This window comes from Lycium barbarum, chromosome 4, assembly GCF_019175385.1.
Source record: "Lycium barbarum isolate Lr01 chromosome 4, ASM1917538v2, whole genome shotgun sequence".
NCBI lineage: Eukaryota > Viridiplantae > Streptophyta > Magnoliopsida > Solanales > Solanaceae > Lycium > Lycium barbarum.
This window is the reverse complement of record NC_083340.1, coordinates 72,545,665-72,617,753: the sequence shown is the minus strand read 5'-3', so window position 1 is coordinate 72,617,753 and position 72,089 is coordinate 72,545,665. Positions and strand designations below refer to the sequence as shown.

At 37.7% G+C, this 72,089-nt stretch overlaps 1 long non-coding RNA gene across 2 annotated transcripts; it reads left to right on the top strand.

Moving 5' to 3' along the window:
- The first annotated feature begins 30,770 nt into the window (after positions 1–30,770).
- Positions 30,771–45,921, top strand: LOC132636082 (uncharacterized). Of its 2 annotated transcripts, XR_009580988.1 has the most exons (9): positions 30,771–31,228; positions 34,739–34,841; positions 35,850–36,819; positions 40,327–40,429; positions 41,437–41,770; positions 41,855–41,981; positions 42,071–42,358; positions 43,157–43,264; positions 45,405–45,921. It is a non-coding gene; the product is annotated as an uncharacterized LOC132636082 (long non-coding RNA). The 2 variants fall into 2 exon arrangements; XR_009580989.1 differs by lacking the exons at positions 43,157–43,264; positions 45,405–45,921 and adding an exon at positions 42,526–42,755.
- The last annotated feature ends 26,168 nt before the right edge of the window (positions 45,922–72,089 follow it).

Below are 72,089 nucleotides of genomic sequence, written 5' to 3'. Positions count from 1 at the left end.
TTAATTAACTTTAATTAATTTAATTAATTAATAATTCCCACTTAATAATCTAATCACGATTAATTAATTCCTAATCTCCAATAACAATATTTTTACACTAAATAAAATTTATAAACAATTAATTCTAATTTGGAAATTAAAAATTAAGGGTTCCTATTCCGTGTCTGGGAAAGGGTTCCGTCTTTAACTCGCGTCGATTCCTTTGTAAATAACTTGATGTATAAGAATACGGGGTATAACATCCTCCCCCCCTTTAGAACATTCGTCCTCGAATGTTGAATTGGTCTCGTAAGGTTCTATAAGAATTTTTGGAAAGGATTCCCTTATCGTTATAACGTATAGTTTTATCAGGCAATCAATATAACCAAGTGAGGAGTTTAAATTACCTGTAGGCATAGGGAACAAGTAAGGGTACTTGTTCTTCATCTCCTCCTTGGCTTCCCAGGTCATCTCTTCCCTATTGTTTTTTCGCCATAACACTTTGACGGAAGCCACGTCCTTAGTTCGCAATCTCCTAATCTGCCGATCAAGTATGGCTATAGGCTGCTCCTCGTAGGATAACTCCTCTGTCACCTGGATATCATCTACGGGAAATATTTTGGAAGGATCGCCTAAACATTTGCAAAGCATTGACACGTGGAAGACTGGGTGCACTACTTCCAAATCAGCTGGTAGGTTTAACTCGTAGGCAACCTGACCTACTCTACGGACAATCTGATAAGGCCCAATGTATCTCGGGCTTAGCTTCCCTTTCCTGCCGAATCTCATAACACCCTTCATGGGTGACACCTTCAAGAACACCCAGTCACCAACCTGAAATTCTAAGTGTCGACGTCGATTATCTGCATATGCTTTCTGCCGACTCTGGGCTGCCAGCAATCTCTCATGAATAAGCTTTACTTTATCAACAGCCTGTGGAACCATAACTGGGCCTATCAACCTAGTTTCACCAATATCAAACCAACCAATAGGTGATCTGCACTTCCTCCCATACAAGGCTTCATACGGCGCCATCTGAATACTCGAATGGTAGCTGTTATTATAGGTGAACTCAATAAGTGGGAAATAATCATCCCAGCTACCTCGGAAATCAATAACACAGGCCCGTAACATATCTTGTAGTGTCTGAATGGTACGCTCGGCCTGTCCGTCAGTCTGAGGGTGAAATGTTGTGCTGAGACTCACTTGTATCCCCAATCCCTCCTGGAAGGATCTCCAGAAGTTAGCTGTAAACTGGGCTCCTCTATCGGAAATAATAACTGTGGGAACCCCGTGAAGTCTCACTACCTCCTTGAGGTACAACCTGGCATAGTCCTCAGCTGAATATGTAGTCCTAACTGGAAGAAAGTGGGCTGATTTTGTCAACCTATCAACGATGACCCAAATAGAGTCATATTTCCGCGGAGTACGAGGTAAACCTGTGACGAAATCCATGTTGATTACCTCCCATTTCCAGGTCGGAATCTGCATCTCCTGTAAAAGTCCCCCAGGCTTCTGGTGCTCGATCTTAACCTGTTGACAATTCGGACACTGAGCAACAAACTCTGCTATATCCTTCTTTATGCCATCCCACCAATACAAGCATCTGAAGTCATGATACATCTTCGTTGACCCTAGATAAACAGAATAACGGGCATAGTGTGCCTCTCCCATCACCTGTTGTCGTAACCCTGCAACCTCAGGTACACATAATCTACCTTTGTATCGTAGCACTCCGTCAGGTGCAACCTCGAATGGGGTCTCTTCCTTTTGAAGAGCTGCATCTCTATGATGTACAAGAATAGGGTCCTCGTACTGGTGTATCTTTATCTCTTCTATGATAGAGGACTCAGCAACTCCCCGAACAGAAACCCTGCCATTATCAGAATCAGCCAAACGGACTCCCAGATTAGCTAACTGGAAAATCTCACGGACTATCTCTCTCTGCTCTGGTTGTATATCTGCCAAACTACCCATAGATTTACGGCTGAGTGTATCTGCTACAACATTGGCCTTTCCTGGGTGATATAAAATGTCAACATCATAGTCTTTCAGCAACTCTACCCATCTCCTCTGTCGCAAATTTAGCTCCTTCTTTTTAAAAATATATTGAAGACTCTTGTAATCTGTATAAATATCAACATGCACACCGTATAGATAATGTCTCCATATCTTCAAGGCATGAATCACCGCTGCTAACTCCAGATCATGGGTGGGATAATTTCTTTCGTGCTTTCTGAGCTGTCGGGAGGCATAGGCTATAACTCTGCCATGCTGCATCAACACACAACCTAACCCAACACCCGAGGTATCACAATAAATAACATATCCATCTGGTCCTTCAGGAAGTGTTAGGACCGGAGCCGTAGTTGATTTCTCCTTCAATAATTGAAAGTTTCGCTCACAAGCGTCGGTTCACTGAAACTTGGCTGCCTTCTATGTTAGCTTTGTTAAAGGCGCAGAAATTGAGGCAAACTTCTCCACAAACCTCCTGTAATACCCTGCCAGACCCAGAAAACTGCGTACCTCGGTAGGCGTCGTAGGTCTCGGCCAAGTCTTTACCGCCTCAATCTTCTGTGAGTCTACCCGAATGCTATCAGCTCCAACAATATGCCCTAAGAATGCTACTGCAGTTAACCAGAATTCACATTTGGAGAATTTAGCATACAATTTCTGGTGCTGAAGCACCCTAAGTACCGCCCTCAAATGATCAGCATGCTCCTCTTCTGATCGTGAATAGACCAGAATATCATCAATAAATACAATCACAAATAGATTAAGGAATGGCTTGAACACCCGGTTCATCAAATCCATAAACACTGCTGGAGCATCGGTTAACCCAAAGGACATCACTCTAAACTCATAATGCCCGTATCGGGTCTTGAATGCAGTATTCGGAATATCTGCCTCCCTTACTCGTACCTGGTGGTAGCCTGACCGTAAGTCTATCTTTGAGAAGCACTTAGCACCCTGCAACTGGTCAAACAGATCATCAATTCTGGGGAGGGGATACCTGTTCTTTATTGTTACTTTATTCAGCTGTCTATGATCAATACACATTCGCAGCGACCCATCCTTCTTCCTCAAAAATAGTACCGGTGCTCCCCAAGGTGATGTACTGGGCCTGATAAAGCCCTTTTTCTAATAAATCTCTCAGTTGCTCCTTCAATTATTTCAGTTCTACAGGTGCCATTCTGTAAGGAGGAATAGATATGGGCTGAGTGTCTGGTAATACGTCTATAGTGAACTCTATCTCACGCTCAGGAGGAACATCTGGAAGCTCGTCTGGAAATACATCTGGAAACTCGCTAACTACCGGCACTGACTGAAGAGTCGGCGCTTCTGCCTTTAGGTCATGCACTCGAACCAGATGATATATATAGCCCTTTCTGACCATCTTCCTTGCCTTGAGGTATGAAATAAACTTTCCCCTCGGCGATGCTATATTTCCCATCCACTCTATAATTGGTTCTCCTGGGAACTGAAATCGGACTATCTTGCCTCTACAATCAACATTAGCATAACAAGAAGCTAACCAATCCATACCCATAATAATGTCAAATTCAGTAATATCCAACTCTATCAGATCTGCTTTGGTGCAACGACTACATATATTTACCGAACAATCTCTATGTACTTGCCTTGCTATAACAGAATCTCCTACCGGTGTAGCTACCTCGAACGGTTCTATCGGTTCAGGTTTTATCCCAATTCTACTAGCAACAAGGGGAGAAATATACGATAAAGTAGAGCCTGGGTCTATCAATGCATATACATCTAGTGAGAAAATCGATAGAATACTTGTACCCAAATTTGTTGACGCCTATTGATCCTGTCTACTAGCCAAGGCATATATGCGGTTCGAAGGACCGCTAGAACTGGAAGCTCCGCCATGGCCTCTGCCACGGCCTACTGGTTTCTGAATACCCTGCCCTACAGGGCGCATAGCCATAGAAGAAGATGAACCAGCAACTGACCCAGTAGGCTGAGCTGCACCACCTGGATTACCCCCATATGGACACTCCCTCATAATATGGCCTTGACGGCCACAAGAAAAACAAGCACTAGTAGCGAGATGGCACTCCCCAGAATGGGGCCTACCACACCGAGAACACAGAGGCAAAGGTGGCCTCGACTGACTCGAACCCCTGGGTATTTGCGAACCTGAAGCCCTGGAGCTCTGACCAGCTCCCGAATACCCTGTACTATCAAATCTCCTACCAGTGAACTGTGGGGGTGCACTCCGTGCTGGGTGAGGGGGATATCTACTATACTACTGCTGAGGCTGCCTGCCCCGAAACTCACCCGGATAGCCAGCCGATCTAGCTCTCTTATGCTGGCCTCTGTCATAGTCTCTATTTGGCTGACGCCCCCTGTGTCGATCCTCCATCCCCTGTGCATACGCCTGTACCTGAGCAATATCCATCCCTGGCTGGGAAGCCATTACCATACAACTATCAACCAAATAACGATCCAACCCCACCACATATCGATGCATCGTATCGGTCATATCAGCTACAATAGTAGGCGCATATCTGGCCAACGAATCAAACTCAAGACTATAATCCCAAACGCTCCTGCCATTCTGCCTCAGATGTAAGAATCTATCAACTCTAGCTCGCCGCATCTCTGGAGGCAGAAAGTGGCCAAGGAAGGCTTCCACAAACTCATCCCATACTGCTGGAGGAGCATTCTCGCCCCTAGAAAACTCCCACGACTCATACCAATTGACAGCTACATCCCGCAGTCGATACGAAGCTAACTCAACAGACTCAGTCTCAGAAGCCTTAATTAACCTCAGCGTACACTGCATCTACCGAACGAACTCCTGCGGGTCATCCTCGGGCTTCGACCTGAAAAACTCTGGAGGATTACAACTTAGGAAGTCACGGGCCCTCAAACTGTCATATCTATCCGTCTGGTCAACCCCTAGTCCATGCCTGCGAGCCTGTCCTGCCACTAACCTGGTGAGTAACTGAACTGCATCTCTCATGGCTCTATCCTCCGCCCCTGGCTGAGGAGCTGGAGGCTCAGGTGCTGGGGCCTCGGGAAATGGCGGTGGAGCCGCCCCCTGACTCGGAGCTGTCGCTACTCTAGGTTCCTCTGGAAATGGCGGTGGAGCAGAACTCACGGACAGGAGCGCAACCTCAGGCATAAACTGGGCACGAGCCCTGGTAACTCTCCGAGTCTGGCTAGTATCCCCTGCTACCGATTTGCCCTTCTGGGCAGTTGTCACTTTCTTCGGAGGCATAGCTGTAAACATAATAGTCTGTTAGAAAGGGATTATCCTGATAACACGGCTCTATCGCACGATCTAGAATGAGAAGGAAAGATGACACCCTAAATGTCCTGTAGCTTCTTGTTTATAGATGTGGTGCACAACACACCGATAAACAAGACTCTACTAGACACGGTCTGTAGACACTCCGAGGATGAACTGCTCTGATACCACTTTTGTCACGACCCAGCCCCGTGGGCCATGACTAGTGCCCGAGCTGGACACCCATATGTACCTGTCAAACATAATCAAACTGATACCATAGGTTTTCAATCGATCACATTGTAATAACATACGCATGCCGACGAGGCTGCCACTGTATATATATCATCATACTACGCAGGCCGACAAGGCTGCCACTACATATTAGTATATTACGCAAGACGACAAGGCTGCCACTACGAAACGATAATATAAGCAAGCCGACAAGGCTACTATAACAAAACGACAATATATGCAAGCCGGCAAGGCTGCTAGAGCGACAGAACATCCATAATGATCATATAAACACAACTGATCACATCTGAACATAACCCACATACATATCTACAGACCTCTAAGAGTTTTAACAGTACAATATGACGGGACAGGGCCCCGTTGTACCCCTAAACAGCATATACACATATACATCAAAAGGGATCTGTACCAAAATCCGGGCTCCGGAACAACGGAGCTCTCCAAGATAGCTGAAAGGGAGTCCTAAGCTGGCGGATCACCGAAACGAGTATCTGCACCTGCGGGCATGAAACGAAGCCCCCCGAAGAAAGGGGTCAGTACGGAATGTGTACTGAGTATGTAAAGCATGAAAAACAGTAAACAGGATCATAACTGAAATAAGGAGTACAGGAAATGAGTACAATGTGCAGAACACCAAAACACTTGCCGTTGAAACATAAATCATGCATGTCAATATCAAATATCATATACATATATACCGTACCCGACCCTCTAGTGAGGGACCCGGTGAATAAAGTCATCATCTGCCCTCTTGGCCGCCATAACATGTCATCATATCATCATATCATCATATCATATATATACCGTACTCGGGCCTTTAGTGAGGGACACGGTGAACAATGCAGTGAAACTGTGCACGATAACGTACCCGGCCCGGGACTCGGTGAAAGACATATTCAGGCATGCACGAGCAGAGTAGTGAGAAACCATATGCAATTTAAATCATTATCAAGACTCAAACAGAATAAAAAGAAAAGGTTAACACTTGAGTATTAATAGCGACAATCATATCAAGTATCCCTCGAATGTCATTATAGAATATATCAAGAGACTTAGAAGTCATAAACGTGTATCAAGATCACATGAAACAGTTTATAGAAGTCTAGACATTAGTTATTACAGTGTTCCTGAGAGTAGGAGCTTCTGTATCGACAGTTACCCAACGTACAGAAAACTAAAGAGGAAGACTCAATCATTTCAGAATTGTAATATCAAGAAGTGAATAAGAATCATAAGTATCACTCAAAGCTTATGAATGGAATTACCCCAAATTCATCTCAGTCGTCACTTAAGTCTAAGACATGCCAAAAGAAGGAAGGGACAGCTTTACATACCTGTCAGCGACTATTCGTGAATCCTTTTCGCCTCGTCGCTCTTTTAGCCTATTTATATAAAAGTAACGTTATCGTTAGTAACTACATTTTCTAGTTCGCAAATCTATAGCCCATTCTTTTATAGGACCTACATTTCAGTTTATATATATTCTCGTTTAGGGTTTTCTGTTGTCTAAAAATTTAGCGAAAATCCGGCAGCACTTCCCCTATATATTCGCCTACCCCAAATTTCAAATTGCTCTCCTGTTGACACAGAAATACCAACAACAACATATGGATACAATCATATCTTCAATTCTTTCAATTCAACAAGAAAAACAACATGTTCATATCAACACAACTTCAACCTTAATTTCCTAACTCTTTTCATTCCTTCACCATATAATTCATGACAACAACCACAACTATAATGCGACTTGAAATTAATTTACCACGCCTAATTAAAACATCCCCCTACACGGCTCAATTTATATTTCAACACCAACATCTACAACTTTTTATATTCATCACATATCTACAAATTTATACAAGTTTAAATTGCCTCCAAAATGTGTATAAAAAAAAGATCAAATCATACCTTAATCAACTCGACTCCGAGAATCAATTCACGTTGGAATCCTTGAATGTATATACAATTTTGCAATCTCAATTTCTCAAATCTCGGCTCAAATTGATTTGGCCGAGAGCCTTTTTTTTTTTTTTTATTGTTCTTAATTCAATTTGTGCAAAGTATGAATTGTTGATGATTTGTGAATCATCAACAAATATATATATGCTTCTCTTGGTGCCTACACGTGCACCCTAAGGTGTCCTCTCATTTGATGATTTGTCTTTTTTTTTCGTTTGTTTGTTTTTTTTAATTAAAAATCGGGTGGGACCCACTTTATTAATTAACTTTAATTAATTTAATTAATTACTAATTCCCACTTAATAATCTAATCACGATTAATTAATTCCTAATCTCCAATAATAATATTTTTACACTAAATAAAATTTATAAACAATTAATTCTAATTTAGAAATTAAAAATTAAGGGTTCCTATTCCGTGTCCGGGAAAGGGTTCCGTCTTTAACTCGTGTCGATTTCTTTGCGAATAACTCGACATATAAGTATACGGGGTATAACAGTAGCTGAGATGGAGGATTGGGTGCACCGATTTGTGAGTGGACTTGGACCGCATTTGAGTAATGATTGCATCATGGCTACACTTCAGGGGGTATAGATATCTCTCGTATTCAAGCATATGCTCAGGGTCTAGAGGAGAGGATGCAGCACTAGCAGCGGGTTGATCGAGAGCGTGATAGGGTCAGAGCAAGAAAGCTAGATCTTCTGGGTCTTTTGGTGAGTACTAGGGTGATCATAAACATCAATTCTCTAGGCGTTCAGCCTATTCAGCAAGTAGTGCGCCTTCACAGTTCCCAAGATCGAGGTTTGATATACCTACTTATTTTAAGATGGGCTAGAGTTTTAGGGTTTCCAGTTCCCAGTTCAGAGGTGGTTCTATCCGGATGAGTCCATCTCTACCGCGATGTGCTCAGTGTGGTAAGTTGCACGACAAACAATCTCGTTTGGGTTCGGATGCGTGTTATACTTATGGTTAGCTATTCCACATTATGCGAGATTGTCTGTCGAGGGGTGGTAGAGGTGTAGTTCAGCCGATAGGATCTGCAGCTTGTTCTTCGTCATTGGTACGCCCTCTTGGGTAGGGTTCTCAGACACCAGCCGGTCTTGGTAGAGGTAGAGGTGGAGAGTCTGGTTCTAGCAGTCCTCAGAATTGCATTTATGCATTGGCTGGCCGACAGGATCTTGAGTCATCACCTGATGTTGTCACATATATACTATCGGTCTCCTTCCATAATGTATATGCATTAATCGATCTAGGTTCTATGTTGTCATATGTTACTCCTTTTATTGCTGGTAAGTTTGGGGTGGAACTCGAGTTGATTAGACCCTTTGAGGTGTCTACACCTGTTGGTGATCCCGTGATAGCTAGACGAGAATACAAAGATTGTGTAATTATTGTCTGTAATCGTCATATTGTAGTTGATTTGATTGAGTTAGATATAGTGGATTTTGATGTTATTATCGCAATGGATTGGTTGGCCTCTTATTATGCTAATGTTCATTGCAGAACAAATATGGTCCGGTTTTAGTTTCCAGGAGAGCCAGTACTAGAATGGAAAGGTAATACAGCTTCACCGAGAGGTAGGTATATTTTCTATCTCAAGGCAAATATGATGATCGCAAACGGTTGTTTATATCATATAGTTCCAATTCATAATGCAGAAGCAGAGTCGTCGGCTCTTCAGTCTATTCCAGTGTTAATGAGTTTCCAGATGTATTCCCAGACGATTGCCAGGCCTTTCGCCAGAGCGAGAGATTGATTTTGCAATTGATGGTTTACCAGATACTCAGCGATATCTATTCCTTATGGGATGGCACATGCTGAGTTGAGAGAGCTGAAGGAGCAGCTGAAGGACTTGCTCGAGAAAGAGTACATCATTGTAGGGAGCACCTGTGTTGTTTGTAAGGAAGAAAGATGGCTCGTTATGAATGTGTATTGACTACAGAAAATTGAATAAGGTGATGATAAAGAACAAGTGTCTACTCGCGAGAATTGATGATTAATTTGACCAATTGTAGGGTGCCAAATGTTTCTTGAAGATAGATCTGAGGTCCGGTTACCATCAAGTTAGGGGCAAAGAGAAAGACATTCCAAAAACAACTTTCAAGACCAGATATAGTCACTTTGATTTTCGTGTGATGTCATTCGGATTGACTAATGCCGCAACACTATTTATGGATTTGATGAACCGCATATTTAGACCTTTCTTAGATCATTTCATGATCATATTTATCGATGATATTCTAGTCTACTCCCGATCAGAGGAAGAATATGCAAAACATTTGCGTGCAGTACTCAAAGTCCTTCAGGATTGGAAGATGTATGCAAAGTTCTCTAAATGTGAGTTCTAGTTGAACTCTGTGGCTTTCTTGGTAGACATTATATCAGAAGAGGGCATCGGGGTTGATACGCAGAAGATTGAAGTTGTGAAGAATTGGCCTAGACCCACGACACCAATAGAGGTTCGTAGTTTTTTAGGTTTGATAGGTTATTACAGGAGATTCGTGAAAGATTTATCTTCTCTTTCCACACCATTGACGAAGCTGACTCATAAGGGAGCTAAGTTCCAGTGGAAAGACGCTTGTGAGCGGAGCTTCCAGGCATTGAAGGACAGATTCATTTCGGCACCAGTTCTGGCACTTCCAAAAGGATCTGAAGGCTATGTTATTTTGTTATGCCCCGTGGTTTTGTACATTGAGATTTGCCGTGTGTTAATTGTTCTAGTTTTGGATTCGAGGGGTTATCAAGGTTAAATGAGATTAGACAAGTTTATCTTATAGTTATAAAGGGTTAAGTTCATGTTTAGCAGGTATTGGAAGGACTAAAGGTTGAACAATCAACGAGAATTTGTTTTCAAGAAAAAGTGGGTTTTACGATTGGATATATGGACCATATAATTTTTATAGACCGTATATCTGGCAAACCTCCACCGTAAACTGGTTCCAGAAAGGGTGAACCACTGATTAAGATTTAAAGTCCAATTATACAAACCGTATAATTTTTACGGACCGTATATTTGGCTGATTCCCACCGTAAATTCTTTCCAGGAAGGGGCGTATCACTGGTCAGGATTTATGATCCGATTACACGGACCGTATAATTTTTACGGTCCGTAAAGTTAACCGCAAAATCCGGGTTGGGCCAGATTCCTTTTAAGTTATATATATATATTCGACCTTTACCCATTTATTTCACTTTCAACATTTCCCAAGTCTTTGAGAGCTCTAGAACCTTCTCCCAAATATATCCAACCAAACACAAGTGAAATCAAAGATGAAAAGGCAAGAATCAAGGGATTCAAGTGTTGAAAGGCTCACTAGGGTTGTAAAGTCCAAGAATTTCTTTGGTGTTGAAGTTAGGGTTTCACCCAAGTGGAATAGTTGATCCAAATCTTGCTCTTGTGTGATTAAGGTAAGTTTCCACATCTATTTTCATGTTATTAAGAATGCTTGGTTGTTGAACAACTTGATTGAGGGAAGAAAGTAAAAGAGAAAGTCCAAATATGGATTTGATGATATTTTGAGTAGTAAATTAACTTGGGTTAAAATTGTTGGAATAGTTTGAGTACAATCTTCTTATGAAAGGTAATAATGATAATGAGGAAGTGTTGTATACAAGCGCATATGGTGTTATGTTGTAGTTTCTCACAACCCAACCCCGTGGGCCATGACTAGTGCCCGAGCTAGACACCCGTATACGAACCTGTTAAATATAATCAAACTGATTCTATGAACAATTCGGAAACTTGCAAAAGAACTCCAACGGTTCATAACATCATCATATATGTGTATTCAGATAAATTGTCTCCTGAGGAGTCACAACTGATAAAATCATAAAATGATATGCAAGCCGACAAGGTCGCCACTACTCATTAATATCATGTCATATGCAAGCCGACAAGGCTGCCGCTACAGACAGACATCATATCATAGTACATCATATAGACACAGCTGGACAGAACTTATACACAACCCACACATATGTCTACAGACCTCTAAGAGTACTAATAGTGAAATATGACGGGACAGGGCCCCGTCGTACCCCTGGATAAACATACATATATATATCATATGATCTGTACCAAAATTCTAAACTCCGGAACAACGGAGCTCTCCAAGACAACTGAATAGAAGTCCTAAGCTGGCGGATCACCAAAGCGAGTATCTGCACCTGCGGGCATGAAACGCAGCCCCCCGAAGAAAGGGGGTCAATACGAGATATGTACTGAGTATGTAAAGCATGAAATACAGTAAAGAGGATCATAACCGAAATAGGGAGTGCAGGAGACAAGTATAACACCCAGAATACCAAAACACTTGCCTTTTTAAACATAAATCATGCATGTCAATATCATATATCATACCCGGCCCATTATGGGACTCGGTGAATAGAGTCATCATATGCCCTCCTGGCCGCCATAACATATTATCATATCATCATATCATATATATATATATATATATATATATATATACTGTACCCGACCCTCTAGTGAGGGACTCGGTGAACAATGCAGTGAAACTGTGCACGATAACATACCCGGCCCGGGACTCGGTGAAAGATATAATAACAGCATGCACGAGCAGAGTAGTGAGTAACCATATGCAAATCAAATCATCATCTAAGACTCGATAGAATAGATAAAATGAACTAACACTTGAATATCAACGGAGACAGTCATGTCAAGTATCTCTCGAACATCATTATGTATTTTGTCAAATGGAACTTTAGGAGTCATAGACGCGTATCGAGACAATATGAAATAACTTATGGAGATCAAGAATACTAACCACCCGAGTGTCTCTAAGAATAGGAACTTATACATTCGTCATTTGTTCATTTCATGTAAATCATGCCAAAAAGAAAGAAGGGTTAGCTTTACATACCTGTTAAAGGTTATTTGTAATCTCGTTCGCTTCGTCACCTCTTTAGCCTATTTAATATAAAAGTAACGCTATCGTCAGTAACTATACTTCCTCGCTCGTAAATCTGTAACCAATCGCCTATAGAACTTATTCTTTAACTTATACTTTTTCGATTAGGGTTTTTCATTAGTTAAGCACTTAACGGAAATCGGGCAGCATTTCCCCTATATATTCGGCTAACCCGAATTTACAATTATTCTCTTGTTATCATAGAAATACCAACAACAGAGATATACATACAAAATGCTTACAATTTAGCCCATAACAATTCCAACAACCCAACAATCCTGCTTAATCCTTTTCAACCTACAATTTCGCATAACATCGATTTCATGCAATTTCTTACTTCCAATTTCATCCAATCCAATTTTAATCCTTCCATTACAACACTATTAATACAATTATACTATAAAACAAGAAAATCTTACCAAATTTTTCTCGGAGGAATTTCTACGCTCAATTGCTCCAATTTTACAATTTCTTCTTCTCCAACTTAATTTCCAATGTTGCTATCACCTCCTTGAACTTGTAATGCACTTGAAACTTGATTAAAACATTCAAGGATCAAAATTTTTTTCCAACACCATGGTTGGCCGAGAGCAGCCATGGAGGAATTAATTTCTTTCTCTTTGATTTTTTTTTTGGAAAATGAATGAAAATTATGAATTGTGTTCATCAAACTTTCTATATATATGGTGGCTTCTAGGGACACGTGCACCCTCCCTTGTGAGTCACTAATCCACTTCTTGGATTTTATTATATATTTTTTTAATTTCGGGTGGGGCCCACTTAGTAATTAAGCTTAATTAATTTAATTAATCACTAATTCTTACTTAGTAACCTAATCACAATTAATTAATCCCTAATCTCCAATAATATTCCTACACTAAATAAAATTTATAAACAATTTATGTTCTAATTAAAATTGAAAATTAAAGGTTCCTATTTCATGTCCGAAATAATTCCGCCTTTAACTTGAGTCGATTTGCTTGCGAATAATTCGATGTATAAATATACGGGGTATAACAGCGTATTTAACCCTTCACCCTTTCTGATCAATCTTATCCTTAATATCTCACAAGCTGTCTTATCAATACTTTCATAATTTGTCATAATTCTTCCTCCTCCGTACTTTTATCTTAATCATACTATCACTCCTTTTAACTATAAACTCGTCGTGATTTATCCCTACTTATCAGTTCACTCGATACCTCAATAAAATGTTTTGTTAAGATTTGCCACCTTTTTCTAAATCATTCCTTAGTATCACAAGCCCTTCCGAATTATTCTAGCGTTTCATCAACAACATATGAAACACAAATTCCATCTCCAATTAGTTTATTAATAACTAATAAAATGTGAAATGGAAAGGCAAGGTATAGAACGAATAAGAAAGACTTATAAAGTTCTTTTATATGGAAGGTTCAGAATACAGATTATGTGGTAACGAAAATGAAAGTGAGCACAAGAGAAGAAAGAGTTAATTGAAAGAAGGAAATAGGAAGAAAGCGAGCGCGATAACAGTGTAGTAACAGGTTATGACATAGCCGAGAACACGAGTAATACAAATGGCATAACTTGTGAAAGACCAAACTACAGGAAAACGAGCAACGAGGTAGAGAGAGTGCTAGAAAATGACTAGTATGACAAGAACAAACAGTGATGAACATAATACGTTTGGAGAATAAGAAAAGGGGTTATGCAGAAATAGTGTTTTCCGAAGGATACAGGAGTAGTATGAGATTTCTCATGCACAGGATGAAAGATGAACATATACTAGAGAGATGAAGGGAATACTAAAGAAAGCACCCAAGATAGACGAAATTAATTGAGTACGAGTATAAAATAAAATCGGAAAATATATAGCTATGGACTTAAAGGTGCAGTAAGACGAGAAGGTGATAAGACAAGACCACTATTAAGACGAATTTGATATGATTTTGAGTAAGTTAGAAGTTAGCGTTGGGTATACAACAAGGGTGAAAGAGCATGAGGCATAAAGGAGTACTGCGTGTATGTGACTTCACCTCGGAAATAGTGAAATCCTTAAAGGATAAGGATTGTGGATTTTCCAAACAACTGATGTATTGTGAATTTATTAGAAGAAACAGATGATATCCGTTGGGATAAAGATAGTGTTATAAGAAAGCTTGGGACACTTATCATCAGAATATAAGTGCTACCTAATTGAGAATTTCAAACGACTATAAGCACTAGCTAATTACTGATCGGAATAAATGGAATGTGGCTTTGGTGAAGGTTTCGTACGTGGGGAATCAAAGTTATAAATGATAAAAAAAAAGACATGGATATGGTATAAGTACAACCCCAAAGGGGGGAAGCGGGTGAAAGCAAAGTAAGTATAAATGGAAACAATTGACACTGAAATATATTTGATATAGATGCTTAAATTTCAATTGAGACCCCCTGCTGAAACAAGTTTATTTAGAGTTTTAACGGATCAGAACGGAGAAAATAGCGTTATAAATTCGTTTGTTGTTTTGTTGAGATTTATGGGTCGGGGGTTGTTTTAGTTTGATTAAATGGATGGAATTAGCTGGGTTATGATGTATACTAATTGTTGATGTTGTTGACAAGTTGCTGTTCTTGAATTTGGGAGAATAAAGTGTATAAAGATATCATATACAAAGCGTATACCGGGCTGTTTTTATATGATTTTCGTGGCTGTTTTGTGACAATGTTTTGGGGCTATTTGGTGGTTGTTATGAATTGTTTTGTGGGCTGGAATATCGTGGGATTGGCTGTAGTTGTTGTTGTTGTCGTGTTTGTTGTTATACTATAGATATACGAAAATAAAGAAGTGTATACAAGCATTGATATACGAATGTATATTTGGCTGTTTTGGAAGTGATTTAAGAATGGATTTAATTCTAGTTTGATGTGAAATTGTTGGTGTTGTTGTTGTTGGTATTTTGATTGATGTTTGGCTAAATTGGAATCTCGAGGATTGTTAAGTTTTCAGGGGAAATGCTGCCCGAATTTCGTTAAGTTTCATTCATACTTGGATTGGTTAGTAAGTGATGTGGATGATCTAACTGTGGCTAATGTTATCTTAATTTTAGACCTACGAGCTCGAGAAGTAGACGTTGGACGTTTAAATAAGCGTTAAAGGTATGTAAAGTTATCCTTTCTTTCTTTTTGGCATGATCTTTACGAAATAAACAGACGACGTATATATATATATGACTCCAAAGAAGCTCCTATTCTTAGAGCCACTAGGATGACTAATGTTTTTGATTTCTAGAAGCTATTTCATTATGTCTTGATACGTGTATGCGATTCCAGAAGTTCTATTTGATATAAACCATAGAGATATTCGAAAGGTACTTGATATGACTATTGTCTTGATTTTCAAATGATAGTTCGTTTTGATTATTCTATTGAGTCTCAAATATGATTTAATTTGCATATGGTTGCTCACTACTCTACTCGTGCATGCCTCAACATATCTTTCACTGAGTCCCGGGCCACGATACGTTTTCGTGCACAGTTTCACTGCATTGTTCACCGAGTCCCTCACTAGAGGGTCGGGTACGGTATATATATATATATATATATATATATATATATATATATATATATATGATGGTGTTATGATGTGATGGTGTTATGATGTGTTTATGGCGCCAAGGATGGTATGTGGCGACCTTATTCACCGAGTCCCATAATGGGCCGGGTATGATATATGATATTGACATGCATGATCTATGTTTCAAAAGGCAAGTGTTTTGGTATTCTGGATGTTATACTTGTCTCCTGTACTCCCTATTTCAGTATGATTCTCTTTACTGTATTTCATGCTTTATATACTCAGTACATATTCCGTACTGACCCCCCTTTCTTCGGGGGGCTGTGTTTCATGCCCGCAGGTACAAATAGTCGGTTTGGTGACCCTTTAGCATAGGACTTCTACTCAGCTGTCTTGGAAGGCTCCATTGTTCCGGAGCCTAGACTTTTGGTACAGATCTTATGATGTATACGTATATGTTTATCCAGGGGTACGGCGAGGCCCTGTCCCGTCATATTTCGCTATCGATACTATTAGAGGTCTGTAGACATATGTGTGGGTTGTGTATAAGTTCTGTTCAGCTGTGTCTATACGATGGGCTATGATATGATGTTCGTCTGTAGTGGCAACCTTGTCGGCTTGCATATGATATTGATATGTAGTGGCAGCCTTGTGGGCTTGCGTATCAATTTATGATTTGATTAGTTGTGACTCCTCAGGAGACAGTTTGTCCGGATATATATATATACGTGACGACGTTATGAACCTTGGAGTTCTATTGCAAGTTTCCATATTGTTCTTAGATTCAGTTTGACTATATCCAACAGGTACGTACGAGTGTCCAGGTCGGGCACTAGTCATGGCCCACGGGGTTGGGTCGTGACAAAAGTGGTATCAGAGCTTATTAACTAAATAATTCGTTCATGACTAAAGAATAAACCTGGAAGTAAACCATGTGAATCAAGCACTAAGAAGTCCTGTGGTGCTTGTCGGATTCTAGTTTTCTTCTGGTGGTGGGTGGAGAATGCTTCATAGTGACATTTTATTAGTTCTTAATCAACTAATTAGAGATGGAATTTGTGGAAGGAAAACTTAAACTTGTGCGCTGTCTAGGACCATGTATTTCATATGTTGTTGGTGAAATGCTAGGATGACTCGGAAAGGCTTGTGATACTAAGGGATGATTTAGAAAAAAAGTGGCAACTCGTAACAGAACATTTTATTGAGGTATCGAGCGAACTGATAAGTAGGGGTAAATTACGACGAGTTTATAGTTAAAAGGAGTAGTAGTATGATTGAGACAAAAGTACGGAGGAGGGAGAGTTATGACAAATTATGAAGGTATTGTTAAGACAGCATGTGAGATATTAAGGGTAAGATTGATCAAAAAGGGTGAAGGATTAAGTACGCCTAGTCCACAGAGTGTAATTAAAACATAGTAAGAATCATGATAAGATTAAGAAGTGTTACGTTATAGGATGGATTACGAACATGACGCAATGTGCATACCATAAAGATTGCTATAGAAGTGAGTAAAGCCTAGCAAGGAAGTAACTAAAGGAAGATGAGCAACGGGACAGAATGAGTGCCAGAAATGACTAGTATGATAAGAACAAATAGGGATGAATAGAATATGTGTTGAAAGTGAGAAAGGGGCTATGTAGAAGTAGTGTTTACCAAAGGATACAAGAGTAGCATGAAATTCCTCATGTACAAAATAAAAGATGGACATAGACTGGAGAAATGAAAGGAATACTAAAGGAAGCACTTAAGATAGACGTAATTAATTAAGTATGAGTATAGGACAAAAGGGAAATATATAGCTAAGAACTTAAGGTGTAGTATGACGAGAAGGTGATAAAGCAAGACCACTATTAAGACGAATTTGATATGATTTCGAGTAAGTTAGAAGTTAGCGTTGGGTATACTGCAAGGATGAAAGAGCATGAGGCATAAAGGAGTACTACGTGTATGTGACTTCACCTCGGAAATGGTGAAATCCTTAAAAGACAAAGATTGCGGATTTGCGAAACAACTGATGTATTGTGAATTTATTAGAAGAAACAGATGATATCCGTTGGGATAAAGATGGTGTTATAGGAAAGCTTGGGACACCTATCATTAGAATATAAGTGTCACTTAAAGGGAGAATTTGAAACGACTATAAGCACTAGCTAATTACTGGTTGGAATGAATGGAATGGGGCTTCGGATAAATTGCTACATTAATTACATTACTCGAGTACCAACCATCAGATAAGATTTTGTACTATATATCGAGAGTTCTCAACGCCTCGTGATTGTGTTGGGGTTTCATGCATGGGGAATCTAAGTTATAGATGATATAAAGGAAGACATGGATATGGTGCAGTATACCAAATGTATGGGAAAAGAATCATATGAATTTGAAAATTGGAAATGGAGACATAGAGTAGAATATAAATAGATAATAATGTGGGTACACCCTAAAAGGGGGAAGCGGATGAGAGAAATGCAAATGTAAGATGAAATCAACTGACACTGCAACACGTTTAATGTGAATACTTAAACTTCAAGTGAGATCCCATGCTGAAACAAGTTAGTGGGATCTGAAAGCCAACAATAAACGGATAAAAGCCAAGATGGTATTTGAGACAGTGCTGAGAATTATTGGTAAAGACCTTGGATAATATGACATCAGAAGGTGGATGCTTATAAAAAGGAAGAATACGATAAGAGAATGGTAACAAGTAACTTAAAAGATATTATAAGGGATAGCAAGGCTAACTGGATTAGAGGTTAAGGTGTTGGCAACGGAGTTATTGGCTAATGACATTGTGACACATAAGTAGTAAAGGAAGGGAAAAGAGTATGACAAAATAGACAACAAGTGAGTTTTAGTACAATAAGGTATGTGGAGCAGAATAAACCAGGAGAAGGAAAGACTATGACTAAGATTGGATGCACTTGTACAAATTGTACAAGAATAGTTATGCAACCCACGTATATTTGTATGCTAAGGATGAGACCAAGGGAGTACTTGATAAGAAGAGTAAGAATTCAGTAACAACAATGCAATTGCGATATTTTGAATACATCAAAGAAAGGTGTAAGATAGTTTGAGGAAAAACTACCGAGATAGAATTAGTACTGAGAGCAAATAGGACATGACCATGGTTGGGCCAAAGATTTAGCCCGATCCCAATTGTAAGATACAAGGGGAGAATGTAAGGTCTGCATGAAGACTAGTGAGACGATGCTATGGTATTCTTCAGGCTCATTTGAGTACTTACGCATATTCTGATGCGTGATAGGGAGACTAAGAGCAAAATTTGAGTAAAGAGACAATGGAAGAGTTTGAATAAAGAATAGAGAAACGACACGAGATATTATGCCTAAAGTATTGCCAATTAAGGTAAGGGAAATTACGAAATGATTTAACCGAGACAATCAGAATAAGCGGGTTACTGGTTACTGGATGATAGTAAAGTTATAATATGAGGGGACCCTAGCGCTATTTGATAACCAACCCTAAAGATCGAGATCAAGAAGTAAAAGCAAGTGATAGTTAAAGACCTTTAAAAGGAAGTCAGAAAGTGACACTGATGCTGAGGATTCCAGAATACAGACTGTCACAGTAGAGTAAGGCAAGGATATTGGAGTACAAAAATGTTACCCTCTAGGAAATTTCGTTTTACTCGCAGAACCTGCGAAGGGTTCACAGGTTACTAGAGTCATACGATACCCCAGGGATATTAAAGTCTAATGAATCGACGAGGGACATCTGCGCGTTATTAAAATCACATTTAAAGATTGAGAGGTAGGATAAAGGAAACGATACGTTAAGGGAATAACTATAGGAGAAGAAGGAGTCAAGTTAAGACTAAGCACACAAGGAAGAAAGTAAGATTTCAATGGAAGAGCCCGCAATACAACTGACAACGGACTGCGAAGTAAGAGGAGAGTAAAGGCAATGACGTGGAATTATTACCTCGGGAAGTAACAGAAAGAAGAGATATTACAGGCATGGCTATGTAGAGGCATGGAATGCGTTATAATGAATTATAGCGAATCGACCAATGGAAGACGTATGTGAAGGGCATAATTAAATAAGAGAACACTTGAGAAAGTATTGGGAATTCCGAATCAATTTAACATTCGAGGATGAATGTTCTAAAGGGGGGAAGGATGTTATACCCCGTATATTTATACGTCGAATTATTCGCAAGCAAATCGACTCAAGTTAAAGGCGGAATTATTTTCGGACATGAAATAGGTTTTAATTAGAACATAAATTGTTTATAAATTTTATTTAGTATATGAATATTATTTGAGATTAGGGATTAATTAATTGTGATTAGGTTACTAAGTAAGAATTAGTGGTTAATTAAATTAATTAAGCTTAATTACTAAGTGGGCCCCACCCGAAATAAAAAAATATAATAAAATCCAAGAAGTGGATTAGTGACTCACAAGGGAGGGGGCACGTTTCCTCCTAGAAGCCACCATATATATAGAAAGTTTGATGAACACAATTCATAATTTTCATTCATTTTCCAAAAAAAAAAAATCAAAGAGAAAGAAATTAATTCCTCCATGGCTGCTCTCGGCCAGCCACGGTGTTGGAAAATTTTTTTGATCCTTGAATGTTTTAATCAAGTTTCAAGTGCATTACAAGTTCAAGGAGGTGATAGCAACATTGGAAATTAAGTTGGAGAAGAAGAAATTGTAAAATTAGAGCAATTGAGCGTAGAAATTCCTCCGAGAAAAATTTGGTAAGATTTTCTTGTTTTTTAGTATAATTGTATTAATAGTGTTGTAATGGAAGGATTAAAACTGGATTGGATGAAATTGGAAGTAAGAAATTGCATGAAATCGATGTTATGCGAAATTGTGGGTTGAAAAGGATTAAGAAGGATTGTTGGGTTGTTGGAATTGTTATGGGCTGAATTGTAAGAATTTTGTATGTATATCTCTATTGTTGGTATTTCTGTGATAACACGAGAATAATTGGAAATTCGGGTTAGGCGAATATATAGGGGAAATGCTGCCCGATTTCCGTTAAGTCCTTAACTAATGAAAAACCCTAATCGAGAAAGTATAAGTTAACGAATAAGTTCTATAGGTGATTGGTTACAGATTTACGAGTGAGGAAGTATAGTTACTGACGATAGCGTTACATTTATATTAAATAGGCTAAAAAGGCGACGAAGCAAACGAGATTACGAATAACCTTTAATAGGTACGTAAAGCTAACCCTTCTTTCTTTTTGGCATAATTTACATGAAATGAACAAACGACGAATGTATAAGTTCCTATTCTTAGAGACACTCGGGTGGTTAATATTCTTGATCTCCATAAGTTATTTCATATTGTCTCGATACGCGTCTATGACTCCTGAAGTTCCATTTGACAAAATTCATAATGATGTTCGAGAGATAATTGACATGACTGTCTCTGTTGATATTCAAGTGTTAGTTCATTTTATCTATTCTATCGAGTCTCAGATGATGATTTGATTTGCATATGGTTACTCACTACTCTGCTCGTGCATGCTGTTATTATATCTTTCACCGAGTCCCGGGCCGGGTATGTTATCGTGCACAGTTTCACTGCATTGTTCACTGAGTCCCTCCCTAGAGGGCCGGGTACGGTATATATATATGATAATGATATGATGATATGTTATGGCGGCCAGGAGGGCATATGATGACTTTATTCACCGAGTCCCATAATGGGCCGGGTATGATATATGATATTGACATGCATGATTTATGTTTAAAAAGGCAAGTGTTTTGGTATTCTGGGTGTTATACTTGTCTCCTACACTCCCTATTTCGGTTATGATTCTCTTTACTGTATTTCATGCTTTACATACTCAGTACATATCTCGTACTGACCCCCTTTCTTCGGGGGGCTGCGTTTCATGTCCGCAGGTGCAGATACTCGCTTTGGTGATACGCCAGCTTAGGACTTCTATTCAGCTGTCTTGGAGAGCTCCGTTGTTCCGGAGTTTAGACTTTTGGTATAGATCGTATGATATATATATGTACGTTTATCCAGGGGTACGACGGGGCCCTGTCCCGTCATATTTCACTATTAGTACTCTTAGAGGTCTGTAGACATATGTGTGGGTTGTGTATAAGTTCTGTCTAGCTGTGTTTATATGATGTACTATGATATGATGTCCGTCTGTAGCGGCAGCCTTGTCGGCTTGCATATGACATGATATTGATGAGTAGTGGCGGCCTTGTCGGCTTGTGTATCGTTTTATGATTTGATCAGTTGTGACTCCTCAGGAGACAGTTTATCTGAATACACATATATGATGATGTTATGAACCGTTGGAGTTCTTTTGCAAGTTTCCATATTGTTCATAGAATCAGTTTGATTATATTTAACAGGTTCGTATACGGGTGTCCAGCTCGGGCACTAGTCATGGCCCACGGGGTTGGGTCGTGACATAGTTATTGTTATGGGTTGATTATGAAAAGGAATTTTAGGGATTGAATGAAGTCTCTTAATTATTGTATTATTAATAATGTCATTGCTGATTGGGAGTTGTGTTGGAATTTGGTAGAAGTAGATGAAATAGGGGGAAATGCTGCCCAATTTTCGCTGGCTCCCGAATTATACTAGTTTGAACTTAAGAGTGTCTTTGAGACCTAACTTTGACATGAATCCTCTTAAATGTAAATTTCTCGGGCTTTGGAGAAGAACGTTAAGTAGTTACGAAGACATAAAGATATGTAAGGCTAACCCTTCTTTTTTGAGGCATGATTCCATTGTTGTACACTTATACATGAATATCACAATGTCTTCCATGAGGACCCATTCCTAGAAGTGCTAAAGTTCATAATTCTTGATACTTTTATGATACCATTGATATCATCCTACGATAGTTGGTCTTTTAGGGAAAGGTATAGTAATGTTGATGACAATGTTGCCTTTACTTCTGTATTCATATATATATATATATAAATGAAGCTATGTTGTGACACCGAGCCTATATGGCTGGTATGATATCTATTGCGTGCACAACACCGATCAGTTGGGTACAGATAACACCGAGCCTTATTACGACCGGTTACGGATAACACCGAACCTACATGGTCGGGCATGGTATTATTATATATGTATGTATATGTGAAGGAGGTCTTCTTTAGAGAAAGGGTAAGTCAGTATGATGAACGTCTCAAGAGGTATAAATAGCTCTTCTACCTTATGTTACCCTTCATGTTTTTATCATGTTACTACTTATTCCTTACATACTCAGTACATTGTTCGTACTGATGTTCTTTTGTTTGCGGACGTTGCGTTCATGTCCGCAGGTGGACAGGGAGATAGACTTGACCCTTAGGCTGCTTCATCAGAGATTGCCTAGCGAAGCTCCATTTGATTCAGAGTTGCAGCCATTGGTACTATTATTTTGTGTACATACATGGGCATGGCGGGGTCCTGTCCCATCTTTGTGATGTTACATACTCTTTGTAGAGGCTCGTAGATAGTTGTTTATAGCTAGATATCTCTTAGCCTTGTTGGCTCATATTTTGTATATTGTTTTGATAACCTTGTCGGCTTGTGTATATGTATGGGAGTGGTTGATGATGTGATATAAAAGTGCCTTAGTCCATTAGAATTTGTATTATTGATGCATAGGATTTGCGAGTTAGCCATGTGGCTCACCTAGATATGATTGTGAAGTTATGATGAGTGGTTCTCAGTGGGATAGTTTCGGGTGCCCATCTCGGCCCTTCGGTTGGATCGTGACAAAAGTGGTATCAGAGCAGTTCGTCCTAGGGTGTGTCTCCAAGCCGTGTCCAGTAGAGTCTTGTTTATGGGTGTGTTGCACGCCATACTTATAAACAGGAGGCTACAGACATTGAAGAATTAATGGCCTTCTCTTTTTCTTAACCATGTATTATGTTTTCAGTGATGCCTGTAAAGAAAAACGCTATTGCAGCCCAAAAGGGCAAGACAGTGGCAGGTCAGAGAACCGAGTGGGTACCGCCGGTAGATATAGAGGAGGGTGAGTCCCAAAATGAGGTACCATCTCGGTCCTCTCACTCGCTGCCTGTTTCAGAGGAGCATGAGAGAGCTTCAGCCCCAGCTCAGACAACCCCAGTTCCTCCACCAGATGCCTCAGGCCAAGAGAAGAAAGAGGCCATCTATTTGCTGACTCAGCTAGTCGCCGTTCAGGCTCAGCGACAAGTTACGGGTCAAGTTGACAGAGCTATTAGTGCCAGAGCCTGTGATTTTATCAATTTGAACCCTCCAGAATTCTTTAGGTCAAAACCGGACGAGTACCCTCAATGCTTTATTGATGGAATGTTGAGAACTCTTCAGTTAATGCATGCTTTGGATGTCGAGTCGGTATAGTTGGCCTCCTATAGATTGCGAGATATTGCGGTTCATTGGTATACGGTTTGGATGTCTTCTAGAGGAGTCAATGCACCTCCACCAGTATGGTAAGAGTTTGTGGATGCTTTCCTCTAACACTACTTGCCACCAGAGGTTCGATGGGCTAGAGCTGACAGGTTCCTGAATCTTAGACAAGGAAGTATGAGTGCCCTAGAGTATAGCCTCCACTTAAATTCTTTTGCTAGGTATGCTCCGGCCATGGTAGTTGATATGGGAGATTGTGTCCACCATGAGTGGCTTAGGGCCACATTTGATGGATAAGTGCTTGACCGCCTCACTTCAGGACAGTATGGATATTTCTCGTATTCAGGCCGATGCACAGAAGTGAGCGTGAGCATGATAGGGGTTATAATAAGAGGGCTAAATCCTCGGGTCTGGCTAGTGAGTTTATAGGAGGGCAGAGGCAGCAACATTCTAGGCACTCGGGCCATTTACCGACTAGTGCGCCTCTACGATTTGTGGGCCAGAGATTTGATAGACCTATTCACTCTAGACCGGGTCAGAGTTTCAGAGCTTCAAGTTCTCAGTACAGAGGTGAATCGGGCCAGGCAAGATAACCCCTACCATGATGTACTCAGTGCGGGAAGCTATATTGGGGTCAGTGCCGATTAGGTTCAGATGTTTGCTATGCCTATGGTCAGCCAGGCCATATGATGCGTGATTGTCCCTCCAGAGGTAGTAGAGGTACGGTTCAGCCCACAAGGTTAGCAACTAGGTCTTCATCATCTATACATCCTCTGGGGCAAGGCTCACAGACACCAATTAGTCATGGTAGAGGTAGAGGAGGAGCGCCCAGTTTGGGTGGTCCTTAGCACCACATTTATGCACTTGATGGGCGACTGGATCTTGAGTCCTCCCCTGATGTTGTCACAGGTATATTATCGGTAGTTTCTCATGATGTATATGCATTGATTGATCCAGGATCTACATTGTCATATGTTACTCCTTATATTGCTGGTCAGTTTGGGGTGAAACCTGAGTTAATTAAACCTTTTTGAAGTATCTGTGCCCGTTGGTGATCCGGTAATAGTTAGCCGGGTATATAGAGATTCTGTAGTTGAGATTTGTGATCATCATACTATGGCTAATTTACATGAGTTGAAAATGGTGGATTTTGATGTCACTATGGGTATGGATTGGTTGGCTTCTTGCTATGCCAATGTTGATTGTTGAACAAAAATGGTTCGTTTTTAATTTCCGGGAGAAACAGTTCTAGAATGGAAGGGTAGTACAGCGTCTTCTAGAGGTAGGTTTATTTCTTATCTCAAGGCGAGGAAGATGATTGTTAAAGGCTGTATTTATCACCTAGTCCGGGTTCAGGATATAGAGGCAGAGTCACCCACTCTCCAATCTGTCCCTGTGGTGAATGAGTTTTCGAATGTCTTTCCGGATGAGCTTCAAGGCCTTCCACCTGAGCGGGAGATTGATTTCACTATTGATGTGCTACCGGATACTAAGCCCATGTCTATCCCTCCTTATAGAATGGCTCCTGCAGAGTTGAAAGAGTTGAAGGAATAATTGAAGGACTTGCTTGAGAAAGGCTTTATTAGGCCTAGTTCATCGCTGTGGGGAGCACCTGTGCTGTTTCTAAGGAACAAAGATGGCTCCTTGTGAATGTGTATTGATTACAGACAACTGAATAAGGTGAAGATCAAGAATAAATATCCACTTCCAAGGATTGATGATCTATTTGATAAATTGTAGGGTGCCAAATAGTTCTCAAAAATAGAAGATTTGTAGAAGGTTTTCCTTCCATCTCCGCACCACTGACAAAGCTGACTCAAAAAGCAGCTAAATTTTAATGGACAGATGCTTGTGAACGCAGTTTTCAAGAGTTGAAAAATAGATTGACTTTGGCCCCAGTTTTGAAACTTCCAGAAGGATCCGAAGGCTATGTTGTTTATTATGATGCTTCAGGCGTTGGGTTAGGATGTGTGTTAATGCAGCATGGTAAGGTGATTGCTTATGCTTCAAGGCAGTTGCGGAAATATGAGAAAAACTATCCAACCCATGATATTGAGCTAGATGTGGTGAGTCATGCATTGAAAATGTGGAGGCATTATTTGTATGGCGTTCATGTTGATATTTATATGGATCACAATAGCCTTCAGTATATTTTCAAGTAGAAAGAGTTGAATTTACGGCAAAGGCGATGGTTGGAGTTGTTGAAAGACTATGCTGTTAGCATTTTATATCACCCAGGGAAGGTGAACGTCGTAGCCAATGCTCTTAGCCGTCGATCTATGGGTAGCTTATGTGATGTTCAGCCAGAGAAAAGAGAGTTAGCTCGTGAGCTCCAGCAGTTAACAAGCCTAGGGGTTCGGGTAATGGACTTGGGCAATATGGGAGCTACCATTCAGAATTCAGCTGTCTGGTCACTAGTAGTTGAGGTGAAAGAGCGCCAGTATGAGGATCCCATACTAGTTCATTATAGAAATACACTTCCTCGAAATAAAAATTCATCCTTTGAGATTTCTACAGATAGAGTCCTCTGATGTCGAGGCAGATTGTGTGTTCCCGATGTTGTCAGATTACGTCGTCAGATTTTAGAAGAAGCCTATTGTTCCCGTCATTTTGTTCATCCGGGAGCAACAAAAATGTATCATGATCTTAAATCCATATATTGGTGGAGTGGAATGAAGAAAGACATAGCGGAATTTGTGGCTCAATGTCCTAACTGCCAGCAGGTGAAGATCGAGCATCCAAAGCCCGACGGATTGTTGCAAGCTATGGAAATCCCGACTTGGAAATGGGAAGTGATTAATATGGATTTCATCGCAGACTTATCTCGTTCTCAACGTAAGTATGATTCTATATGTGTAATTGTGGATCGACTTACGAAGTCGGCTCATTTCCTACCAGTCAGAACTACATACGCAGGTAAAGATTATGCAAAGCTTTATGTCAAAGAGATAGTACGACTCCATGGTGTTCCAGCATCTATTATTTCCGATAAAGGAACACAGTTTACAGCTAATTTCTGGAAGTCCTTCCAAGAAGGTTTGGGGACTCAGGTGAGTCTTAGTACAACGTTTCATCCACAAACTGATGGACAAGCTGAGTGTACCATCCAGACTCTTAAGGATATGCCACGGGCGTGTGTGTTGGATTTTGGAGGTAGTTGGGATGATCACCTACTGCTTATTGAGTTTGCTTATAACAATAGTTATCATTCCAGCATCCAAATGGCCCCGTATGAGGCTTTATATGGGCGCAAGTGCAGATCACCAATTAGGTGGTTCGAAGTGGGAGAAACTAAACTAATAGGGCCAGACTTGATCCAGCAAGCCATAGAAAAGGTCAAGCTTATCGAGGATCGATTATTAACAACTCAGAGTCATCAGAAATTTTATGTAGATAATCGTCGACCAGACTTAGAATTCCAAGTAAAGTACTGGGTATTCTTGAAGGTGTCGCCGATGAAGGGCATCATGAGGCTTGGTAAGAAGGGAAAACTTAGTCCTCGGTACATTGGGCCTTATGAGATTGTACGCAAGGTAGGACAGGTGGCTTATGAGTTAGATCTACCTTCGGATTTAGAGTCAGTCTATCTAGTTTTCCATGTATCGATGCTTCCCAAGTGCATTGGAGATCCCTTCAGAATTTGTTACACCTCGCACTTTCAGATCATGAGCATGCCACGTAATTCATCGTATTAATGGAGTTTCGGAGACGTGCCATAAAGTTTTGGAAGATACAAGCCATGGTAAGTACGTAACAATGAAGTAAAGGATGAATTACGATCTCGTAAGTCGTAACCGGGAAGGACAACCTTGGAGCCAAAGGAAACGACTATTATCAAGTATGATCAATGATAAATATTATGTATGGAAAGTTTCGGAAGATTCCGGGACCAAGCAAAGCGGAGAAAATAAGTTTGTCAAAAATTTAGAAAAAATTGGCAGAATTTTGGATCAACTTTGGAGGGGTATATCTCTGGGTATATAAGGATTTTTATGGCGTTTCAAAAGCCTAAAATGAATCTCTTCGAGTCTAGTTTCCAACGCAACAAACCATTCGTCAATGCGACATCGAAACAGGGATTTATGGACGTTACAAGTTAGGCGGACGGAGCAGAAAAACGCTGCTACAGTAAGTGTGTGCTACAGTACCCGCGTGCTACAGTACCCGGGTCAACACACACCTATAAATACCCCTCTAACCCATTAATTTTCATCATTTTCACCATCTTCTCATCCTTCATATTTCTAAAGAATTCTTGAGAACTGTTGAGGGTTCTATAACCTTCCATAACTCTCCATAAATTTCCATAAACTTCCATAATACTCCATAACCCTCCATAATCTTCCACAACCTTTCCATATCATCAAGAGAGAATATCAACATCAAAATCTCAAAGAAAATTCAAGGAAGATGATTGTTCTTGTTTCTCTTCAAGGTGGTGATGAACTTAGTCTTAGAAAGGGATGAATAAAGTGAAGTTCTTCCACTATAAGGTATGTTTTTCCTACTATTATTTACATGATTGAGATGATGTAAAGGTTTAGCAATTTTTAGAAAGGAAAGAATCATAGGAGAAAAGTCATAAAGAGTTGAATTGAAGTTGATGGCCATGAGGTGAGTTTGAAAGAGAATTTTTGATTAATTTGAATATAATTCTTTGATTATGGTATTATGGATGTTGTTATGGTTGGTTTGAATATTGGAGAAACATCGCGTGGGATGTTTTATAGAATATATTGGTATTAATATTATTGTTGATGTTGTTGGTATTGTTTGGGAGTTGTTTTGGTATTTGGAGGAGTTAAATAATATAGGGGAGATGCTGCCCGAATTTCGGCAGATTCTAAATAGATTTCATCTGAATGCATGAGACAAGTGTGTGATATTGAGCCAAATAATAATATGGATGGTTTATGTGTAATGTTGCGAGCTTGGAAGAATAATCGTTGAACGACTAAGGCGACCGAAAGGTATGTTAAGGCTAGTCCCTTTCTTTCAAAACGCATGATTCTTATGCTATGATTCCAAATATATTTCCATAACCTTCTTACATCCAAAAGATAGAAGTTCATGATTCTTAAAAGCTTCTTATGATACTAAAGATGATATGTTTTCTATGATGATTATGATGAAGATGATCTTATGGTTAAAAGTCTCAAGTTATGAGATCAATGATGATGTGAGAATATTGAGCTATCTTCTTGACTTTATCAATTTTATTCATTGTTGGTTGTCTCACATTATAATAATTTTTCCTTAAAGGTGAGATAGAGTGATGATGATTATTCCATAATATAATCAGAGGTTACCGACCTTACGTCACTCCGATAGAGTTATAGCTTTCTTTGGGCTCTCATGCATGCTTGTTATGTTATAATATATATATATATATATATATATATATATATATAGGGGAAGGCGAGGAGTTATAGACGCATGGCCACCTGATCAACTGGTATATTATGATATCGTCCCGGACGCGAGATGCCCGGATGCGGGATGTATGGTTAAATGGATCGGGCCGTTCGTTCCGCGGCGGCAAAATGATATGCTTTTGGATCGGGCTGCATGTTCCACAACAATTCTATTTTATGTATACATGTATGAGAAGTGTTTTTATGAAAGGAAAGTTAAGCATGCATGGTATCTGCCTGAAGAGGCAATCATATGTACAGGTTATTTTCTTACCTCATGTTATGCTCTATATTTCTCATTATGTTATTTTTCATGTTCGGTATCTCTTACTATATTTATTATTCGTGCCTTACATACTCAGTACACTGTTCGTACTGACGTCCTTTCTTTTGGATGCTGCACTCATGCCCGAGGTAGACAGGTAGATGGTTCTGATCCATAGGAGCTTCAACAACAGAATCTCAGGAGCACTCCACTTACTTCAGAGTTGTAGTTTATTGGTATTGGTCTCCACGACCACTTGTTCCTATGTAGAGGCTCGTTGAAATGTATGTACAGTTAGACGTTTCATAACCCTACCGGTTCATATCATAGCGTAACATTTTAGTAGCCCTGACGGTGGGTAATGATGGGCACAATTGTCGAAGATTATACCGAGATGTGCTGTTATATTGCGATATATGTCTTTACAGATTATGATATCCATGAGCTATCTTTCTGGTCCACCCAGAAATGATCATAATATGTATGTTTAGAGGTGCTCGGCGTGTTAGCTCCGGGTGCCCGTCATGGCCCTCTAGTTGGGTCGTGACAAAAGTGATATCAGAGCAGTTCGTCCTAGGGAGTGCCTACAAGTCGTGTCCAGTAGAGTCTTGTTTATAGGTGTGAAGCGCGCCACACTTATAAAGAAGAGGCACTACTAAAAAAAATAGTGTTTAGCAATGGAATTTAGCAACATATCACATTCTGTCGCTAAGTAACAACGGATTTCGCTACGAAATGATCATTTTGTCGCGAAAATAGCAATTAAAATTTTAGCTAATTATATAGCGACGGATTAGCGATAGAAACTTTATTAGTGAGTCTTAACAAAATCATGGCCGATGTATCGTATTGGTGAACTTAATTCCCAAATTCTTTTTAAACTTCTCTTTAGTGGTAAAAACTTCATTCCTGCTGCTGGGTATTTCATTTTTATCTTTAATTTGGTGTAATTTTAGTATTTTGCGTGTATCCAAACTTCATTGAATTTCTTTGTTGGTCTTTCTTCCATCCTACATGTGGGTTTTTAATTTGTTCTCTTTGTTTATTTGGATTTTCTTCCATTGATTTGGATGTCTCTTTTAATTTGGGTCTTCAGAATAAATAAAATATGGTTTTAGAGCTTAGGAATTAATGTTCCTACATGGAAATAATTCATCTTAACAGGATCCTAGTGAGGAGTTGTTTGGTTAATGAATTACAACGTTAGGCACCTTCTTATCTCTTTCGTTCCCAGTGATCGATTGGATATTCAAGACGACCTCTTCTTCCACATAAAAGGTAAGCATACCCAACTGTTATTTCAATTTGTTGTGATTTATCAATGCATATGCACAAAATTTTGAACCTATTTTATTTTTAGTTCTACGTGAATTTCTAATCGAGCATTGTATATAGCTATTTCAAGGTTTTTTCTTACAATTCATTTATTTTGCGCCAATTTCTTGAAACTTCAGTGGGTTTCATTTTTTTGCTTTAGTTTATCTTTTTTTCTTTAGTTCAGTTTGATTCGAAGTGAGTCTAGATTCAAGATTATCAAAAACTGATTCAAAGGAAATTGCTTTGGAATGTGACAGAAAATCTAAAGCTCCATAAGGAAATTGTCTTCCGTTCATAGTAGGGATTAAGGTCTATTACTTATTTTACCTATTGTAAAGAAAAAAAGTGTTTATGTCCTTATTGTTATATAAATTGACTTACTTGTCCTTGTGAAATTGATATGAGTCTATAATAAAAAGCAACTGTCTATCTGCTTTTAATTTTACTACTTTCAAATATTTATCCAGAAACATTATATGAAAGAACATGTTATCTATGACGAAAACAAATGAATTTACCTACATGTCTTGGTATTAGCTGTTTTCATGGCTAGATGAATAAGCAGGAGCGTTGTTTATTAGTGCAACTACATGAATGTACTATTGTAGTTGTTAATTCTTTTCCTTATAGTGTTTTTCGGACTAAACATGTATCTATAATTTGATATTATTTTGTTTCACTTTGTTGATCTACTGATTAGTCTTTGATGGCTATTGATTAAAGAACAAAGTTTCCTAATCTGTCGATTTATATAATCTTTCTTCATGTTGTTCGTAGAGAGCCCTCAAGAACCAGAATAGAGCCCTCAAGAATATAATTCCCACTTTCGCAAGAACAAGAATAGAGCCCTCAAGAATATAATTCTCACTTTCTCTTTCGAAAAAAAAGTACCTCATGTAATCTTCTCTAAAGTTCCTTTCTGCTTGCTCATTTTTAAGCTGTGGTTGTTGGGTTCTTGAGTTCTGTTTTTAACTTCTGTTTCGCGATCTCTATTTTTGAAATTGTGAATTTTTAATTTGACAAATTGGGTTTAGGGATTTGTAAGTTACAAGTTAATTCAAAGTTATAATCAATGGGTTGTTTGTTGGATGTTATATTCTGCATTATGATATTTATTAGAGTCACTGTTCTAAAGTTCTTGTTTTGGGAAATTTAAGGGTGGAATTTAAGGCAATTAAGATGAAAAGTTTCTATTTTGTATTTAGTTCTGTGTAAATTTCTGATCGAGCACAATTGTATATATCTACTTCAAAGTTTTTTTCTTACAATTCTTTTAGTTTGCGCCAGTTTCTTGAAACTTCAGTGAGTTTTTTTTTTTTTTTTTTGACAAAGTCCACTGGACATTTTCAGTGCCTAGGGATAATTTTATAAATGTTCTCGAAGCAAATCCACAAAGTCTTTACAAATGTTGCCAATGTGGCTAATAAAAAATACAAAATTAAACTAATGACCAACTTAAGCCTTATAAGATGACTTAAATTGGTAATACAATTAACTAAAATCCAACCAACTAGAATTTGAATTATAACTAATGATAAAAACCAGGTTTTGATCCTAAAATAACCAAAAAACTGGTGCAATGAAATGATGAAGTATTCCATGGTGAAACCAGCAACAACTTTCAGTAAACTGCACTTTGCTATTCTTCCCAGGTGGTCATATTCATATCCATGTATACAAATAATGTCCCAAATTTGTTCCCTTAGTGCATCGTTCAGCCATACTATCCTTGCACCCCTGCATTTGCTGAACTGCTACATACTTGATGTTATCATATGAACTGCATTGTGTACTAATGTGAAAAAGATGCTACTATTTATAAAAAACCAGTAGCAGATGCTCCAATTCCATGTACTAGAGTAACCATTAGCGAAATAATATTGTATCACTTCATATCAAAGATGAATAGGATCAGTGGCACAATAAATATGTAGCACTGCATAATTTGAACTCCTAGAATCCTATTGCTGATCATGGCCATATAGTGCCCTGCTATATATCCCACTAGGAACTGTATGAAAGTACAATTTTTCATATCATTTCCTATAACTGTAGGATCAATAGAAAGTAGTATGATATCAATTTTCAAACAGGCTTATATCAATTCATTTCCAAGATACTTAGGATCATTAGCACACACAAGTTTCTAATTTTCTGAACTTCTGATGTTTTTGTGCTTGCATGCAGAGATCAAACATGCAAAAAAGAAGAAAAAGTTAGTAATAATTACCACCATGTTCTCCTACCATAGGACTTGAATATGATGGTAGTGTTCCCATCTCCTCTCTACATCAGAAACCTTCTGCCTCCATATGCATTCTAAACTGCAGCTTAGCCTTAGTCTTTCTGCACATATTTACTCCCAACAACTGAGTGCAAATTCTGAGAGCCAGTATCTTGAACAATTCAAAATTTCCACCTTGATATGCAATTTCTTTGAGCCATATGAAGTGCTGCATATTGACCTCTGTATAAGCACCAGTAAACTCCCTCCTTTCCTGCAACCAGTAAATATCAACTTTCCCATATCACCAGTTATCATCAGTAGCAAGTAAGCACTAACTTAATGATATACACCATTTGCTCACAACAACCAATAACCATCATCCACCTTGTGAAAAAAAATGACACATAACCTTGTACCATAAAAATGATGCAAGTTTCTGTATCAATATTAGAAAACACCAATCCCATATCATTTCCTATAGTTATAAGATCAATGGAATAGTAAAAGCAATCAACTTTGACCCATATTTGAACCAAATCATTTCCAAAATGATTAAGCTCATTGGTACAAATACTAACAGTATTACTAAAAATCCTGGAAAACTTGATTTTCCATATAACATGAGTTTCATCCAGCACCATAATGAGAATGAAACCTACAAGAAACACCATTAGTAGCCCTTTCTTCATTGGTATCGAATTTTCTTGGATTTTGTTGATGTGGCAGGTCCTGCCCCCTTTTGCTTTGCCTGTCTCATTGGTATATACCTTGGAACAAATTCCTCAGTCATTTTACCATCCTAGCTGTGCTTCCTTGCATGAGATTTATTTTTGTTTTTCCACTTTCCACCTGCCTAGGAGACAAGTCCCCATCCCTTGCAGCATTGAGGAAATTCTGTGCAGTTGACTCTTCATCAAGATCAATTTTAGTGTCTTCCTCAACTGCAACAGCCACTTGCAGATTTCCACCTGATTATTCTTTCTTGTATTGGCCTTGGAATCATATTGAGCCAACTGATTCTGTTTCAAAACTACATTATCCATGCCTGCACTCTCCTTTCCACCTAATTTAGCTTGACTAGTAGCACTTGGTTTTAAACTTCAGTGACTTTTTTTTTTTTTTGAACTTCAGTGAGTTTCATTTTTCTACTTTAGTCTAGATTTAAGATTACCAAAATTGATTCACAGGAAATTACTTTGGAATGTTATAGAAAATCTAAAGCTGCATAAGGAAATTGTCTTCAGTTCATAGTAGGGATTAAGGTTTATTACTTATCTCCTAGTACACCTACTCAAAGCAGCCCAATAGGTGAGGGTACATCTACCCGGAGCAACACTATTGGCGAAGGTGAGTTAAATCCTGCATTTTAGCACTGCAAGACACCGCTGTTTTTTTTCCCCGTAAAAATCTGCATTGTGGCAGTTTAATAGCTGCTTTTTTATGGTAAAAATACTGCATTTTAGCAATTGGAAAACTTCTTACAAAACTGCATTTTAACACACTGTTGTTTTTTTGGTGTAAAGAACTGCATTTTGGCATTTTTTAATAGTTGTTTTTTAATGGTAAAAATACTGCATTTTAACAATTGGAAATGTTCTTACAAATCTTCATTTTAACACTAAAGACACTGCTGCTTTTTTCGTGTAAATAATTGCATTTTAGCAGTTTAATAGCTGTTGTTTTTTTATGGTAAAATACTGCATTTTAGCAACTAAGAAGCTGCTAACACATCTGCATTTTAAGACTAAAGATATTGCTGCTTTTTTGGTGTAAAGAACTACATTTTAGTAGTCTAATAGCTGCTGTTTTTAATGGTAAATTACTGCATTTTAGTAACTAAGAAACTGCTAACACATCTATATTTTAACACTAAAGAAACTGCTGCTTTTTTTGTGTAAAGAACTGCATTTTAGTAGTTTAATAGCTGCTGTTTTTTATGGTAAAATACTGCATTTATCAACTAAGAAACTGCTAATAGATCTACATTTTAACACTAAAGACACTGCTGCTATTTTGGTGTAAAGAACTGCATTTTAGTAGTTTAATAGTTGTTATTCTTTTATGGTAAAATACTGCATTTTATCAACTACGAAACTGCGAACATATCTGCATTTTAACACTAAAGACACTACTACTATTTTGGTGTAAAGAACTGCATTTTAGTAGTTTAATAGTTGTTGTTCTTTTATGGTAAAATACTGCATTTTATCAACTAAGAAACTGCGAACATATCTGCATTTTAACACTAAAGACACTGCTGCTTTTTTGGTGTAAAGAATTGCATTTTAGTAGTTTAATAGCTGCTGTTTTTTTATGGCAAAAATACTCTAATTTTCTTACCTGTATTTTTTGTAGATATGACTCGAGGCAAAGGTCAAGGTAGCACAGGTCGTGTGGACAAGTCCTCGGGTAGGGGTAATTCTACTGTTCATGTAAACATTCCCACAATTCTCATTCCAACCATAGTTAGTCCTCAACAAGGTGGTACGAGTTCCATTGGTGGGCCACCTGTTCAACTAGCTGGTCACAATAATACCCCAACCATCCCTGAATCATCTCCTATTTAACCTACTCAAAGCAGCACAATAGGTGAGGGTACATCTTCCCAGAGCAGTTCGTCCTAGGGAGTGCCTACAAGTCGTGTCCAGTAGAGTCTTGTTTATAGGTGTGAAGCGCGCCACACTTATAAAGAAGAGGCACTACTAAAAAAAATAGTGTTTAGCAATGGAATTTAGCAACATATCACATTCTGTCGCTAAGTAACAACGGATTTCGCTACGAAATGATCATTTTGTCGCGAAAATAGCAATTAAAATTTTAGCTAATTATATAGCGACGGATTAGCGATAGAAACTTTATTAGTGAGTCTTAACAAAATCATGGCCGATGTATCGTATTGGTGAACTTAATTCCCAAATTCTTTTTAAACTTCTCTTTAGTGGTAAAAACTTCATTCCTGCTGCTGGGTATTTCATTTTTATCTTTAATTTGGTGTAATTTTAGTATTTTGCGTGTATCCAAACTTCATTGAATTTCTTTGTTGGTCTTTCTTCCATCCTACATGTGGGTTTTTAATTTGTTCTCTTTGTTTATTTGGATTTTCTTCCATTGATTTGGATGTCTCTTTTAATTTGGGTCTTCAGAATAAATAAAATATGGTTTTAGAGCTTAGGAATTAATGTTCCTACATGGAAATAATTCATCTTAACAGGATCCTAGTGAGGAGTTGTTTGGTTAATGAATTACAACGTTAGGCACCTTCTTATCTCTTTCGTTCCCAGTGATCGATTGGATATTCAAGACGACCTCTTCTTCCACATAAAAGGTAAGCATACCCAACTGTTATTTCAATTTGTTGTGATTTATCAATGCATATGCACAAAATTTTGAACCTATTTTATTTTTAGTTCTACGTGAATTTCTAATCGAGCATTGTATATAGCTATTTCAAGGTTTTTTCTTACAATTCATTTATTTTGCGCCAATTTCTTGAAACTTCAGTGGGTTTCATTTTTTTGCTTTAGTTTATCTTTTTTTCTTTAGTTCAGTTTGATTCGAAGTGAGTCTAGATTCAAGATTATCAAAAACTGATTCAAAGGAAATTGCTTTGGAATGTGACAGAAAATCTAAAGCTCCATAAGGAAATTGTCTTCCGTTCATAGTAGGGATTAAGGTCTATTACTTATTTTACCTATTGTAAAGAAAAAAAGTGTTTATGTCCTTATTGTTATATAAATTGACTTACTTGTCCTTGTGAAATTGATATGAGTCTATAATAAAAAGCAACTGTCTATCTGCTTTTAATTTTACTACTTTCAAATATTTATCCAGAAACATTATATGAAAGAACATGTTATCTATGACGAAAACAAATGAATTTACCTACATGTCTTGGTATTAGCTGTTTTCATGGCTAGATGAATAAGCAGGAGCGTTGTTTATTAGTGCAACTACATGAATGTACTATTGTAGTTGTTAATTCTTTTCCTTATAGTGTTTTTCGGACTAAACATGTATCTATAATTTGATATTATTTTGTTTCACTTTGTTGATCTACTGATTAGTCTTTGATGGCTATTGATTAAAGAACAAAGTTTCCTAATCTGTCGATTTATATAATCTTTCTTCATGTTGTTCGTAGAGAGCCCTCAAGAACCAGAATAGAGCCCTCAAGAATATAATTCCCACTTTCGCAAGAACAAGAATAGAGCCCTCAAGAATATAATTCTCACTTTCTCTTTCGAAAAAAAAGTACCTCATGTAATCTTCTCTAAAGTTCCTTTCTGCTTGCTCATTTTTAAGCTGTGGTTGTTGGGTTCTTGAGTTCTGTTTTTAACTTCTGTTTCGCGATCTCTATTTTTGAAATTGTGAATTTTTAATTTGACAAATTGGGTTTAGGGATTTGTAAGTTACAAGTTAATTCAAAGTTATAATCAATGGGTTGTTTGTTGGATGTTATATTCTGCATTATGATATTTATTAGAGTCACTGTTCTAAAGTTCTTGTTTTGGGAAATTTAAGGGTGGAATTTAAGGCAATTAAGATGAAAAGTTTCTATTTTGTATTTAGTTCTGTGTAAATTTCTGATCGAGCACAATTGTATATATCTACTTCAAAGTTTTTTTCTTACAATTCTTTTAGTTTGCGCCAGTTTCTTGAAACTTCAGTGAGTTTTTTTTTTTTTTTTGACAAAGTCCACTGGACATTTTCAGTGCCTAGGGATAATTTTATAAATGTTCTCGAAGCAAATCCACAAAGTCTTTACAAATGTTGCCAATGTGGCTAATAAAAAATACAAAATTAAACTAATGACCAACTTAAGCCTTATAAGATGACTTAAATTGGTAATACAATTAACTAAAATCCAACCAACTAGAATTTGAATTATAACTAATGATAAAAACCAGGTTTTGATCCTAAAATAACCAAAAAACTGGTGCAATGAAATGATGAAGTATTCCATGGTGAAACCAGCAACAACTTTCAGTAAACTGCACTTTGCTATTCTTCCCAGGTGGTCATATTCATATCCATGTATACAAATAATGTCCCAAATTTGTTCCCTTAGTGCATCGTTCAGCCATACTATCCTTGCACCCCTGCATTTGCTGAACTGCTACATACTTGATGTTATCATATGAACTGCATTGTGTACTAATGTGAAAAAGATGCTACTATTTATAAAAAACCAGTAGCAGATGCTCCAATTCCATGTACTAGAGTAACCATTAGCGAAATAATATTGTATCACTTCATATCAAAGATGAATAGGATCAGTGGCACAATAAATATGTAGCACTGCATAATTTGAACTCCTAGAATCCTATTGCTGATCATGGCCATATAGTGCCCTGCTATATATCCCACTAGGAACTGTATGAAAGTACAATTTTTCATATCATTTCCTATAACTGTAGGATCAATAGAAAGTAGTATGATATCAATTTTCAAACAGGCTTATATCAATTCATTTCCAAGATACTTAGGATCATTAGCACAAACAAGTTTCTAATTTTCTGAACTTCTGATGTTTTTGTGCTTGCATGCAGAGATCAAACATGCAAAAAAGAAGAAAAAGTTAGTAATAATTACCACCATGTTCTCCTACCATAGGACTTGAATATGATGGTAGTGTTCCCATCTCCTCTCTACATCAGAAACCTTCTGCCTCCATATGCATTCTAAACTGCAGCTTAGCCTTAGTCTTTCTGCACATATTTACTCCCAACAACTGAGTGCAAATTCTGAGAGCCAGTATCTTGAACAATTCAAAATTTCCACCTTGATATGCAATTTCTTTGAGCCATATGAAGTGCTGCATATTGACCTCTGTATAAGCACCAGTAAACTCCCTCCTTTCCTGCAACCAGTAAATATCAACTTTCCCATATCACCAGTTATCATCAGTAGCAAGTAAGCACTAACTTAATGATATACACCATTTGCTCACAACAACCAATAACCATCATCCACCTTGTGAAAAAAAATGACACATAACCTTGTACCATAAAAATGATGCAAGTTTCTGTATCAATATTAGAAAACACCAATCCCATATCATTTCCTATAGTTATAAGATCAATGGAATAGTAAAAGCAATCAACTTTGACCCATATTTGAACCAAATCATTTCCAAAATGATTAAGCTCATTGGTACAAATACTAACCGTATTACTAAAAATCCTGGAAAACTTGATTTTCCATATAACATAAGTTTCATCCAGCACCATAATGAGAATGAAACCTACAAGAAACACCATTAGTCGCCCTTTCTTCAATGGTATCGAATTTTCTTGGATTTTGTTGATGTGGCAGGTCCTGCCCCCTTTTGCTTTGCCTGTCTCATTGGTATATACCTTGGAACAAATTCCTCAGTCATTTTACCATCCTAGCTGTGCTTCCTTGCATGAGATTTATTTTTGTTTTTCCACTTTCCACCTGCCTAGGAGACAAGTCCCCATCCCTTGCAGCATTGAGGAAATTCTGTGCAGTTGACTCTTCATCAAGATCAATTTTAGTGTCTTCCTCAACTGCAACAGCCACTTGCAGATTTCCACCTGATTATTCTTTCTTGTATTGGCCTTGGAATCATATTGAGCCAACTGATTCTGTTTCAAAACTACATTATCCATGCCTGCACTCTCCTTTCCACCTAATTTAGCTTGACTAGTAGCACTTGGTTTTAAACTTCAGTGACTTTTTTTTTCTTTGAACTTCAGTGAGTTTCATTTTTCTACTTTAGTCTAGATTTAAGATTACCAAAATTGATTCACAGGAAATTACTTTGGAATGTTATAGAAAATCTAAAGCTGCATAAGGAAATTGTCTTCAGTTCATAGTAGGGATTAAGGTTTATTACTTATCTCCTAGTACACCTACTCAAAGCAGCCCAATAGGTGAGGGTACATCTACCCGGAGCAACACTATTGGCGAAGGTGAGTTAAATCCTGCATTTTAGCACTGCAAGACACCGCTGTTTTTTTTCCCCGTAAAAATCTGCATTGTGGCAGTTTAATAGCTGCTTTTTTATGGTAAAAATACTGCATTTTAGCAATTGGAAAACTTCTTACAAAACTGCATTTTAACACACTGTTGTTTTTTTGGTGTAAAGAACTGCATTTTGGCATTTTAATAGTTGTTTTTTAATGGTAAAAATACTGCATTTTAACAATTGGAAATGTTCTTACAAATCTTCATTTTAACACTAAAGACACTGCTGCTTTTTTCGTGTAAATAATTGCATTTTAGCAGTTTAATAGCTGTTGTTTTTTTATGGTAAAATACTGCATTTTAGCAACTAAGAAGCTGCTAACACATCTGCATTTTAAGACTAAATATATTGCTGCTTTTTTGGTGTAAAGAACTACATTTTAGTAGTCTAATAGCTGCTGTTTTTTAATGGTAAAATACTGCATTTTAGTAACTAAGAAACTGCTAACACATCTATATTTTAACACTAAAGAAACTGCTGCTTTTTTTGTGTAAAGAACTGCATTTTAGTAGTTTAATAGCTGCTGTTTTTTATGGTAAAATACTGTATTTATCAACTAAGAAACTGCTAATAGATCTACATTTTAACACTAAAGACACTTCTGCTATTTTGGTGTAAAGAACTGCATTTTAGTAGTTTAATAGTTGTTATTCTTTTATGGTAAAATACTGCATTTTATCAACTACGAAACTGCGAACATATCTGCATTTTAACACTAAAGACACTACTACTATTTTGGTGTAAAGAACTGCATTTTTGTAGTTTAATAGTTGTTGTTCTTTTATGGTAAAATACTGCATTTTATCAACTAAGAAACTGCGAACATATCTGCATTTTAACACTAAAGACACTGCTGCTTTTTTGGTGTAAAGAATTGCATTTTAGTAGTTTAATAGCTGCTGTTTTTTTATGGCAAAAATACTCTAATTTTCTTACCTGTATTTTTTGTAGATATGACTCGAGGCAAAGGTCAAGGTAGCACAGGTCGTGTGGACAAGTCCTCGGGTAGGGGTAATTCTACTGTTCATGTAAACATTCCCACAATTCTCATTCCAACCATAGTTAGTCCTCAACAAGGTGGTACGAGTTCCATTGGTGGGCCACCTGTTCAACTAGCTGGTCACAATAATACCCCAACCATCCCTGAATCATCTCCTATTTAACCTACTCAAAGCAGCACAATAGGTGAGGGTACATCTTCCCAGAGCAACACTATTGGCGAAGGCGAATCTAGTAATAATCGTAGGCAGCGGACACTTAATCTTGTTACTTTGACACCTAAAGGGTAGTCCATGCTTCTACCTTTTTATTTTGATATATTAAGTTTTTTAATGATAGGCTTTCAAATAATATCTCTAACTTTATACAGGTTGGGACCTTCTAAAGAATGCTCTAATGCCATGTCCGAGACTTTCAAAAATCAAGTTGATGTTGATGCAATCAATTGGAAAGGTGTCTCAGAAGAAACAAAAGATTTTTATTTTGGAGAATTCAAGGTATAATTTTCCATCATAATTGAGTTTATAAAGTGAATTAACTTTTATAAACAGGATATTAATGTTATTACTTTACAAACTTATTTCAGAAGGTATACTATTGGGACTCTTCCATTCATGAAACTGCAATCTAGAAACAATGGAAAAGTAAGGCAGCAAAAATGTATAGGGATTTCATTTCCAAAATAAAAAACAAAGGAATTTAGCCAGATTATGTGCCTGATAATGTGTGGGAAAGTTGGATGCGACTTTGGGTGGATCCTAAGAGCGTTGAAAAGTTAGAAATAAATGCAAAAAGTCATTGTGGCGGGGGTGAAGTCACAGCTGGGACTCACACGGGTGGCTCTATCTCCATTAGGGAGCATTGCAAGAAATTGGTAAGTATATATTTGATGCACTCTTAATCTATCTAAATCAGCTTTTTCCTTTGAGTTCTTGTAGATCATATATTTATTTCTAAATGTTTCTTTCAAAATTTCAATTGTCCATTTATGCGAGTTGATCATTAGAGTTCTGATGTATTTTTTGGCTTGATAATCTCAAGGAGGAGAACATACGTGGAATACCAGGATATGGAAACCTGAATGAACCACTCCATATTTTAATCGAGGCGGAACTACCAGCCAATATCGTGGATATTAGATTGAGACGAACACGAGAAATAATAGAGGAATTGAGTACTGTTGATTTAATCAGAGCTTGATTTTGGTTAAACAGTATAATGTTGGTACTTGTTAAGTAAATGTTGTGGTTGTGTTTGAAATAGTTTTTGCTATAAATAAATGGTGTTATGGTGTTTTGAATAGTTTTCTTAACTAGGCATTATCTTCGTCCTTTTATATTAGTTAGTTTTCTAAGGTGTAGTCCTTGACAAGGCGTGTTCTTATCTGATATATAAATTTGAGTTTGAAAGTCATTTTTAACCCTGTTGCTTCCTGATCTAGTTACAAAATATGTGTTTAGGCTCATTAATTTATTTATGCATTGAAGGACATGAGATAACAGAGACTAGTACTAGCATTTTCAAGGAGACTAGATAATAGATGCAAGCTGTTAGATATGTATGAAATCAACGAAGACTAGTATTTTATCTATGTTATTTTCTATCTCATTTTTACACAAAATTTACAAAAGCTTCTTTTACCAATCTTTTGAAAAGAGTGACTTCTGTGTAGGCTGTTGAAAAGGGTCAAGATCCAACCCCAAGTGAGATGCATTTGCACGTCCGTACACATGGTCATGATGGAAAATCTTTTCTTGATGAGCGTACCCAAGCTGTCCATGTAAGTCTAATATTTTATGGTCTTTTTACTTTATATTTGGCACTCATGTCCCTTTTTATTTACTAATATTAACACTTTATAACATTCAACTTGAAAAGGGACATAAGTTAATATTGATATTTTCCTATAGTTTTGCTGGAAGTGGGTTAATGAAAGTGTCCAGTTTTCTTTTCCTTAAGTACCAATATTGATACTTTATAACATTCAAAGAAGGGGTTTGTAACATTTCTTTGTTTTTCTTCTCTATGATGCAAAATTCAACTGATGACTAATTAAGTTTGAGAATTGAAGGGGAATTCTCTGGGAATTAGGGAGATCCAAGATAAGAGGAAACATAGCATAGAGAACATATTTAGTCCCTCTTCTTGTCTCTTCTTTTCTATTTTTCTTGGTTTTAATCAATATTATCTCTGCAATCTATTTTTTTGTGGATTAAATCTGCATTATTTGATTGTTATTGAAATTGTTCAAGCTTTTATGTTGTATGCCTAAAAAGGTAGAATTTCATTACCTCATTATGCCTATTCACTGATTGTTACTGAGTTGTTTAAGGATGGTAGTATGCTGAAGAATCACAACAGTTTCTTAGACACATGTAAATGTAGTTAACCACATCATACTTGAAATTTTCTAGTAGAAATTAGACATGAGCTTCTGAGTTACACTATAGCAGTTCAAACATGAAAGGGAAACAACCATAGAAGTTTCATAAAATAAAGGCCCATGTAATCTGCCTGAATTTATCAAACCAATGAGACTGTGAATCACCTATTTTTGCACTGCCCAGTGACTGCTGTTGTCTGGCACTTCTTTTTCTCATTGTTTGGTCTTAGTTGGGTTATGCCTTCTTCTATTAAAGATGCTTTTGAAAGCTGGATATTATGGAGAGTTGAAATATCCATCAAAAGGATCTGGAGAATGATCCCAGCAGCCACCTTCTAGTGTATTTGGAAAGAAAGAAACAATAGATGCTTTGATGAAAAATCAACTCCCACCAGTTCTTTGAAAGGAATCTACTTAGTTAGTTTGTTTAGTTGGCATTTCCATGCTCCTGTAAACAGTGTTGATAACATTTTAGATTTTGTTGGCTCGTTGACTCTTATTTAGTAGAGTTTCTACGGTAGCATAAGTTTAGACTATTTGCACAGGTTTTTGCTCACCAATCTAGCTTCATGTAGCTCTATGTTTGAAGCTTAGGTTTCTCTCTATAACTTTGCATCTACTTGATGCCTTTTCTAATGAAATTTGTTTACTTTACCCAAAAAAAAAAAAAAAAATTGGTTGAATTTACTAGCTTGTAGTTGAGCAAAGACTGAAATGTTTCAAATTTAATTAGGATAAGTTTTCCTTGAGTTTGCTTTGTTGTTTTAGGAATGGTATTACTAAATATGATTTTTTTGTTGGTTCCCGTCAATTAACAATCCAGTCTTTCAATCTTTCATTTTCTAATGTTGATTTCAAGAAGTTATGAACCTTTCATTTCCTAACATTTAGTTCAAGACTTGGTGATAGCTTAATTCATGACTTGCTATGTTGTGGAAAATTAGATAATTCATACAAAGCAAGGAATATCAGGATGAAAAAAATGTGTCCTATATCTTGAGATGAATTCATTACCAAAAACTAAGATATCCTCTTAGTTATGCTTGTCTAATGGACAATCCATGATTAGCTGTTATTTAATCTGAACTTTAGTCCTGCTTCATGTCACTTGTTCTCTTTTTTCTTGGTTTTAATAAATACTCTCTCTGCAATCTATTTCTTTTGTGGATTAAATCTGCATTATTTGATATGTTACTGATGTTGTTCAAGATTTTGTGTTATTTTACTAAAAAGGTAGAATTTTGTTAGCTCAATATGCCTATCAGAGATCAGACTGCTACTGAGTTGTTTAAGGATGGTAGTATGGTGAAGCTTTTATGTTGTACTATTCTTTAACTATTTTGGTATTTTGAGGGTTATAGTTGCTGAATATATGTACATAGGTTTTAAACTTTTTCTTTTGTTTTAATCTTGAAAATTCCAAGTTTCAGAGATAGTCAAGATTACTTATAATGACATAGCTTCTTGTTGTCCCATTTTATTTGGTAAAATTGAATGATTAGGGCTTTTGATTGTTTTAATTTCACTACTTATACAGGAACGATATCTAGAAATATTACGGGAAAAATCACAGTCTCAGTCTGATATTGATCAATCTGAAGCTTATTACCTAGCTGCGGGAGGAGAAAAGAAGAGAAGAATGTATGGTCTTGGATCTGAAGCGAAAACTTACTAATCACATGCTTCCGATATTTATTGAGCAGGAACGTGGAGTCATTTCTACACCATCGCATGAGCCAAATACTCCTAATGACAACTCATCAGCTGTGACACCTATAGTGCCTCCTCCTCCTACTGCTAATGTTGACGAGTTTGATCCTTCACATTCAGATGATGACCGTAGTCTTTCACCCATGCATTAGCTTTTTATATGGTCTGTTTTTTGTTGGAAAGAACAAAATTATGCATTAACAATGCTTGATGGATGTGGGTTCTTTTCAGTACATAGTTGATAGATGCTTGGTGATGTCGATGTTTTGGATGTAATTAAGCTATATGGATTTCATAATCTATTTTGAACCTTCTATAAATATTATTTTATATCAATGTCAGTTAATTTTAAGGGTATTTCATCATTTACGTTTAATATGTTTTTACAGGTGTATTTAAAATAAAATAAAAATATTTAGAAGAAAAATATTTGCTACAGAATTTGTGATGGATATTGGTCGTTGCTAAAGGTGTATTTTAAATAAAATAAAAATAGTTAAAAGAAAAATATTTGCTACAGAATTTGCGACGGATATTGGTCGTTGCTAAAGGAAAAAGGTTTGCGACAGATTGCGATAAATGTTTTTTGTAGCTAAAGCTGAGCATAAATGACTTAATTATGTTGCAATGGATTAGTGATGAAAACTTTCGTCGCTAATGTACCTAAACGACGTGAATTATAAAATTCAGGACGGACTATATAAAATAGGGACAGAAAAAATTCTGTCGCTATAACATGGCGACGAATTTGGTGCGTAGCTAGTCCGTCGCTAAACTTGCTACATAATTTATTTTTCCGTTGCTAAGTGGTTAGCTACAAGTAAAATAGTAACAACCAATATTCCGTCGCTAATCTGTCGCAAAACGTGAATAACAACGGATATATGCTGATTAGCGACCGATTTCGTCCGTCGCTAAATGTTGTTTTTTTTTTGTAGTGAGGCTGCAGGACATTTAGGAACCATTGACCTTTCTTTCTCATCTTAGATCGTGCCGTAGAGCTAAACTATAGGATGTGATGTCCCTGACTCTTATCCTATGTGTTTTGATTACGGATAATCCTATGTGTTTTGATTACGGATAAGCAGTTGATTATGCCGCTATGAGGTAATTGATGAGAATTGAAGTTGTTACTCTGGAAGGCATGTTTCCTGCCTTATTTATATTGATAGAATTAGATATAAGAACTCGAGCTAGATGTTACGAGCACTTATGATCGCCCTGTAAGGCGTTCGATGTGTTTTTTGGGCTGTGTGCAAAAATGAGGCAGTAAGAAGTATAGAGAAAACTCTGCCAAAATTTTTACAAATTGAATTGTTTGAATGTCTATGCTATAGAGAAAGAATGAAGGGAAAATGTGACAATCGGATGTTTGGTAAATCATGATTGAATGAACCATTATGAGACGCTTTTAAAGAGAAGTTTTAGAATGATTTTAATTTAAGGGAAGAACCCTGGAGGGAAAAATGATGAGTAATTAAAGGAGTTGGAATAAGTGCATTTAAGATTTCGAAGAATTGAGATTTATTGAAGATATAGGGAAAGTTGACACTAAGAATTCAAATGTAGTATTACGATTTATAGATTCGTGATTAAGAGATAACGAAAAGGTATTGATATGGGAAAGGAAGTTAACGAGTAGGGGAAAGTCTTACTCTAGAAGTTTATACATATACATAAGATCAAGACGGGTTGATGACAGGCACATAGGCTCATTTTATTAAACTTTCCCATATGATGTGGGTTACATTGGGATTTAGAAGTCACCAGTCATTCGACTTCAAATGGATTCTGAATATTTGATAGTTGGTACTATTCTGAGAATTATTATGGCCGACTTACTTGGGGTATTAATGAAGACCTTGAACTAAAGAATGAGAATGATTAGGTAAGTTGAATTGCAATTATAATTGTCTTCTTGATTATTTATATAACTTCTAAGTGTGATGTTGCTTGGCCGACAAAGGAAGTAGAGATTGTATAAACTTTAGGAATATGTGGTGTATTTCTAGCTAATCATTATAAGAAGGATTCACCTCAATTTTTTTTTCAGGCAGGTGTGGTGAAGGTTATTTGACGATAGAGAAATTAGGTGCGCTGTTGGTTTATGTGTAAGGAGATAAGAGAGTAGGTGTACATGTGAGGATAAAATATCGCAAGGATCGATTCGGTTGCTACAAGAAAGTAAAGGATGAAAGGTTGATTATCTTAGACAAGGAGACTGGGTACAAGTATGAGTGAAGATTTTTAAGTAAAGTTATATCACCAGGATTCACAGTTAGAAATAGAAAGATATGTTAGGAAGACCTACAAATTTAGGCATACGAAAAAAAAAATATATGAGAAACCAGAATAGCCAGAGGGAAATTAGGAGCATATGAGCTTTACAATTAGAATCTCGGGCTAGCTAGGCAAAAAGAGAGGGAGATGTATTAAAGCCACAGATTAAGGACAAAATCAAATGGCAATGGGATATCTTGCAAAAAAAGGTGTTGAAAAGAGATAAAAAGATAAGTCACGAGTGGCTACATCGAGTATTATGTATACCTTTATGATTGATGTTACGACATGTTAAGAATATTGATTGTGCTGTATGTCAAAATTGAGGTAGCAAGCACTACAAAAAGAATCAGGATTGGATTTTGTCGGGAATTAAAGTCGGATAGCAGTAACGCGACCAAATATGTAAGCACGAGCATTGAGAAAAAGAAGGTTATGATATTATTAAGGAGAGAGAAACTTGGACAAGGAAAAACGTATACCCATTGAGGATCAAGTAATATAAGTGAGGAAGGGGTTAGGATGAAATCATGAAAAGCAGACGATAGGATCAAATTTAAATAAATTAACAGGAGATAGAGCAATGTTGTTAGTGACAAAGGATGAATGTGAAGACCCCCGAATCAACCTATACGTCTGCATAACCAGAACCAAGAAGGTTGGAAATAATGGACCAAGGTGCATCCTTGAGAAGAAATAAACAGGTCTTATGAGAGCGATGAGAAAATTTTAAGCTCCTGAGACTTGACCAGGAGGTTGGATGTGAACCCATGATTGGTATGCCTATTTAAGGAAACAAAGTACCCCAAGAAGATATTTTCAGGGTTAAAAGGGATTCGCTGTTATATCCCATATTTTGTACGTTCAGATATTTCAAGGTAGACGTGGTAAGTTAAGGGAATGACCATCTTCCAAAATTATTTTAATGTACAAGTTGGTTATGTATATTATTTATGAACATTAGTAGTATGGAAATATTGAGAAAGGCTAAGGGAAAAAAGGGAAATTCGCAAAATGGTTCATGGTAATAATGTGGAAGGCTAGGGGCAAAATGGGAATTTCACAAAAAGTTCAAGAGAGTTCTTGGAGTACCCCTTTGGCCGTGTATATATGTATATATATAGAAAAGTGATGACAAAAATGAAATAATTAGTCATCTTATTTTTAATATTAAAGAAGTTTCAAGTAAGAGGACATGTGTCCACTTGGTATTGGAAGGAGATATATATATATGTGGAGAGATGACCAAAACAAGACCATTATTTATCATCACAATTCAAGAAATTTCAAGAACAAAACAAATAGAGGCCCTTCGGCCATGGAGAACAAAACAAGAACCTTGGAAAGAATTTGATCAAAAATTATTTTCTTCTAACATTTCTACTAAGTGGAACGTCCCTAACAACATGAAGGAGTTATTGGACCAAGCCAAGCATTTATTGGAGTGATTTACAAACCATAGCTAAGCTAAGAGGTTAGATGAAGAAGGTATGTGCTCAATCTTCTTTTCATGTATTATAGATGATTTGTGAGTGTTGAAGTATGTGGAAATGGGTGAAATCATGAAATATGTATATGTATGGTGTTGGCCGAATAAGAGGGGTGTTGGTAAGATGTGATGAATTAATTTTATTTAGTAGTTTGATTGTTGTGTTGTGGATTCCATAATGTAAAGTGAAGGTTTGGTAGCTTGAAATGAACTTGAAATCATTTGTAAATTATTGAAGAAGTCAATGTGACGTTAGCGTGGTTTCTTATAGTTGTAAGAATAAATTTGATAATGTATGGGTTGTAAATATAATTCATGAATTTCGAAATGAGACATGTGTTGGAAGATTGTAAGTTGGGTTGTTATGATTGAATTTGAAAGAAGGAAATAGGTTGTATTGTTTTTGTTAAATTTGGAAGGTGTCGGATGAAGTGTTATGTTGATTGGGTGTTTTGAATGTTATATGAATTGAATTGAATATAAATGAAATGTCGTTGAATTGTATGACAAAGGTTGTTAATGTTAGAATGCGTCTTGAATGGGTTGTTGATGTTGTTGGCATTATTGTTGGTATTGTTGTTGATAGTTTGGCCGAGTTGAATTCTCGGATTGTTGATTGATGATTTGGGCCGAGTTAGATTCTCGGGGATGGTGTATTTACAGGGGAGATGCTGCCGAAATTTCGGCAGATCATAAGTGAACTTATTTGAAAGACTAAGACAAGTGTGTGTAACGATGAATCTAATGATCATGTAAATCTTCTTGAATGTAGATTAGCGATAACGAGCTTAGACAATTAAGCATAGCTAATAGGACGTGGAGCAGGTATGTAATGCTTACCCTTTCTTTCCTTGGCATGATCCTTGTGAAACAAGCATATGACGTATATGTATGATTTCGAAGAAATTCCTATTTTAGAGCCACTAGGATGGCTAATGTTTTTAACTTCCGAAGAGCTATTTTGTCATGTCTTGATACAAGTATGTGGTTCCAAAAGTTCTATGTTGATTTGATTCATAGCGATATTCGAGAGGTACTTGATATGGTTATTGCTTTGATTTTCCAAAAATAGCTTCTGAAACGTTCGTAGAAGGTTCTGTACTTCAAACGCTCACAACTTTCTTATACTAAATCGGATTGACCCGAAACTTGTTTCTGAGCCTTCAGGTGTCGATAAGTGTACTTGTCCATCGAGTCATCCATAATATATTCGGGGGTTACCGACCTTACGTCACCCCGATAAAGTATAGTCATCCTTGTGTTTTACTGCATGTTCTATGTTAAACATATGATGATAGTATTACACCGCTCCTGTATGGGCGGGCAGTTATATACACCACTATAGTGGGCAGCTTATACCCTAGACGCGGGAGGCCCGGACGCGGGCTTACACACCGATCCTATATGGACGGGCAGTTTACACACCGTTCCTATTTGGACGGGCAGCTTATACACTTTGCATATATGGTACGAGGATAAGTAAGAGTAAAGCAGTTTGTCTTATTCTCTTTATACTTGACAACTTGGTTATGACGTTTCGTATTGATGTCTTTCTTTTCGTTATTGCCTTATTTCACTGTTCATGCCTTACATACCCCGTTCATATTCCGTACTGACCCCTTTATTCGGGGGCTGCGTTTCATGTCGCGCAGGTACACCCAGATGAGTAGAAGATGTTCCAGCGGAGTTGGCAAGCTCCACTTGTTCTGGAGTGTTGCAGGGTCAGAGTACTATGCTATGTTGTCTTGTTCGAAGTTAGAGACTTTGCAAACAGAGTCGTGGGTGTAGTATGTCAGTTCTGTAAGCGGCTTCACCAGCCGATGTGTCTTTATATTTTATGTTACAGATACCACATGGCCACATATTTTGTTTGAATTGAGTATAATGAAATGAAAAATTCTGAAAGCTTTACTATGTTTTCCACTTCTTATTGATGTAAGAGTTTAAAGAGGTTAAGTATGTAATAAGAGTCAGCGGGTTCGCTCGGCTCCGAATATGGGGTCAGGTGCTCATCACACCCTAGTAAGGTTGGGGTGTGACAAAGTGGTATCAGAGCAGGTTTGTCCTAGGGGTTGTCTGCAAAGTCGTGTCCGGTAGAGTCCTGTTTATGGTGTGAAGCGCGCCACATTTATAAACAGGAGGCTACGGGGCATCTAGGGATTGTTGACCTTCTTTCTGTCATAGATCGTGCGATAGAGCCAAGTCATAGGGAAATGAAATTCCTTATATAAGCCTTACATACGATGGAAGGAGGTAAGTGATGCTATAGAAAGTCACAAGGGTAAGTATTGACGTATTTGTTCTGTTATCTGGAATTGGAAGCTCTGGGTGGCTGGAAAATGTTGTATTTATACATATGTCCTGTGAGGCATTGTTGGTAATTGTTGTGTGCAGGTTTTGAATAATAAGAATGATAAAGGAGATTCTGTCAGCATTGTTGGGTACGCTTAACAGGAAGAAGTGTGAAAAGAAAATATGGTAAATAGACAATAAGATGTGTTGTCTCGGAAGGATTACAGACTTAGTATGGCGTGAAAAATGATTGTGGGCAAGACAATTAGCAGCCCAAATGGATTAATATGGATAGCATCCGAGGTTTAGTAAGAGCAAGGTCTGTTGGAAGATTCAGAGAAAGTCGACAATCGGTTTTGCTGTAGATTATTATGTAAGGATGGTGAGTGGGGATTTGAACAGACTGATGCCTGAGTACTTGCAAGTAATGGCGACGAAGGTATGTTCCCCACCATCGGAAATCTGGAAATCTGGGATAAAAGGTAACCATACTCACAAGTGAAAGGTGAACATGGAAGATCGAAAAAGGGTAATATAGTAATTGTAAAAAGGAAGGACGTGTTACGAAAATGTCTCAGAATCTGTAAGACTTCGACTTGCTCCAGATCATGTAATAAGGGTCATGCGAGGAAGTGGACGCGATTATATCAGCATTAAGGCACCGGATTCCATCGAAGTTACGAGGTTAAGCGTGCTGAGGTGAGAGAAATTTCAGGATGGGTGACCCCCTGGGAAGTGAACTAAAAGTTCTATAAATTGAGACATAAGGAACAAATAGGAAGCTAGAGTGGCCTCAGGGAGATTAGAGTATACGGGATGGTTGGAGACCATAAAAAGACGCGTAGGACGAGGCAAATTAGATTTGTGAAGAGACAGAAAGTGCATCACAGCTCTGGAATCAGGATAGGCTTAAATAACATTTGGAAGTATTTTTGTGGGCTAGTTAATAGTAACTATATATATATATATACATGTGAATGTATCGGTGGGCATGTGATGTGAATTCCAGCAACCGACGCTACGTTAAAGAAGGCATTAATCAAGTAATGGTACCGAAGTTCAAGTAACAAGAAAAGATATGGTACAAGTGTTATAAGATAAGCTGCTATTATTTTCACTACAGGTTAAGATTGGGAAATTTTAATATAGCGATATTTGGAAAAGAAAGAAAGTGAGTATATGGAAAACAAAGAGATCAAAGTGTCAGAAGAAGGTGAAAGGTAAGAAACCTCAGTGAGTGAAGCTCCCGAGAGAAACTACCGGGAAAGCACGAGACTAATTGAATAAAAAAAAATTCAAAGGTAGGCACGTGAAAAGGATAAAGTATGGTAGCATGGAACAAAAGAAAATAGAGAAATGCGTGAGGTTCGAGAGCCAATTTCAATAAGTGAGGCGAAAGGAATAGTGACTATGACGAGGGATGTGAAGCAAGAAAAGAATGATCAGGCATTGCGATGATGCTAGGAGATTTAGTTCCTTGAAAGATATGTTAAGGAATAAATGTGTAGCCATATTAATGTGGTTGCCTCGGGCATTGAAGAGCTTTCCTGGGAGGGTGACTTAAGAATAGGACGGATTGTGCGTTAAAAGGAATATTTCTCGAACTTCAGAACCCATACGGCAAACAACAAGAAAAGAAAAGTGTCCGAGGAGGAAGGAACCTAAGGAAGGTTAAGGATGAAAGTAGGAAAAATATACAAATGGGTCGGTCAAAGGAAGAGGAAAGCATTTAGGCGCAGCGAAATTGGAAACCTCTAACCATAGGCACAAGAAAGACACCTTAACGAGGTAGCGGTAGGAACCCAATTACACACCAAGGAAAGAATAAGGATAATGGGTCGACATTGTTGAGTCGGAAATTAAAAGTGTGGAGTGAGAATTCATGTGAGGTCTGAAAGGTTTGATCTTAAAGGAAATGGAATGAACTATAATGAACGTACATGGGAAGCCGCTCAGTCATGGCATCATAAATACAGTTAAGGGTTCGACGAGCCAGGATAAAAAAAGCGTAAGCAGTAAGGATTCTACGCTAAGAGCAAAGGTGCAGAACGCTCGAGACAACACGGACGCACAACGATAACACTAACACATAGTTAAGAAGGCTTACGAGTATGTAAATTAAATGGGCAGAAGGATTAATAACGGATGAAGAAGTATGGAAATTTGGACAAAATGATGATATAGATAGAAAGTAAAAAAAAAAAACTTAGGATAAGAAGTTTTCGATATGTTATGCATAGAGTTGGAAAGAAAGACGAAAAGAAGGCAGCAGAGTTGGATACCCTTATAAGTATTCTAGTTAAGTACGAGGGTGTAAGTAGTGAGAATATAGACAGGCTACACTATACGATAAAGGAGCTCGGCTTTAAGAAGAAAGTGAAGGGCGGCAAGTAATTATCGTAGACAAGGATACTTGGAGACTGTTGGCATATAAGGAGCCCCTTAAAAGGGGGGGGGGGGGGGGGGGGGGGGGGGGAGACCGTATTATATTAAGCCAAAAGGGGATTACAATATTTTCAAGCACCAGAAAAGGAAACTTATTGGCTCGGGGCCAAAGTTTAAAACATGTCGGTACATCGGAAGTAAGTAAAGAATGTTTCGAACAACGACGACTATTATAATGAAAGTATCAACAATTGGTAGTTTGAAATTTTTGAAGGAAAGAAAGAACGCAGCGCCTGTGAGGGAAATAAGAGAATACATTGGATACTAGAAAATAGTTCATGAACCATTAATTATACGAAGCATGAGAATATACGCTATGAACCATCGACGTGAAGCGATGCTCGACCATATTTATAAGGAATTCACACCAGCGTGCCAATACAAAGAAATCAAAAACGAGTATACTTGTGTCAAGGAGTATGAGGACAAAGAACGGCCGATGGCCATATTGGATCGTCAAATTAGAGTTGCGCGCCAGAGATATGGCTTCTGTTAAGGTGTGGTGGCGAAACAATAACAGAGAACAGATGATCTGGGAAGGACTCGTGTAGAGACCGAGGAGTTCGATTATGAGGAAAATAGGGAAAAAGATAAGGAATGGGCTTGAAGAAAGCACAACTATAAAAGGGACCCCCCCGAAGTGCTACCAGACCCCACAAGATCAGTTGAACATTCGAGGACGAATGTTCTAAAGGGGAGGAGGATGTTATATCCCATATTTTGTACGTTCGGATATTTCAAGGTAGTCGTGGTAAGTTAAGGGAATGACCATCTTCCAAAATTATTTTAATGTACAAGTTGGTTATGTATATTATTTATGAACATTAGTAGTATGGAAATATTGATAAAGGCTAAGGGAAAAAAGGGAAATTCGCAAAATGGTTCATGGTAATAATGTGGAAGGCTAGGGGCAAAATGCGAATTTCACAAAAAGTTCAAGAGAGTTCTTGGAGTACCCCTTTGGCCGTGTATATATGTATATATATAGAAAAGTGATGACAAAAATGAAATAAATAGTCATCTTATTTTTAATATTAAAGAAGTTTCAAGTAAGAGGACATGTGTCCACTTGGTATTGGAAGGAGATATATATATATATATGTGGAGAGATGACTAAAACAAGACCATTATTTATCTTCACAATTCAAGAAATTTCAAGAAATTTCAAGAACAAAACAAATAGAGGCCATTCGGCCATGGAGAACAAAACAAGAACCTTGGAAAGAATTTGGTCAAAAATTATTTTCTTCTAACATTTCTACTAAGTGTAACGTCCCTAACAACATGAAGGAGTTGTTGGACCAAGCCAAGCATTTATTGGAGTGATTTACAAACCCAAGCTAAGCTAAGAGGTTAGATGAAGAAGGTATGTGCTCAATCTTCTTTTCATGTGTTATAGATGATTTGTGAGTGTTGAAGTATGTGGAAATGGGTGAAATCATTAAATATGTATATGTATGGTGTTGGCCGAATAAGAGGGGTGTTGGTAAGATGTGATGAATTAATTTTATTTAGTAGTTTGATTGTTGTGTTGTGGATTCTATAATGTAAAGTGAAGGTTTGGTAGCTTGAAATGAACTTGAAATCATTTGTAAATTATTGAAGAAGTCAATGTGACGTTAGTGTGGTTTCTTATAGTTGTAAGAATAAATTTGATAATGTATGGGTCGTAAATATAATTCATGAATTTCGAAATGAGACATGTGTTGGAAGATTGTAAGTTGGGTTGTTGTGATTGAATTTGAAAGAAGGAAATAGGTTGTATTGTTTTTGTTAAATTTGGAAGGTGTCGGATGAAGTAGTATGTTGATTGGGTGTTTTGAATGTTATATGAATTGAATTGAATATAAATGAAATGTCGTTGAATTGTATGACAAAGGTTGTTAATGTTAGAATGCGTCTTGAATGGGTTGTTGATGTTGTTGGCATTATTGTTGGTATTGTTGTTGATAGTTTGGCCGAGTTGAATTCTCGGATTGTTGATTGATGATTTGGGCCGAGTTAGATTCTCGGGGATGGTGTATTTACAGGGGAGATGCTGCCGAAATTTCGGCAGATCATAAGTGAACTTATTTGAAAGACTAAGACAAGTGTGTGTAACTATGAATCTAATGATCATGTAAATCTTCTTGAATGTAGATTAGCGATAACGAGCTTAGACAATTAAGCATAGCTAATAGGACGTGGAGCAGGTATGTAATGCTTACCCTTTCTTTCCTTGGCATGATCCTTGTGAAACAAGCATATGACGTATATGTATGATTTCGAAGAAATTCCTATTTTAGAGCCACTAGGATGGCTAATGTTTTTAACTTCCGAAGAGCTATTTTGTCATGTCTTGATACAAGTATGTGGTTCCAAAAGTTCTATGTTGATTTGATTCATAGCGATATTCGAGAGGTACTTGATATGGTTATTGCTTTGATTTTCCAAAAATAGCTTCTGAAACGTTCGTAGAAGGTTCTGTACTTCAAACGCTCACAACTTTCTTATACTAAATCGGATTGACCCGAAACTTGTTTCTGAGCCTTCGGGTGTCGATAAGTGTACTTGTCCATCGAGTCATCCATAATATATTCGGGGGTTACCGACCTTACGTCACCCCGATAAAGTATAGTCATCCTTGTGTTTTACTGCATGTTCTATGTTAAACATATGATGATAGTATTACACCGCTCCTGTATGGGCGGGCAATTATATACACCACTATAGTGGGCAGCTTATACCCTAGACGCGGGAGGCCCGGACGCGGGCTTACACACCGATCCTATATGGACGGGCAGTTTACACACCGTTCCTATTTGGACGGGCAACTTATACACTTTGCATATATGGTACGAGGATAAGTAAGAGTAAGGCAGTTTGTCTTATTCTCTTTATACTTGACAACTTGGTTATGACGTTTCGTATTTATGTCTTTCTTTTCGTTATTGCCTTATTTCACTGTTCATGCCTTACATACCCCGTTCATATTCCGTACTGACCCCTTTATTCGGGGGCTGCGTTTCATGCCGCGCAGGTACACCCAGATGAGTAGAAGATGTTCCAGCGGAGTTGGCAAGCTCCACTTGTTCTGGAGTGTTGCAGGGTCAGAGTACTATGCTATGTTGTCTTGTTCGAAGTTAGAGACTTTGAAAACAGAGTCGTGGGTGTAGTATGTCAGTTCTGTAAGCGGCTTCACCAGCCGATGTGTCTTTATATTTTATGTTACAGATACCACATGGCCACATATTTTGTTTGAATTGAGTATAATGAAATGAAAAATTCTGAAAGCTTTACTATGTTTTCCACTTCTTATTGATGTAAGAGTTTAAAGAGGTTAAGTATGTAATAAGAGTCAGCGGGTTCGCTCGGCTCCGAATATGGGGTCAGGTGCTCATCACACCCTAGTAAGGTTAGGGTGTGACAAAGTGGTATCAGAGCAGGTTTGTCCTAGGGGTTGTCTGCAAAGTCGTGTCCGGTAGAGTCCTGTTTATGGTGTGAAGCGCGCCACATTTATAAACAGGAGGCTACGGGGCATCTAGGGATTGTTGACCTTCTTTCTGTCATAGATCGTGCGATAGAGCCAAGTCATAGGGAAATGAAATTCCTTATATAAGCCTTACATACGATGGAAGTAGGTAAGTGATGCTATAGAAAGTCACAAGGGTAAGTATTGACGTATTTGTTCTGTTATCTGGAATTGGAAGCTCTAGGTGGCTGGAAAATGTTGTATATATACATATTTCCTGTGAGGCATTGTTGGTAATTGTTGTGTGCAGGTTTTGAATAATAAGAATGATAAAGGAGATTCTGTCAGCATTGTTGGGTACGCTTAACAGGAAGAAGTGTGAAAAGAAAATATGGTAAATAGACAATAAGATGTGTTGTCTCGGAAGGATTACGGACTTGGCATGGCGTGAAAAATGATTGTGGGCAAGACAATTAGCAGCCCAAATGGATTAATAAGGATAGCATCCGAGGTTTAGTAAGAGCAAGGTCTGTTGGAAGATTCAGAGAAAGTCAACAATCGGTTTTGCTGTAGATTATTATGTAAGGATGGTGAGTGGGGATTTGAACAGACTGATGCCTGAGTACTTGCAAGTAATGGCGACGAAGGTATGTTCCCCACCATCGGAAATCTGGAAATCTGGGATAAAAGGTAACCATACTCACAAGTGAAAGGTGAACATGGAAGATCGAAAAAGGGTAAAATAGTAATTGTAAAAAGGAAGGACGTGTTACGAAAATGTCTCAGAATCTGTAAGACTTCGACTTGCTCCAGATCATGTAATAAGGGTCATGCGAGGAAGTGGATGCGATTATATCAGCATTAAGGCACCGGATTCCATCGAAGTTACGAGGTTAAGCGTGCTGAGGTGAGAGAAATTTCAGGATGGGTGACCCCCTGGGAAGTGAACTAAAAGTTCTATAAATTGAGACATAAGGAACAAATAGGAAGCTAGAGTGGCCTCAGAGAGATTAGAGTATACGGGATGGTTGGAGACTATAAAAAGACGCGTAGGACGAGGCAAATTAGATTTGTGAAGAGACAGAAAGTGCATCACAGCTCTGGAATCAGGATAGGCTTAAATAACATTTGGAAGTATTTTTGTGGGCTAGTTAATAGTAACTATATATATATATATACATGTGAATGTATCGGTGGGCATGTGATGTGAATTCCAGCAACCGACGCTACGTTAAAGAAGGCATTAATCAAGTAATGGTACCGAAGTTCAAGTAACAAGAAAAGATATGGTACAAGTGTTATAAGATAAGCTGCTATTATTTTCACTACAGGTGAAGATTGGGAAATTTTAATACAACGATATTTGGAAAATAAATAGAGTGAGTGAATGGAAAACAAAGAGATCAAAGAGTCAGAAGAAGGTGAAAGGTAAGAAACCTCAGTGAGTGAAGCTCCCGAGAGAAACTACCGGCAAAGCACGAGACTATTTGAATAAAACAAAATTCAAAGGTAGGCACGTGAAAAGGATAAAGTATGGTAGCATGGAACAAAAAAAAAATAGAAAAATGCGTGAGGTTCGAGAGCCAATTTCAATAAGTGAGGGGAAAGGAATAGTGACTATGACGATGGATGTGAAGCAAGAAAAGAATGATCAGGCATTGCGATGATGCTAGGAGATTTAGGTCCTTGAAAGATATGTTAAGGAATAAATGTGTTGCCATATTAATGTGGTTGCCTCGGGCATGGAAGGGCTTTCCTGGGAGGGTGACTTAAGAATAGGATGGATTGTGCGTTAAAAGGAATATTTCACGAACTTCAGAACCCATACGGCAAACAACAAGAAACGAAAAGTGTCCGAGGAGGAAGGAACCTAAGGAAGGTTAAGGATGAAAGTAGGAAAAATATACAAATGGGTCGGTCAAAGGAAGAGGAAAGCGTTTAGGCGCAGGGAAATTGGAAACCTCTAACCATAGGCACAAGAAAGACACTTTAACGAGGTAGCGGTAGGAACCCAATTACACACCAAGGAAAGAATAAGGATAATGGGTCGACATTGTTGAGTCGGAAATTAAAGGTGTGGAGTGAGAATTCATGTGAGGTCTCAAAGGTTTGATCTTAAAGGAAATGGAATGAACTATAATGAACGTACATGGGAAGCCGCTCAGTCATGGCATCATAAATACAGTTAAGGGTTCGACGAGCCAGGATAAAAAAAGCGTAAGCAGTAAGGATTCTACGCTAAGAGCAAAGGTGGCAGAACGCTCGAGACAACACGGACGCACAACGATAACACTAACACATAGTTAAGAAGGCTTACGAATATGTAAATTAAATGGGCAGAAGGATTAATAACGGATGAAGAAGTATGGAAATGTGGACAAAATGATGATATAGATAGAAAGTAAAGGAAAAACTTAGGATAAGAAGTTTTCGATATGTTATGCATAGAGTTGGAAAGAAAGACGAAAAGAAGGCAGCAGAGTTGGATACCCTTATAAGTATTCTAGTTAAGTACGAGGGTGTAAGTAGTGAGAAGATAGACAGACTACACTATAGGATAACGGAGCTCGACTTTAAGAAGAAAGTGAAGGGCGGCAAGTAATTATCGTAGACAAGGATACTTGGAGACTGTTGGCATATAAGGAGCCCCTTAAAAGGGGGGGAGACCGTATTATATTAAGCCAAAAGGGGATTACAATATTTTCAAGCACCAGAAAAGGAAACTTACTAGCTCGGGGCCAAAGTTTAAAACATGTCGGCACATCGGAAGTAAGTAAAGAATGTTTCGAACAACGACGACTATTATAATGAAAGTATCAACAATTGGTAGTTTGAAATTTTTGAAGGCAAGAAAGAACACAGCGCCTGTGAGGGAAATAAGAGAATACATTGGATACTAGAAAATAGTTCATGAACCATTAATTATACGAAGCATGAGAATATACGCTATGAACCATCGACGTGAAGCGATGCTCGACCATATTTATAAGGAATTCACACCAGCGTGCCAATACAAAGAAATAAAAAACGAGTATACTTGTGTCAAGGAGTATGAGGACAAAGAACGGCTGATGGCCATATTGGATCGTCAAATTAGAGTTGCGCGCCAGAGATATGGCTTCTGTTAAGGTGTGGTGGCGAAACGATAACAGAGAACAGATGATCTGGGAAGGACTCGTGTAGAGACCGAGGAGTTCGATTATGAGGAAAATAGGGAAAAAGATAAGGAATGGGCTCGAAGAAAGCACAACTATAAAAGGGACCCCCCCGAAGTGCTACCAGACCCCCACAAGATCAGTTGAACATTCGAGGACGAATGTTTTAAAGGGGAGGAGGATGTTATATCCCATATTTTGTACGTTCGGATATGTCAAGGTAGTCGTGGTAAGTTAAGGGAATGACCATCTTCCAAAATTATTTTAATGTACAAGTTGGTTATGTATATTATTTATGAACATTAGTAGTATGGAAATATTGAGAAAGGCTAAGGGAAAAAAGGGAAATTCGCAAAATGGTTCATGGTAATAATGTGGAAGGCTAGGGGCAAAATGGGAATTTCACAAAAAGTTCAAGAGAGTTCTTGGAGTACCCCTTTGGCCGTGTATATATGTATATATATAGAAAAGTGTTGACAAAAATGAAATAAATAGTCATCTTATTTTTAATATTAAAGAAGTTTCAAGTAAGAGGACATGTGTCCACTTGGTATTGGAAGGAGATATATATATATATATATATATATATATATATATATATATATATATATATATATATGTGGAGAGATGACCAAAACAAGACCATTATTTATCTTCACAATTCAAGAAATTTCAAGAACAAAACAAATAGAGGCCATTCGATCATGGAGAACAAAACAAGAACCTTGGAAAGAATTTGATCAAAAATTATTTTCTTCTAACATTTCTACTAAGTGGAACGTCCCTAACAACATGAAGGAGTTGTTGGACCAAGCCAAGCATTTATTGGAGTGATTTACAAACCCTAGCTAAGCTAAGAGGTTAGATGAAGAAGGTATGTGCTCAATCTTCTTTTCATGTGTTATAGATGATTTGTGAGTGTTGAAGTATGTGGAAATGGGTGAAATCATGAAATATGTATATGTATGGTGTTGGCCGAATAAGAGGGGTGTTGGTAAGATGTGATGAATTAATTTTATTTAGTAGTTTGATTGTTGTGTTGTGGATTCCATAATGTAAAGTGAAGGTTTGGTAGCTTGAAATGAACTTGAAATCGTTTGTAAATTATTGAAGAAGTTAATGTGACGTTAGTGTGGTTTCTTATAGTTATAAGAATAAATTTGATAATGTATGGGTTGTAAATATAATTCATGAATTTCGAAATGATACATGTGTTGGAAGATTGTAAGTTGGGTTGTTGTGATTGAATTTGAAAGAAGGAAATAGGTTGTATTGTTTTTGTTAAATTTGGAAGGTGTCGGATGAAGTAGTATGTTGATTGGGTGTTTTGAATGTTATATGAATTGAATTGAATATAAATGAAATGTCATTGAATTGTATGACAAAGGTTGTTAATGTTAGAATGCGTCTCGAATGGGTTGTTGATGTTGTTGGCATGATTGTTGGTATTGTTGTTGATAGTTTGGCCGAGTTGAATTCTCGGATTGTTGATTGATGATTTGGGCCGAGTTAGATTCTCGGGGATGGTGTATTTACAGGCGAGATGCTGCCGAAATTTCGGCAGATCATAAGTGAATTTATTTGAAAGACTAAGACAAGTGTGTGTAACGATGAATCTAATGATCATGTAAATCTTCTTGAATGTAGATTAGCGATAACGAGCTTGGACAATTAAGCATAGCTAATAGGACGTGGAGAAGGTATGTAATGCTTACCCTTTCTTTCTTTGGCATGATCCTTGTGAAACAAGCATATGACGTATATGTATGATTTCAAAGAAACTCCTATTTTAGAGCCACTAGGATAGCTAATGTTTTTAACTTCGAAGAGCTATTTTGTCATGTCTTGATACAAGTATGTGGTTCCAAAAGTTCTATGTTGATTTGATTCATAGCGATATTCGAGAGGTACTTGATATGGTTATTTCTTTGATTTTCCAAAAATAGCTTCTGAAACGTTCGTAGAAGGTTCTGTACTTCAAACGCTCACAACTTTCTTATACTAAATCGGATTGACCCGAAACTTGTTTCTGAGCCTTCAGGTGTCGATAAGTGTACTTGTCCATCGAGTCTTCCATAATATATTCGGGGGTTACCGACCTTACGTCACCCCGATAAAGTATAGTCAACCTTGTGTTTTTCTGCATGTTCTATGTTAAACGTATGATGATAGTATTACACCGCTCCTGTATGGGCGGGCAGTTATACACACCACTATAGTGGGCAGCTTATACCCCGGACGCGGGAGGCCCGGACGTGGGCTTACACACCGATCCTATATGGACGGGCAGTTTACGCATTGTTCCTATTTGGACGGGCAGCTTATACACTTTGCATATATGGTACGAGGATAAGTAAGAGTAAGGCAGTTTTTCTTATTCTCTTTATACTTGACAACTTGGTTATGACGTTTCGTATTGATGTCTTTCTTTTCATTATTGCCTTAGTTCACTGTTCATGCCTTACATACTCAATACATATTCCGTACTGACCCCCTTTCTTCGGGGGCTGCGTTTCATGCCGCGCAGGTACACCCAGATGAGTAGAAGCTGTTATAGAAGATGTTCCAACGCAGTTGGCAAGCTCCACTTGTTCTGGAGTGTTGCAGGGTCATAGTACTATGCTATGATGTCTTGTTCGAAGTTAGAGACTTTGCAGACAGAGTCGTGGGTGTAGTATGTCAGTTCTGTAAGCGGCTTCACCAGCCGATGTGTCTTTATATTTTATGTTACAGATACCGCATGGCCACAAATTTTGTTTGAATTGAGTACAAAGAAAAGAATAATTCTGAAAGCTTTACTATGTTTTCCACTTCTTATTGATGTAAGAGTTTAAAGAGGTTAAGTATGTAATAAGAGTCAGCGGGTTCGCTCGGCTCCGAATATGGGGTCGGGTGCCCATCACACCCTAGTAAGGTTGGGGTGTGACATTCGCACTCGTAACGAAACAGTTCAAAGTTTCCTAACCTAAGAGGAAAGGATGACTAATGGAAATAGGCATTTTACAAGTAAAAGAAACTATGTGGACTAGAGGAAAGAGAAGGTGTCAATGAAATGGTTAAAGGGAATTATGTGGCCGCCGACAACAAGGAGAAGGTTAGTGAATGAGTAGTCTTGCCCAAGGGAAAACAAATTCAAATTATAAGACAATAGTTATGTGAAAGATGCAAAGATGCGATCATGAGGAAAACTAATTTTTTTTAGATATATATCTATATATGTGTGTACAAGTTGTAGTATCATAAAGGAAGATGAAGACTCGACGAAAGAAGAAAGGAAAGGGTGTACTTTGTGAGGATTTCATGATAAGAACAAGAGCTGATAGAGCACTAGAAGGACTATGATGCATAGCTGCGATGCAAACGAGTTGTTAAGGAGAATTACGGGACAAATGAGCTAAGATAATGAAAGGACGAGTCATGGGAATGGATGGTGTTGAATATCAACTTTCAATGGTATAGTATAGACATAAATAGAAATTGGGAACCTAGAGCAAGGAGAATTTCAAGGATATTAAGAAGATAGTCGTGGAGAAAGACTAGGGCTAAAAGAGTGTGGTGTAGTCAGACACTCCATAAGGGGCCTGATGAATTCCGATGTCCCCATTAATTCATTAACCTAGGGGACTACTAGTCATGAGAGGTAGAAGTGAAAAGACAATAAAGAAGGCGTTTGGATTGTATCCGATATGTATAAGCATTTTGATTTGATACAAGAACTCAACTAGCAAAAAGGAAAACAAGTTAAACCATGTGATGAAAAGAACTCCGGTATTATACGGAATAGAGGAGTTGAAGGATCGCTAAGGTAAGCTAGATGACTATCAAACACGGTTAACACTCAGAGGTTAAGGTATATAAAAACATCCTTTAAAAGGGGGGAAGAACAAATTTAGTTCTAAGATGAGCTAAACTATTCCGAAGCTCAAGAAAGGGAAATCTTAGCACTAGAAGAGATGAAAGTTTTAACAAGAGGAATAATTATAGGGAGTTCAATGATCTCCAAAGGAAAGGGAGATAGTGTGCCTATGGATAGCAAGACAGTAGTGCTACCTGAGATTAGAAAGTACCTTGCAGGTCGTGGAGTCACAAGTCGCCGGTCATATCAATGTGAGAGTATATGTTATAGAACCATATAGACAATCGTCATGATACAATGGCCGACAAAAATGGTGTAAGGACAACGATAGGGAGTCAAAGAATAACATCGGCTAATTTAAGTCTCAAATGATCACCGGTACAAGAGAATCAAGGACTTAAGAAGAAAGCATACTCGTATCAAAAGGAAGTTATGATTAAGTAGGATTTTATCATAGTTCCATGTTTATGAGTTTATATTGCAATTATGCTAAAACTGAGGAGAGGAAATTCTAGGAAAAGTTCAGGTATGAATAGGATGATATTGTAAGGAATTAAAGAGTTCGACCAAGGAATTAAAAAGGAAATGATATGGTATGTATATAAGGTCGACGAGTACAAAAAGGGATAATCCAAAATAGCACCAATGAAGCAAGCAAGGAAGGGTGTCATATCTGAATAAGATAATTTGTCTACTAGTAGAGAAATAAGGAGCAAGGCAAAAGAGTACAAAAATTAAGAGTGCTCATAGACTGGCAGGGAGCCGTAGCAATAATGAGTTAAGACCATCTTAATGGCAACAGGTCCCAGGACAGTAACTAGATATTAGTTGACCACTGAGTACATACATAAGAACGTGAGGATATGGAACTAACGAATGAGTTCGACAAAGAATTGGGAGAATATGAAAGAAGATAAATAAGCCCATAGTATAATAATATGGGATCAGGAGAGTTTTGGAAGATCCGGGACCAAGCAAAGCAGAGAAAATAAGTTTGTCAAAAATTTGAAAAAAGTTGGCAGAATTCTGGTCAGAATTTTGGGTCAACTTTGGAGGGGTATATATCCGAGTATATATGGAGTTTTATGGCGTTTCAAAAGCCTAAAATGAATCTTTTCGAGTCTAGTTTCCAACGCAACAAACCGTTTATCAATGCGACATCGAAGCAGTGAGTTATGGACGTTACAAGTTAGGCGGACGGAGCAGAAAAATGCTGCTACAGTAACCGGGTGCTACAGTACCCGACCCAACACACACTTATAAATACCCCTAACCCATTAATTTTCATCATTTTCACCATCTTCTCATCCTTCATATTTTTAAAGAATTATTGAGAACTCTTGAGGGTTCTATAACCTTCCATAACTCTCCATAAATTTCCATAAACTTCCATAATACTCCATAACCCTCCATAATCTTCCACAACCTTTCCATATCATCCAAAGAGAATGTCAACATCAAAATCACAAAGAAAATTCAAGGAATTTTATTGTTCTTGTTTCTCTTGAAGGTGGTGATGAACTTAGTCTTGGAAAGGGATGAATAAAGTGAAGTTCTTCCACTATAAGGTATGTTTTTCCTACTATTATTTACATGATTGAGATGATGTAAAGGTTTAGGAATTTTTAGAAATGAAAGAATCATAGGAGAAAAGTCATAAAGAGTTGAATTGAAGTTGATGGCCATGAGGTGAGTTTGCAAGAGAATTTTGGATTAATTTGAGATTAAATTGAATATAATTCTTTGATTATGGTATTATGGATGTTGTTATGGTTGGTTTGAAAATTGGAGAAACATCGTGTGGGATATTTTATGGAATATATTGGTATTGATATTATTGTTGATGTTGTTGATATTGTTTGGGAGTTGTTTTGGTATTTGGAGGAGGTAAATAATATAGGGGAGATGATGTCCGAATTTCGGCAGGTTCTAAATAGATTTCATTTGAATGCTTGAGACAAGTGTGTGATATTGAGCCTAATGAATATGGATGGTTTACGTGTAGAGTTGCGAGCTTGGAAGAATAAACGTTGAACGACTGAAAGGTATGTTAAGGCTAGTCCCTTTCTCTCAAAAGGCATGATTCCTACGCTATGATTCCATACATATTTCCATAACCTTCTTACTTCCAAAAGTTAGAAGTTCTTGATTCTTAAAAGCTTCTTATGATACTAAAGATGATATGTTTTCTATGATTATTATGATGATGATGATCTTATGGTTAAAAGTCTAAAGTTATGAGATCAATGATGATGATGATCTTATGGTTAAAAGTCTCAAGTTATGAGATCAATGATGATGTGAGAATATTGAGCTATCTTCTTGACTTTATCAATTTTATTCATTATTGTCGGTCTCACCTTATAATAATTGTTCCTTCAAGGTGAGATAGAGCGATGATGATTATTCCATAATATAATCGGAGGTTACTGCCTTACGTCACTCCGATAGAGTTATAGCTTTCTTTGGGCTCTCATGCATGCTACTTATGTTATAATATATACACATATATATATGTATATGTATATGGGGGATATGGGGGAAGGCGAGGCGTTATAGACGCATGGACACCTGATCAGCTGGTATATTATGATATCGTCCCGAACGTAGGATATATGGTTAAATGGATCGGGCCGTTCGTTCCTCGACACTATTATGTATATAATATATTGATGGATCGGGCCGTTCGTTCCGCGACAAAATGATATGCTTTTGGATCGGGTTGCACGTTCCGCAACAATTCTATTTTATGTATACGTATATGAGAAATGTTTTTATGAAAGGAAAGTTAACCATGCATGGTATTTGCCTTAATAGGCAATCATATGTACAGGTTATTTCCTTACCTTATGTTATGCTCTATATTTTTCATTATGTTATTTTTCATGTTCGGTATCTCTTACTATATTATTATTCGTGCCTTACATACTCAGTACACTGTTCGTACTGACATCCTTTCTTGTAGACGCTGCGCTCATGCCCACAGGTGGACAGGTAGATGGTTCTGATCCATTGGAGCTTCAACAACGGAATCTCAGGAGCACTCCACTTACTTCGGAGCTGCAGTTTATTGGTATTGGTCTCCACGACCACTTGTATCATATGTAGAGGCTCGTAGACATGTATGTATAGTTAGACGTTTCATAACCCTACCGGTTCATATCGTTGTGTAACATTTTAGTAGCCTTGACGGCGAGTAATAATGGGCATAATTGTCGAAGATTATACCGAGATGTACTGTTAAATTGCGATATATGTCTTTACAGATTATGATATCTATGAGCTATTTTTATGGTCCACACAGAAATGATTATAAGATGTATGTTTAGAGGTGCTCGGCGTGTTAGCTTCGGGTGCCCGTCATGACCCTCTAGTTGGGTCGTGACAGAATTGTACTTGAGGATGATGTCTCGGTTACCGAGAAACTATCCTATGAAGAAGTCCCCATCGCTATTCTAGATAGGAAAGTTCAGATACTCAGAACTAAAGATGTCGCTTCAGTTAAAGTTCTATGGAGAAACAATAATGGGGAAGAAATGACTTGGAAAGCTGAGGAAGATATAAAGTTCAGGTATCCACATTTGTTTCCATTTCCAGAGGAGGCTGAGATAGAACCACTATTACCTACAGGTACATAATGCTTCTTTTTATGATTTCTTGGTCGTGTGCGGCCATTATTGTTGTTATTGTAGCCCTAAGAGGCATTATGTATTCTAGGTTGTTATGACAGGATGGTAGTGATATTTACAGAGGAAACTTTAGTGAAATTTCTGTAGAATCCTTAAGAGTCTAACATTCGAGGACGAATATTTCTAAAGGGGGAAGGATGTTATACCCCGTGATTTTGTACATTGAGATTCGCCGCGTGATAGTGATTATAGTTTTGGATTCGAGGGGCTACCAAGGTTAAATGAGATTAGACAAGTTTATCTTATAGTTATAAATGGTTAAGTTCATGTTTAGCAGGTATTGGAATGATTAAAGGTTGAACAATCGATTGGAATTTATTTTCAGGAAAAAGTGAGTTTTACGGTTGGATATACGGACCATATAATTTTTACGAACCATACATCTGGCTAACCTCCCCCGTAAACTGGTTCCAGAAAGGGTGAACCACTAGTTAAGATTTATGGTCCAATTATACGGACCGTATAATTTTTACAGACAATATATTTGGCTGACTCCCACTGTAAATTGTTTCCAGGAAGGGGCGTATCACTGGTTAAGATTTACAGTCCGATTATACCGACCGTAAATTTTTACGGTCCGTAAAGTTGACCGTAAATCTGGTTCGGGCCAGATTCCTGTTCAGTTTTTTTTATATATATATATATCCGACCCTTACCCATTTATTTCATTTTCAACATTTCCCAAGTCTTTGGTGTTGAAGTTAGGGTTTCACTCAAGTGCAATAGTTGATCCAAAGCTTTCTCTTGTGTGGTTAAGGTAAGTTTCCACATCTATTTTCATGTTATTAAGAATGCTTGGTTGATAAACAACTTGATTGAGGGAAGAAAGTAAAAGAGGAAGTCCAAATATGGATTTGATGATATTTTGAGTAGTAAATTAACTTGGGTTAAAATTGTTGGAATAGTTTGAGTACAATCTTCTTATGAAAGGTAATAATGATGATGAGGAAGTGTTGTATACCAGAGCATATGGTGTGTTGTAGTTATTGTTATGGGTTGATTATGAAAGGGAATTTTAGGGATTGAATGAAGTCTCTTAATTGTGGTATTATTTATAATGTCATTGTTGATTGGGAGTTGTGTTGGAATTTGGTAGAAGTAGATGAAATAGGGGGAAATGCTGCCCAATTTTTGCTAGCTCACGAATTATACTAATTTGAACTTAAGAGTGTCTTTGAGACCTAACCTTGACATGAGTCCTCTTGAATTTAGATTTCTCGGGCTTTGGAGAAGAACGTTAAGTAGCTAAGATGACATAAAGGTATGTAAGGCTAACCCTTCTTTCTTAAGGCATGATTCCATTGTTGTACATCTATACATGAAATTTACAATGTTTTCCATGATGACCCCCTTCCTAGAAGTGCTAAAGTTCATAATTCTTGATACTATTATGAAACCATTGATCTTGTCCTGCAAAAGTTGGTCTTTCAGGGAAAGGTATATTAATGAGGATGACAATATTGCTTTTACTTGTGTATTCATATAGATAGATGAAGCTATGTCGTGACAACGAGCCTACATAGTTAGGTATGATATCTATTACACGCACACCACTAATCAGTTGGGTATTGATAACACCGAGCCTTAATACGGCCGGGTACAGATAACACCGAACCTACATAATCGGGTATGGTATCATTATATGTGTATGTATATGTGTAGGAGGTCATCTTTATAGAAAGGGTAAGCAAGTATGATGGATGTCTCAAGAGGTATAAATAGCTCTTCTACCTTATGTTACCCTTCGTGTTTTTATCATGTTACTACTTATGTCTTTCATACTCAGTACATTGTTTGTAGTAATGTCCTTTTATTTGTGGATGCTGCGTTCATACCCGCAGGTGGACAGGGAGACAGACTTGACCCTTAGGCTGCTTCATCAGAGATTGCCTAGCGAAGCTCCATTTGATTCAGAGCTGCAACCGTTGGTACTATTCTTTTGTGTACATACATGTGCATAGTGGGGTCTTGTCCCGTCTTTATGATGTTACATACTCTTTGTAGAAGCTCGTAGATAGTCGTGTATAGCTAGATATCTCTCAGCCTTATTAGCTCATATTTTGTATATTGTTTTGATAGCCTTGTCGGCTTATGTATATGTATAGGCGTAGTTGATGATGTTGATATAAAAGTGCCTTAGTCCGTTGGAATTTGTATTATTGATACACAGGAATTGCGAGTTAGCCATGTGGCTCACCTAGATATAATTGTGAAGTTATGATGAGAGATGCTCGGTGGGATAGTTCCAGCTGCTCATCTCGGCCCTCCGGTTAGGTTGTGACATATTTATTGTGATGCTTTGGATTGGGTTATGTGTTGATGCAACACGCTAAGGTTATTGCTTATGCTTCGAGGCAGCAAAGAAAGCATGAGAAGAATTACCTGACCTATGATTTAGAGTTGGCTGCTGCGATTCACGTGCTGAAAATATGGAGGCTTTACTTATATGGTGTGTTCATGTTGACATATATACTGGTCATAAGAGCCTTAAGTACATCTTCAAGCAATAGGAGTTGAATTTGCAGCAGAGGCAGTGGTTAGAGCTGTTGAACGATTATGCTGTTGACATTTTGTATCATCCAAAGAAGGCAAATGTAGTGGCCGAACCCCTTAGCCGCAAATCCATGGGTGGTCTATCTTACTTGTAGCTAGAAAAAAGGAGTTAGCTCATGATTTTCATCAGTTAACTAGCCTAGGAGTTCGATTATTAGACTCAGGCAATGCAGGAGTTTCGATTCAGGAATTAGCAGCCTCATCGTTAGTAGCTGAGGTTAAAGAGGGCCAATACGAGGGTACAATGCTAGTCCATTATAGAGATACAACTCCTCAGAAAGAGAAGACACCATTTGAGATTACTGGAGATAGAGTCCTCAAATATCGAGGCAGGTTGTATGTTCCTGATGTTGTAGGGTTACATCATCAAATTATGGGAGAGGCTCATTACTCCCGTCATTCTATTGATCCAAGGACGATGAAGATGTATTCATGAAGTCAGAGAGGTGTACTGGTGGGACGGTATGAAGAAAGATATAGCCGAGTTTGCAGCTCAGTGCCCTAATTGTCAGTAGGTTAAGGTTGAGCACCAGAAACTCGGTGGGTTGCTACAGGGTATCGAGTTTCTGACTTGGAAATGGGAGACAATCAATATGGATTTCATTACAGGCTTGCCCCTCTCTCAGCTTAAGTTTAATTCGATATGGGTGATTGTTGATAGGCTTACAAAGTCAACACATTTTCCAACTGTCAAGACTACTTATTCAGCCGAGGATTATGCGAAATCATATATTAAGGAGATAGTGTGACTCCATGGTGTTCAGTATCTACCATTTCGGATAGAGGTGCACAGTTCATAGCTAACTTCTGAAGATCTTTCCAGAAAGGATTAGGAACACAGGTGAATCATAGCACAACATTCTATCCTAGACAGAAGTGAGCGTATGATTCAGACACTTGAGGTTATGTTATGGGCATGCGTGATAGACTTCGGAGGTAGCTGGGACGATCATTTGTCGCTTATCGAGTTTGCATATAATAATAGCTACCATTCCAGTATTCAGATGGCCTCGTATGAAGCCTTATATGGACCGAAATGCAGGTCACCTATCGGTTGGTTCAAATTTGGGGAATCAAAGTTGATCGGACCAGATTTGATCCAGTGGGCAGTTGATAAGTTTAAGCTTATCCAGGAAAGGCTATTGACTGCTCAGAGTTAGCAGAAGTCTTATGTAGATAACCGACAACGAGATTTGGAATTATAGGTAAATGACTGGGTATTCCTGAAGGTATCACCAGTGAAGGGCGTTATGAGATTCGCCAAGAACGGCAAGCTTAGCCGTAGATATATTAGACCTTCCA